Genomic DNA, 62,427 nt, shown 5'->3' on the forward strand with positions numbered 1-62,427 from the left:
CTCTCCACCCCTCTCTCCACCCCTCTCTCCATCCCTCTCCATTCCGCTCTGCATTCCTCTCTCCACCCCTCTCTCCATCCCTCTCTCCATCTCTCTCCATCCCTCTCTTTCTCTCTCTCTCTCTCCATCCCTCTCTCCATCTCTCTCCATTCCTCTCACCATCTCTCTCTCCATCCCTTTCTCCATCTCTCTCACCAGCTCTCTCTCCATCTTTCTCATCTCTCTCATCATCTTCCTCACCATTCCTCTCTCCATCTACCTCTCCATCCGTCTTTCCATCTCTCTCTCCATCCCTCTCTCCATCTCTCTCTCTGTATGCCTCTTAGCCTTTCTATTATCTCTGAGCCTCAGGATTAAACACAGTTATCCAGGACATCAGAGGACAGACAGAGCACACACATGCACGCACGCACGCACGCACACACACACACACACACGCACACGCACGCACGCACACAGACAGACTCACTGCTGTAAACCTGCTGTGGAGGACAGTAAATGCATTAACCCTGCACCCCAAGAAACACAACACTTCATTTGTTCACTCAGCAAGACGCCAGAGTGATTGACATGTCTCTCTTCTCCATCTCCTCGGCTCCGCTCACAAGATCTCATAGTTCCCCTTTGATATTCAACGTATTATGGATGAACATCTATTCGTTTTTTACAATCACTTTGCAACTAATTTCGGAACCATGTATTTTTTCAAAACTCTAGACACACAACTCACAACCAATGATTAAAATGCAAATTTTTCAAAAATCTTAACACTTTTTCCAATTGCTTGGAGACAATACACATACACTAAGATCATTTGTTCATTGAACTAAAATCACCTGCTCAAAATGACACAACTTAACATCAAAGTATTACCATTTCAAAATGCAATTCACACATTACATCTGAGATGACTGTCTATTCATTTCATTACAATGATCTAACTATCAATTGATACAACTGCTCAAAATGATAAGTAACTGTTGCGTTACTCTTAATGCATAGTTTTATGGAAACTGACAAAGAACATTCCAGATCATGAAAGTTTCAGGGTAACGAGATCCATTGACACCAATTACCGTGGAACATGAACCAATTGGACTACATTATCTATGGCTGTAATATTTCATCATCATTCTTTATCAGACACTGTTTCTATGGTCCCATGTACCACTTTTCCAGACCATGTCATCAGATTTGACACTACTGTACACTCACTTTATTAGTTACACCTATCTAGTACTGGGTAGGACCCCCTTTTGTCCCCTCCGATAGAATTATGGTCAGATTTGTATGCATCTCTGTGTATGGAGTAAAGGTGGTCTAGAGTTTTTACTCTGGTTGCACGTGTGACATGCTGGTAAAAATGTTGTAAAATGTATATAATTTTGCCTGCATTAAAGTCCCTGGCCACTAGGAGCGCCGCTACTGGGTGAGCATTTTCTTGTTTGCTTATGGCCTTATAGAGTTGGTTGATTGCGGTCGTAGTGCCAGCATCAGTCTGTGGTGGTAAATAGACGGCTACTAATAATATAGATGATAACTCTCTTGGTAGATAGTGTGGTCTACACCTTATCATAAGGTACTCTACCTTTAATATTAGACATCACTCACCAGCTGTTATTGACAAAAAGACACACACTACAGCTCTACTTTATCCGGGTCGTTATTCAGCCACGACTCGGTGAAACATACGATATTACAGTTCTTAATGTCCCATTGGTAGGATAATAGTAGGTCATCAATTTTATTTTCCAATGATTGCATGTTAGCAAGTAGAATTGATGGCTGTGGGAGTTTACTCGCTCGCCTACGAATTCTTAAAAAAGGCAGCCCGATCTACTTCCTCTTTTTGTCCGTCTTTTCTTCACGCAAATGATGGGGATCTGGGCCTGTTCCCGGGAGAGCAGTATATCTTTCTCATCAGATTTGTTAAAGGAAAAATGTTCTTCCAGTTCGTGGTGAGTAATCCCAGTTCTGATGTCCAGAAATTATTTTTGGTCATAAGAGACGGTAGCAGCAACATTATGTACAAAATAAGATACAAACAACGCAAAAAACTAACAAAATAGCACGATTGATTACGAACAAGTAAAACATCAGCCATTCTCTACGGCGCCATATTAACATCCCTAACAGGGTTAAAACAGAAACAGGTGGAAGTTTAACAGTTTAGGCATTCATTTTGAGTGATTAAGGTTTGGTCTATGTTTTGGGGAAGGCTGAAATTAAAATAATTAAAAACCATGTGTTTCCATCAACTATAATGAAATATTACCACGGCTTGCTAGAGCATTGCAATGGCGCCGTGGTTTAAGCAACACGCTCTGGCTCTGAGCGTCATGAGTTTGCACCCAGTGATGGACAATCGTTTAAGAGGAAGGCATATTATCGATATTTTGGGGACCTTTTTAAATGTCCAAAATCAAAGTGTACTTCTAGTGATCAGGCTACCCCCCACCCCCTCCACCCAGCTCCTACTGACCTCTACCCAGCACCCTCCCCTCCACCCAGCACTTACTGATCTCTACCCAGCCCCCTCCCCTCCTACTGATCTATACCCAGCTCCTACTGACCTATACCCAGCTCCAACTGACCTCTACCCAGTCCCCTCCCCCCCACCCAGCTCCTACTGATCTCTACCCAGCTCCTACTGACCTATACCCAGCTCCTACTGATCTCCACCCAGCTCCTACTGACCTATACCCAGCTCCTACTGACCTCTACCCAGCCCCCTCCCCTCCACCCAGCTCCTACTGATCTCTACCCAGCTCCTACTGACCTATACCCAGCTCCTACTGATCTCCACCCAGCTCCTACTGACCTATACCCAGCTCCTACTGACCTATACCCAGCTCCTACTGATCTCCACCCAGCTCCTACTGACCTATACCCAGCTCCTACTGATCTCCACCCAGCTCCTACTGACCTATACCCAGCTCCTACTGATCTCTACCCAGCCCCCTCCCCTCCTACTGATCTATACCCAGCTCCTACTGACCTATACCCAGCTCCAACTGACCTCTACCCAGTCCCCTCCCCTCCACCCAGCTCCTACTGACCTCTACCCAGCCCCGTCCCCTCCACCCAGCTCCTACTGATCTCTACTCCTACTGATCTCTACTCTAACTCATTTACCTAGCTCTTATCAATGGCTCTTATCCATTTGTAAATGACAGTGCATGAAGAATGGTGTTATTTCCACTACTCATCATTTCTTCAAGCGTAAAGTTGGGGGAAATATGATGGAATTAAGTCAAGGTCAGAATACGGAGTTTCTATAGACACACCTGCGACACACCTTAATTTGATTTATCTCTTCCCCAAACGAATAGCAGGTGAATGGCATGCTATTCTCATGCTTAAATTCAATGTCAGAATACACCTAGAGAGAAAAGTGCATAAAAAGGGAATTCCACTACTGGAATCAGTGGACACAAACACACACTGTACAATAGAGTCAACAGTATCTCTCTCTCTCTCTCTCTCTCTCTCTCTGTGTGTATGTGAATATGCGCTTGCATGGCTATGTGCGTCTTAAAGAGAGCTTTTCTGGGTTGAAGGAGAACTGGGGCTTGTAGTGTGTGAAGGTGATTGGGAATTGGTGGTAACATTGTAACGGTGGAGGCTGTTGTGTAAATAGCATCAGGATTAGTGTTAATCACACTGGTATTCCCAAGGGGATTCCGGGTAGACCATAACAGAGACGTGGGAGGTCTGCTGACCACACCCTCTATCCCCTGACCCCGAGAACTACCCCCTCCCCTCAGTGACCCTCTATGACCTCAAGACCAGGATTCCTTATTTCTGGGTCCGTATTCACACTGCATCTCTGGATTGCTGCTCTAGAATCAGGTCACCCCTGTCAATTTCTGAATTATCGTCTAAAAGACAAAACTGTTCCTATATCAGCATTTGTACTCTGAGGTTTTCATTATAACCACGTAATCCCATTATAAGGTTTTAGCATTTCTGGTACTCACTGTTATTTGAAGTATTCCAGATAACTATGCAGCAGAAAAGTAAGAAGTCGTAGAGCTATTACAAAACTGACTGGACTAAGCAGATTTTTAGGGTAAAAAGTGCTGTAGTAAGATGCTACTTCAGACTCATTAATTGTCTCCTAATGTCTGTCTCAGACTCATTAGTCAGCTTTTAATGTCTGTCAGATGTTACCTGTCCACTGGCAGCAGGGGACATGGATCACATGACTCGAGTCAGTGGCTTTAGTAATGAGGGTAGCACAGGTTGCCAAGTTGGACAGGTGGCTACACCAGGATGGTGAGAGAGAAGGAGAAAGAGAGAGAAGGGGGAGGGGACTCAATTCCTTCTACAGTGTGTAACAGAAAGTCTCATTTTCTTTCCTCTCCTCTCTTCTCCCCTCCTCTTCCCTCCTGTCCTCATCTCCTCTGCTCTCCCCTCCTGTCCTCTCCTCTTCCCTTCATTTCTCTCCTCCTCCCATTTTCTCTTATCTCCTCGCATCTTCAATACATATATTAAGAAGTATTGGAGATTGAACCAGGATAAGAAATAATTTCATGGTGTGGATATAAGCTAATTTACACTTGGAGGACTGCCTGGCACTTCTCTCTACCAGTACCAGCGGACACACACACTTGGATGCACGTACACACACAAAGCACACACACACCAGGTTTACCGTGGGAATGCCTCTGGCATTGCATTGGTCAATGAGGTGATGCATTTAAATGGAAATATATTTAAACCCTGGCTGTGTGTGTGTGTGTGCATGCCTCTCTGTGCGTGTATCTCTAAACCCTGTCTCTCTCCTCCCAGTCACACATACATTAGGGTACGGTTGACTGGCTATTAAAGACACCCCACTGCCACTCCCCCATGTAAAACCAGGCGGGATTAGCCTGTTCTATTACCACACTAATCTAGTGACCAAAAGACCACAATGACACCCTACAGAGAGAGAGAGAGAGAGAGAGAGAGAGAGAGAGAGAGAGAGAGAGAGAGAGAGAGAGAGAGAGAGAGAGAGAGAGAGAGAGAGAGAGAGAGAGAGAGAGAGAGAGAGAGAGAGAGAGAGAGAGAGAGAGAGAGAGAGAGAGAGAGAGAGAGAGAGAGAGAGAGAGAGAGAGAGAGAGAGAGAGAGAGAGAGAGAGAGAGAGAGAGAGAGAGAGAGAGAGAGAGAGAGAGAGAGAGAGAGAGAGAGAGAGAGAGAGAGAGAGAGAGAGAGAGAGAGAGAGAGAGAGAGAGAGAGAGAGAGAGAGAGAGAGATTAGGAACTGGTGTCTAGCTTGGTGCTTGGGTATCCCTCAAACTCTATTAGAATGGTAGAGTGGGTGCGCCTGTATTCATATGACAAGGTGTGTTTTGTGTGAGAAAGCAGTGTGTCTAAGGCTGTTAACAGGATCAACTCTTCAAAAAGACTGTCACAGCATATCTCTGCCCCGCACCCCTAACCCACAGGGCAGCTGTGTGTCTGTGTCAGTCAGATCCCATGTAAAACCCTGGTGTAGAATGTCTGAGTATCCAAGGTGATTTGCCTGTTGTCTCCAGCTGGCAAGATTTTTATTTAATCCAAAATCAAATGAACAAATATCCCAGATTTGAATGTGAAATTGAGGTTTGGTTTTGTGCAAGCAGTTGCTCAAGTGACACATATCACTGAGTACACCATGTTCTGTACTGCTATGTATGTTAGTCCCCGTCCTTTATCTATTCTGTCCATGTATAGTTCTCTCCTGTTGTGTGTGTGTGTGTGTGTGTGTGTGTGTGTGTGTCACAGTGTGTGTTTAGCAGATGGCACGCTCCACACCACTGAACGTTTTAACAGAACGCCTCCCAGCACCCTTCACTTGAATCCACCTGGCTTTGCCGCCGCTGGCCAGAACACACTAGTGAACACTCTTCACTTCGTTACATACACACAAACACACACTTCCCAGTCACACACACTCTGCCGCATTTGTGTCAAAAATAAGTTATGACAGAAGCAGCCCATCTCAGTTTGGACATTTATTACAATGCTATATGTCAGTCAGTCATTTTCCATATTCCTATTTTACAATTTACAACCCAGATAATTAGAAGACTATAAATATAATGAAATGCTTCATGTACCTGAATTCATTTTCAAACAATTACATTTACAAAGACATAGAATACCTACAGTATATGCTAATCGTTGACTAGATAAAACCATTGTTAGTGTGTTCATCCTCAATAAAAAAGGCATTGGGAGCTTGGCACAATAAATTCTATCACATAACACTCTCCTCCATCTTCCTGTCTTTGCATATCCAAAACTGGTCCTCAAAGACAAGCACACGCTCACACACGCGCGCGGGCACACACACACAGCGTGATGCTTCAGAACTACACTTCCTCAGCTTGTCCTTTAAGTTTCTGTTGACTTTCAGACATCCTTCAAATGTTTCAGATAGAGCCCAAAGCTCCACAACAGCTACAACATCTCTCCTCTACCAGCTGAAAATGTGACAACATTCTGTCACGGTTCAGATATGATAAACAGCACATTTGCACAATGACAATATATAGACTATCGTAGTCATATGAAATGCCTTAGGCCATACTTGGTGGACATTCAACTCCTGGTTTATTCATTGAACTCTGCTTCACTATAGACTTACAAGTCCTTGTTGATGAATGGATGTAGCACTTATTAGTACTTGTCAACAAAGTTCAATGGATGGACTACTCCTTAGTGGGTATGGGAGTTGGAGTCCTTGTATTGTATTAGAGATTAATGAGTAGTGTGGTCCTGAAATGCATATGTGGCAAATTGGAGACATATATTCTGTTTGTGTAGTGGAGATCAAAAACACATTTTTTATCTGAACAGAAAACATTGGCACCACTCTGAACTAGGGCTGAGCAATATATCAAATGCCTGTATCGCAAAATCAAGTTATCTTTTTTGATAACCTTCTTATATCCTCTTGTTCTCATGTTGTCTTTTTGGTCTCGTCTCCTTCGCTCCTTCTGTGCTGTGCACCTTCCCATTTACACCAGAGATCTGTATTTAATGACGAGATGCTCATGTCTCTGCCCTAACAATGAGAGGCGATAACAATTCAGCTGTTCTGCCTTGTAAGCTAGCAAACAAATCCAATTTGGCAAAATTTGAAATATAAAGATTACTCACTAGGACGTGGACTGGTGCTTGAGAGATTGTTTATAATCTTCTGTGATGCCTTCTAGAAGAAGTTAGTCATTATTAGTGAATGTGCATTATGCATGCTTCTGGTTTGTTACATTTGTAACAAAATTAGCATTTTCATAGACAGACTTGAAAGCCATATCAGTGATTATTGCAAAAAAAGAAGGTTAAACTATTTTTATAAAATAATACAATAATTTGTGAAATGTAGTGTATTTTACCTTTATACAACGCTTATTTAGAGAAAACCTGTTAAAAATTGGTATACGTGAAAAAAATGATCAAGCATTGATTTTAAGGCCATATCGCCCAGCCGAACTCTAAACAAACGACAGAAACGTTTCGCACGTGACTTAAAAGTCAGGATGACTGTGACAAACTTTGTCGTGTCATAAAGTCACCCAAAAAATAAAATAATGAAGAGCAGTTAATTTGTATTTTTTTACACAGACACGTATGTACAAAAAGTAAACAGAACAAGAGACGGAAAGTTCCGTTGGTTCCACTGAAACAAACAGCTTCTTCAGCCTCAGGTCAATCCTCAGGGCATAGTTCAAAGGTTATATGGTTTATAAAAGTGCCTCTTTTCTCTCCTCTGTTCATATTTTCTGTTGTAGGGTTTGTTTGTTGACGTTATTCCTTATGAAAATCTCAATCTAAAGTGCATGGATGACGTAAATGGAATTCATTAAAACAAATGTCTGTTTCTGTTTTATATCCATTCACTGGCTCAGACGGGAACCATACTGTCCTGCATCTGTTCCTGTATTTGTTGCATGTGGGACAGCAATACCTGCTGCACACTGGCAAGGATCTGGTCCTGGTGTGATGGTGTGACGATTCCTATACTGGCCATGTCCCTGTAAACATAGTACATCACACAATTAGGCATGTTGGGAGTTGAAAAGAGCATGCTCACGGACACACAAAATGAGAGAGAGAGAGAAAAAGAGAAAGAGAATAGGAGAGACAGAGAGACTATTGAGAAAGGACGCCGTAGGCAGACCTGGCTCTCAAGAGAAGACAGGCTATGTGCTCACTGCCCACAAAATGAGGTGGAAACTGAGCTGCACTTCCTAACCTCCTGCCCAATGTTTGACCATATTAGAGACACATATTTCCCTCAGATTACACAGATCCACAAAGAATTCGAAAAAACAAACCCAATTTTGATAAACTCCCATATCTACTGGGTGAAATACCACAGTGTGCCATCACAGCAGCAAGATTTGTGACCTGTTGCCACAAGAAAAGGTCAACCAGTGAAGAACAAACACCATTGTAAATACAACCCATATTTATGTTTATTTATTTTATCTTGTGTACTTTATCCAGTCGCACATTGTCACAACACTGTATGTATACACAATATGATATTTGTACATTGTCACAACACTGTATATATACACAATATGACATTTGTACATTGTCACAACACTGTATATATATATAATATGACATTTGTACATTGTCACAACACTGTATATATATAATATGACATTTGTACATTGTCACAACACTGTATATATACACAATATGACATTTGTAATGTCTTTATTCTTTTGGAACTTCTGTGAGTGTAATGTTTACTGTTTATTTTTATTGTTTATTTAACTTTTGTATATTATCTACTTCACTTGCTTTGGCTATGTTAACATGCCAATAAATCCCCTTGAATTGAGAGAGAGGGAGAGAGGGAGAGAGACAGGGAGAGAGAGGTAACGAGAGAGACTTACTGCTGTGTGAGGGTTAGCAGGCTGTCAGGACTGGTGTATCCAGCAGCAGTGAGGGTGTCTCTGTACATGTCCATCCCTATAGCCTGGAGCCAGTATTCTACTGACCACACTGACACAAACTCTGGACCTCCTACAGGCTCCAACAGAGTGGGAACAGGCCTGCACAGAGACAAATAAAGAATGAGTTATAGTGAGTCCATGTTATGAAAAAACATTGAAAGGGCCTGCAATGAAAGACATGGTTTCCTCTGTGTGTGTGTGTGTGTGTGTACCTCTCCCCTCCTGTCCTCCTCAGTGTGGTGGTTGGGTTGCGGATGAGTTTATCCAGAATGTTGAGGATCTGCGTGAAACTGGGTCTGTGTATTCTGTCTCTCTGCCAGCAGTCTAACATCAGTTGGTGCAGACAAACTGGACAGTCCATAGGTGGGGGCAGACGGTAACCCTCATCTATCGCTTTTATCACCTAGCGAGGGGGGGAGAAAGGGATCAAGTGGGTAAGAAAGCATGTTTAACTAACTTTGTCTAACTGTTCAACTTAGTTTCTGTCTCACATTCAGGCGAATGTTTTAACACACACTTACATCCTGGTTACTCATGTCCCAATATGGCCGTTCTCCATATGACATCACCTCCCACATGACCACGCCGTAGCTCCATGTGTCAGAGGCTGGAGTGAACTTCCTGTAGGCGATGGCCTCTGGAGCAGTCCACCTGATGGGGATCTTCCCCCCTGGAGAGTGGTACGTCCCAGTCACCTCCTGTAACACATGGAAGAGAATGAGAAAATTAGAAATTAGGATCCACAGGTGCTAAGGACCCACATTTAAAAGATGAGTGATCTAACAGTCATTGAAACCTTATCTTGCATAATAAATCATTACTCCAGACAAGTAATATGCATGTTTAGGTTCTATGTTATTTCCTGTGTTCTTACCTGTGTGGTGTATGCTGCCTCTGACTCATCCTCCAGTACTCGTGACAGGCCGAAGTCAGACACCTTACACACCAGGTTGCTGTTGACCAAGATGTTGCGTGCGGCCAGGTCTCGGTGAACGTAGCTCATGTCAGACAGGTACTTCATGCCCGACACGATGCCACGCAGCATGCCCACCAGCTGGATCACTGTGAACTGACCGTCGTGTTTCTAACGGAGAAAGACAATATAGACATTAGAATAGAGTTTACAGTGTGAACACAGAGATACATACTCTCTCATTCTCCTTCTTACCCTGAGGAAGGTGTTGAGGGATCCATTCTCCATGTACTCTGTGATGATCATCACTGGTTTACCTGAACAGGAGACAAACAAACAGCGATTAAGCCAGGGTGGAGTTCCACAAAGATCAGTTTTGGGTTCCCTGCTTTTACTTTATAAATGAAGAAAGAAATCTCTGCTTAGTTTGGTCAAAGTAGCTGTCAATCACTCACATCGTGTGACCACACCCTCCAGTCTGATGATGTTTGGGTGGTCGAACTGTCCCATGATGCTGGCCTCAGAGAGGAAGTCCCGCCTCTGTTTGTCAGCGTATCCTGCCTTCAGACTCTTTATGGCCACGTAGATCTCCCTCTTCCCCTGGAGCCGCAGACGGCCACTACACACCTCCCCAAACTCACCTACAACGCACATAGATAAACACAATATCAATAACTACACACCTCCCCAAACTCACCACCCCCCCCACACACACACACACACACACATGATTTATTGTCCGTGTGTGTGTCAGGCTCCCTTACCGATGCCAATTACTTTCTCTATGTGTATGTTGGAGGCGTCAATCTCTTTGGCAAACTCATGGACAGCCTGGTCCGGGTCCTCATAGGTGAAGGGGTCTACGTATATCCTCACACCTTCAGATGGAGAGGGAGAGGGAAGGAGGGGGGGAAGGGAGATGGTTTGAGAAAATAAATTGGAAGGGATGGAGGGAGGGATGCTCACACGAGTATGTGCTCGGCCATGTTTGTTTGTGTGTGGGGTCTTACCTGGGTTTAAATGTTTCTCCTCCTCTAAGTCCTGCTTAGCTTTGCTGTATTGTCCCCTCCTGAAATAACAGAGGTAGAGAATGAAGTAGTGAAGGGAACAGAACACAGCTTGCTAACAGGTAGAAGAAGGACAGGGGGATGGAGGGAGAATAGTGACTTAGGAAGAAGCAGAGGGGGATGGAGGGAGAATAGTGACTTAACGGGATGGAGGGAGAATAGTAATTTAGGAAGAAGCAGAGGGGGATGGAAGGAGAATAGTGACTTAACGGGATGGAGGGAGAATAATAATTTAGGAAGAAGGAGAGGGGGATGGAAGGAGAAAATTAGTTGTGTGTGCAGGTGTGTGTGTGCGCGCGCATGACACCTTAGTCCTGAGAGCCACTCTCAGTATAAAGCAGCCTCAAGGGAGAGGTTGTGTGTGTGTGTGTGGGGGGAGGCAAGGGGGAGTTGATACAGGGGCTGTGTTTTTGTGGACACTAATGATAAAATCAGGGACAAGGGGATTGCCAGGTGAGCAATCAGGCCTTTAGGAAACACCGTCTCTTTTAGGACAAATCAAATCAATCAAATCAATTATTTGTCAGATGCGCCGAATACAACATCTGTAGACCTTACAGTGAAATTCTTACTTACAAACCCTTAATCAACAATGCAGTTTTAAGAAGTGTTAAGAAACTATTTACTAAAATGAACTGAAGTAAAAAAGAAAAAATAAGAAAAATAAGAAAAATAACAAATAATTAAGGAGCAACAATAAAATAACTGTAGCGAGGCTATATACAGGGGATACCAGTAGAGTCAATGTGCGGGGGCACCGGTTAGTCGAGGTAATTGAGGTAATAGGTACACTACCATTCAAAAGTTTGGGGCCACTTAGAAATCTCCTTGTTTTTGAAAGAACAGCAAATGTTTTGTCCATTAAAATAACATCAAATTGATCACAAATACAGTGTAGACATTGTTAATGTTGTAACTGGAAACGGCTGATATTTTATGGAATATCTACAGCAACCATCACTCCTGTGTTCCAATGGCACCTTTGTGTTAGCTAATCCAAGTTTATAATTTTAAAGGCTAATTGATCATTAGAAAACACTTCTGCAATTATGTTAGCACAGCTGAAAACTGTTGTTCTGATTAAAGAAGCAATAAAACTGGCCTTTTTTTTTAGACTAGTTGAGTATCTGGAGCATCAGCATTTGTGGGTTCGATTACAGGCTCATAATGGCCAGAAAAAAATTACTTTCTTCTGAAACTCATCAGTCTATTCTTGTTCTGAGAAATGAAGGCTATTCCATGCGAGAAACTGCCAAGAAACTGAAGATCTCGTACAACGCTTTGTACTACTCCCTTCACAGAACAGCACACACTGGCTCTAACCAGAATAGAAAGAGGAGTGGGAGGTGCCGGTGCACAACTGAGCAAGAGGACAAGTACATCAGAGTATCTAGTTTGAGAAACAGACACCTCACAAGTACTCAACTGGCAGCTTCATTAAATAGAGACGGGTGCTTTGCAGGTACTATGTCAAGAGTGAAGAGGTGACTCCAGGATGCTGGCCTTCCAATCAGAGTTGCAAAGAAAAAGCCATATCTCAGACCGGCCAATAAAAATAAAAGATTAAGATGGGCAAAAGAACAGACACTGGACAGAGGAAGATTGGAAAAAAGTGTTATGGACAGACAAATCTAAGTTTGAGGTGTTCGGATCACAAAGTATGCTGGAGGCAATGTGATGGTCTGGGGGTGCTTTGGTGGTGGTAAAAGTGGGAGATTTGTACAGGGTAAAAGGGATCTTGAAGAAGGAAGGCTATAACTCAATTTTGCAACGCCAAGCCATACCATGTGGATGGCGCTTAATTGGAGGCAATTTCCTCCTACAACAGGACAATAACCCAAAGCACAGCTCCAAACTCTGCAAGAACTATTAGGGAAGAAGCAGTCAGCTGGTATTCTGTCTATAATGGCGTGGCCAGCACAGTCACCGGATCTCAACCCTATTGAGCTGTTGTGGGAGCAGCTTCACCGTATGGTACGTAAGAAGTGCCCATTAAGCCAAACCAGCTTGTGGGAGGTGCTTCAGGAAGCACAGGGTGAAATCTCTTCAGATTACCTCAACAAATTGACAACTAGAATGCCCAAGGCTGTAATTGCTGCAAATTAAGGATTATTTGACAAAAGCAAAGTTTGAAGGACACGGTTATTATTTCAATTAAAAATAATTATTTATAACATTGTTCAATGTCTTATATTTCCTATTCATTTTGTAACTCATTTCATGTATGTTTTCATGGAAAACGACATTTCGAAGTGACCCCAAACTTTTGAACGGTAGTGTACATGTAGGTAGAGGTAAAGTGACTATGCATGGGTAATAAACAGAGAGTAGCAGCAGAGTAAAAATGGGGGTGGAGGTCAATGCAAATAATCCGGGTAGCCATTTGATTAGCTGTTCAGGAGTCTTATGGCTTGGGGGTAGAAGCTGTTAAGAAGCCTTTTGAACCTAGACTTAGTACTCCTGTACCGCTTGCCGTGCGGTAGCAGAGAGAACAATCTATGACAAGGGTGGCTGAAGTCGCTGGAAATGTATTGTGCTCGGCCCTCCAGAGGCCTTCCTCTGACACTGCCTGGTATAGAGGTCCTGGATGGCAGGAACCTTGGCCCCAGTGATGTACTGGGCCGAACACACAACCCTCTGTAGTGCCTTACAGTCGGAGGGCAAGCAGTTGCCATGCCAGATGCTCTTGATGGTGCAGCTGTAGAACTTTTTAAGGATCTGAGGACCCATAACAAATCTTTCCAGTCTCCTGAGGGGGAATAGGTTTTGTCGTGCCCTCTTTATGACTGTCTTGGTGTTTGGACCATGAACGTTTGTTGGTGATGTGGACACCAAGGAACTTGAAGCTCTCAACCTGCTCCACTACAGCTCCGTCGATGAGAATGGAGGTGTGTTCGGTCCTCCTTTTCCTGTAGTCCACAATTATCTCCTTTGTCTTGATCACATTGAGGGAGAGGTTGTTATCCTGGCACAACACTGCCAGGTCTCTGACCTCCTCCTTATAGGCTGTCTCATCGCTGTTGATGATCAGACCTACCACTGTTGTGTTGTCGGTCAACTTAACAATGGTGTTGATGTTGTGCTTGGCCATGCAGTCATGGGTTAACAGGGAGTACAGGAGGGTACTGAGCAAGCACCCGAGGGGCTCCCGTGCTGAGGATCAGTGTGGCAGAGGTGTTGTTGCCTACCCCGACTACCTGGGGGCGGCCCGTCAGGAAGTCTAGGATCCAGTTGCAGAGGGAGGTGTTAAGTCCCAGGGTCCTTAGCTTAGTGATGAGCTTTGAGGGCACTATGGTGTTGAACGCTGAGCTATAGTCAATTCTCACGTGGGTGTTCCTTTTGTCCAGGTGGGAAAGGGCAGTGTGGAGTGCCATATAGATTGCATCATCTGTGGATCTTTTGGGGTGGTATGCAAATTGTAGTGGGTCTAGGGTTTCAGGGATAATGGTGTTGATGTGAGACATGACCAGCCTTTCAAAGCATTTCATGGCTACAGACATGAGTGCTATGGGTTGGTAGTCATTTAGGCAGGTTCGTGTTCTTGGGCACAGGGACTATGGTGGTCCGCTTGAAACATGTTGGTATTATAGACTCGGTCAGAAACAGGTTGAAAATGTCAGTGAAGACACTTGCCAGTTGGTCAGCGCATGCTCGGAGTACACGTCCTGGTAATCTGTCTGGCCCTGCGGCCTTGTGAATGTTAACCTGGTTTACTCACATTGGCTACGGAGAGTCGCCCGGAACAGCTGATACTCTCATGCATGCTTCAGTGTTGCTTGACTCGAAGAGAGCATAGAAGTAATTTAGCTCATCTGGTAGGCTTGTGTCACTAGGCAACTCACGGCTGTGCTTCCCTTTGTAGTCTGTTAGAGTTTGCAAGCCCTGCCACATCCAAAAAGCATCAGAGCGGTGCAGTACGATTCAATCTTAGTCCTGTATTGATGTTTTGCCTGTTTGATGGTTCGTCAGAGGGCATAGCGGGTTAGAGTCCCGCTCCTTGAAAGCGGCAGCTTTACCCTTTAGCTCAGTGCGGATGTTGCCTGTAATACATGGCTTCTGTTTGCGGTATGTACGTACGGTCACTGTGGGGACGCTGTCATCGATGCACTTATTGATGAAGCCAGTGACTGATGTGATATACTCCTCAATGCCATTTGAAGAATACTGGAACATATTCCACTCTGTCCTAGTAAAACAGTCCTGTAGCTTAGCATCCTCGTTATCTGACCACTTCCTTATTGAGCGACTCACTGGTACTTCCTGCTTTAGTTTTTGATTTAAGCAGGAATCAGGAGGATAGAGTTATGGTCAGATTTGCCAAATTGAGGGCGAGGGAGAGCTTTGTAAGCGTCTGTGTGTGGAGTAAATGTGGTCTAGAGTTTTTTTCCCTCTGGTTGCACATTTAACATGCTGGTAGAAATGAGGTAAAAAAAAAAAAAGTAATGCATTAAAGTCCCCGGCCACTAGGAGCGCCGCCTCGATGAGCATTTTGTTGTTTGCTTATTGCCTTATACAGCTCGTTGAGTGCCGTCGTGGCCAGCATCGGTTTGTGGTGATAAATAGACAGCTATGAAAAATATAGATGAGAACTCTTGGTAAATAGTGTGGTCTACAGCTTATCATGAGAAACTCTACCTCAGGTGAGCCAAACCTTGAAGCTTCCTTGATATTAGATTTCGTGCACCAGCTGTTATTTACAAATAGACATAGACTGCCACCCCGTGTCTTACCGGATGCAGCTGTTCTATCTTCCCGATGGACCGAAAACCAAGCTAGCTGTATGTTATCCATGTCATCGTTCTGCCACGACTCGGTGAAACACAAGATATTACAGTGTTTAATGTCCCGTTGGTAGGATAATCTTGATCGGGGCTCATCCATTTTGTTACCCAATGATTGCACGTTGGCTAATAGGACTGATGGTAGAGGGGGATTACTCACTAGCCGTACTTACACCCCGACCTTCGTCACCGATAACTCTGTCTCTTCTTCGTATGAATTACGGGGATTTGGGCCTTGTCGGGTGTGAAGTAAATCCTTTGCGTCCGACTCATTAAACAAAAAAATCTTTGTCCAGTATGAGGTGAGTAATCGCTGTCCTGATATCCAGAAGCTATTTTCGGTCATAAGAGACGGTGGCAGAAACATTATGTACAAAATAAGTTACAAAAAAACCCACACACAATAGCACAATTGGTTAGGAGCCCGTAACATGGCAGCCATCTCCTCCTGGTGCCATCATACACACGGTCTCCTTTTGGACATACTGTCTCCTTTAGGACACACTATGTATGTTTACCTGCGGCTGTGTGTGTGTGTACCTGTGGCTGATGATGAAGACTGTGGTAGAGATGAGCAGTAGAACCACACCCCCACTGATTGACAGTAGGAGAAGGGTGGAGTTAGCGGCATTACCAATCAGAGGCAAGGGATCTGACAGAGGGAGGAGACAACAGGTCACAAACCAGGACATTTTCATTCAAAAACAGGTACATATTTTATCAATATCCCTAGCTCTATAAAAATAGACAAATAGAATATCATATAATATGAAATAACAGAACATAGTGTTGTACCTGAGTTGGTGGAAAACTCAAAGGGGGCGCTGAACTCTCCATATCCGGCGGCCGTGCGAGCTCGCACTTGAAATACGTACACAGTGAGTGGGTTTAGCCCAGTGATATCAGCACTACGGGATGCCGTCTTCATAATGCGGTAGGACCTCTCCTTCTGATTCTGATTGGATAGGAGGAAAAGAGGTGAGGGACGTGTCAATGTCCACTATATGAAGCGTTCCAATATACAGTACATAATACTAAAATACAACCCATTGTAATTGGCAAGCAAAAAGAAAATGGGTAAACGATGTGAACATGATTCTAAAATGTAACTTGAAGTTGCAGAACAATGTTTTCTGTGGGTCTGGAGGGAAATCCCTCTCCCTATGGCCTACAATCACAAAACCATTCAAGCAATGAAACACACAAAAACATTGCCACACAGTCACAAATCCCTCCCACAGCTTGCCCATCTCTTATCTACATTGCCTCAAACTCTCTATTTTTCTCTCCCAACATATTTTATCTCGTATTCTCTCCCTCCATTTCTGCAGGTTAGCGTTTTGTGTAATTTATCTTGTTTTGGAGGCAGCTCTGCAGTGGTCACTAGCTGGCACAGCCAAAGTCACAACATTTGAACCCTAACCACATTGCTAACCCTAAAGCCTAACCCTAAACTGAAATTTAGAACGAAAAATATATTTTTGTTTTCATGAATTTTTACACCCAGTTCTGCCTCCATGACAAGACTCATGACAATATATTTCAACCTGCTACATTTCTCCCTCTATCCTTTTCTGTGTCAAACACAAGGAAAGCTTTGAAGATAGTTTATTGGTTATTTTATAGATCTATTGATAACAGTTGAAGCAGGTGAAAACTTATACACTCACAGATACACATAACACACAGTTACAATAGGTTTCCATAGGATATCTGATTTCTGAACAGCGGTTCCCACGAGACACCTTACCTTCTCGTAGTACTTGACCTCGTACTCAAGGATGACCCCGTTGGGCCGGTCGGGCTGTTGCCATGCCAACGACACATCGTGCCTGGTGACATCACTGGCCTGGATGGACGTGACTGGGGAGGGAGCTGTGAGTGAGAGAGGAGAGAAAGAGGGGTACACAAGTTGAAGGATGAACACTTCTTAACAACCGCCTGCTTAACCCGGAATCCAGCCGCACCAATGTATCGGAGGAAACACTGTTCAACCGCCTGCAGGCACCCGGCCCTCCACAAGGAGTCACTAGAGCGCGATGAGCCAAGTAAAGCCCCCCCCCCCCGGCCAAACCCGGACAATGCTGGGCCAATTATGTGCCGCCCTATGGGACTCCTGATCACGGCCGGTTGTGATACAGTCTGGGATCAAACCTAGGTCTGTAGCGAAGCCTCTAGCTCTGCGATGTAGTGCCTTAGACCGCTGCATCACTCAGGAGGCCCATGGCTTCTACATTCTATTGAACAGTCTTGAATTAATGCATAACAAATGCATAGAAAAATGCTTCAAGCTACAGGCTTGACAGGAAAGAACCGCATCACTTAATGTTGGATGGAAATCACAACGACCCAATTCACCACAGCGGAGTCCTGGATGACATGGCACCTTTGTCTAGGAAACAGGTTGCGGCCTGTCTCACCTCTTTTCATCCTGTCTTTCTATCACTATCATTGTCTGTCCCCTCCCTTTCTATCCCTCTAATATAGTCTCCCCCCCCCCCCCCCCCCATGTCCCAGTATTATTGTGGTAATCACTCTGGCAAACTGACCTTCAGGAGAAGAGAGTTATGTCACTGGTCTATGTGACTCTCTGGATTTATGATACTGACTCACTAAAGAGAAAATTGTTATTTCAGAGTGTATGAGTATTGACCGACTCTGGTTAGTTCTCATACTACTCATTTATTTTATTTTATTCATTTAACCTTTATTTAACTAGGCAAGTCAGTTAAGAACAAATTCTTATTTTCTTATAGCATCCAGTAGGTGACAATATACTACACAAAAAGACAACACACTTCCATCAGGCAGTTAAAGTAGGTGTGTCTACCACTATCTGTGACTCAAAGACAATTTACATTTAATATTACACAAAAAATACTAGATGAAATGTCAGAATAATGGTAGAGAGAATGATTTATTTCAGCTTTTATTTCTTTCATTACATTCCCAGTGGGTCAGAAGCTTACATTCACTCAATTAGTATTTGGTAGTATTGCCTTTAAATTATTTAACTTGGGTCAAACATTTCAGGTAGCCTTCCACAATAAGTTGGGTGAATTTTGGCCCATTCCTCCTGACAGAGCTGGTGTAACTGAGTCAGGTTTGTAAGCCTCCTTGATCGCACACTCTTTCTCAGTTCGGTCCACACATTTTCTATGGCTTTATGATGGACACTCCAATACCTTGACTTTGTTGTCCTTAAGTCATTTTGTCACAACTTTGGAAGTATGCTTGGGGTCATTGTCCATTTGGAAGACCCATTTGCGACCAAGATTTAACTTCCTGACTAATGTCTTGAGATGTTGTTTCAATAAATCCACATAATTTCCCTTCCTCATGAAGCCATCTATTTTGTGAAGTGCACCAGTCCCTCCTGCAGCAAAGCAGCCCCACAACATGATGCTGCCACCCCTGTGCTTCACATTTGGGATGGTGTTCTTCGTCTTGCAAGCATCCCCCTTTTTCCTCCAAACATAACGATGATCATTATGGCCAAACAGTTCTATTTTTGTTTCATCAGACCAGAGGACATTTCTCTAAAAAGTACGATCTTCGTCCCCATCTGCATTTACAAACCATAGTCTGGCTTTTTTTATGTATATTTTGGAGCAGTGGCTTCGTCCTTGCTGAGCGGCCTTTTAGGTTATGTCGATATAGGACTCGTTTTACTGTGGATATAGATACTTTTGTATCGGTTTCCTCCAGCATCTTCACAAGATCCTTTGCTGTTGTTCTGGGATTGATTTGCACTTCTCGCACCAAAGTACGTTCATCTCTAGAAGAGAGAGAACACGTCACCTTCCTGAGCTGTATAACAGCTGCGTGGTTCCATGGTGTTTATACTTGCACACTATTGTTTGTACAGATGAACGTGGTACCTTCAGGCATTTGGAAATTGCTCCCAAGGATGAACCAGACTTGAGGAGGTCTCCAATTTTTTTTCTGAGTTCTTGGCTGATTTATTTTAATTTTCCCATGATGTCAAGCAAAGAGGCACTGAGTTTGAAAGTAGGCCTTGAAACACATTCACAGGTACACCTCCAATTGACTCAAATGATGTCAATTAGCCTATCAGAAGCATCTAAAGCCATGACATCATTTTCTGGAATTTTCCAAGCTGTTTAAAGGCACAGTCAACTTAGTGTATGTAAACTGCTGACCCACTGGAATTGTGATACAGTGAATTATAAGTGAAATAATCTGTCTGTAAACAATTGTTGGAAAAATGACTTGTGTCATGCACAAAGTAGATATCCTAACCGACTTGCCAAAACTATAGTTTGTTATTAACAAGAAATTTGTGGAGTGGCTGAAAAACAAGTTTTAATGACTCCAACCTAAGTGTGTGTAAACTTCTGACTTCAACTGTATATATCATTTGGCTGTATGTGTAACGGCTCTCGTTGGTAGAAGGAAGAGTGGACCAAAGCGCAGCGTGGAAAGTGTTCATGATACCTTATTCAAAAACACTCAAACAAAAATAACAAACGCGAAAACGAAAGTGCACAGTTCTGTCAGGTAGAGACACTAAACAGAAAACAAGATCCCACAAAACCCAAAAGGAAAATGACAACTTATATGTGATCCCCAATCAGAGACAACGATAGACAGCTGCCTCTGATTGGGAACCACACTCGGCCAAAACAAAGAAACAGAAAACAGGCTTTCCCACCCGAGTCACACCCTGACCTCACCAAACAGAGAAAAATAAGGATCTCTAAGGTCAGGGTGTGACAGTATGTATTTTTAGATATAGGCCTATTATAAATGTGTATTATTCTCGCATCACCAGCTTTATTGCAAAAAGACAGACAAATGCACACAACTTTAAGCTATATATTCAATTGAGGTAATGAACTGCCTATTCATCCGCGCAGCAATTGATAAAACAGTACCATGTTTGCAAAACAAGTTTTTCGGAGCTTATGTCAATATTACACAGGTAAGCTAACGGTTGCAGAAATCAGGAATGCTGAAAGGCTCTATAGACCTCTATATATGAATGACTGTGTCCAACACACCACCTGGGGTTATGTTGGGCATCTACTGACCCAAAAATATTTATCAATGACAAGTATTGCTAAATCAAAAGGTTTAAGGAAATACAGGCAGGCACTTCATTAGTACATGACAAAACAGCTCGCTGAATCAAGCATGATGGTCTTGTAAGTATAATAGCAAAGCTTGTTATCATATGATTAAAAAAGCTTGAAAAGGTAGTGGAATGGGATTAGTGTGATGTGGGAAGAATCCAATACTTTACCTTGTGTGTGGTACAAATCACATTATTGTGGGAGCACCTCATCTAAGAGTATGAATTAGGCTGTTTGAGAAGGTTTGAATTCTAAGCAACCTGCCTCCACACAGTTTGAAGTACAATACCAACTTAGCTTCTTTAGTAGGTCAAATCTGTGTGCTGGAAAACCTTGGTAGAGCATGGGTGAAGTAGGCATTGTGGTGCTGGAAAACCTTGGTAGAGCATGGGTGAAGTAGGCATTGTGGTGCTGGAAAACCTTGGTAGAGCATGGGTGAAGTAGGCATTGTGGTGCTGGAAAACCTTGGTAGAGCATGGGTGAAGTAGGCATTGTGGTGCTGGAAAACCTTGGTAGAGCATGGGTGGAGTAGGCATTGTGGTGCTGGAAAACCTTGGTAGAGCATGGGTGGAGTAGGCATTGTGGTGCTGGAAAACCTTGGTAGAACATGGGTGAAGTAGGGATTGTGGTGCTGGGGACAAGACAGATTGTCCAGTGTTTTAGTCGACTGATAATAAGTCACACTAACAAAGGATGCATCCTCTTTCTATCTCTCACACTGTTTACTGAGTTTGTAGCAGAAATAAAGTATTCTTCACTCAGCATTTTCTCACACACGCACACACGCACGCACGCACGCACGCACGCACGCACACACACACACACACACACACACACAGACAGACAGAGGCGCAATAGACAAGTATTGCGTTACCGAGGCATCTAAACATCAACCTAAACCAATTACATGACGACTCCACTGTGGTATTATGTTTATGTCACTGAGACAAGTCACTCCTTGAGAGAGGGGACAAACACTAAATCCAATTAAACCAACCCGCTTCAGAAACTCTCAAACAGACATGGAATCAACACAGTCCTGCTTGGCCCCTTAAAACACACATACACTCTCCCTCCACTTACTTCTAAACTCTCTCACACACACACAAACTCACCGGCCTGGTTGGTGGTGAGAGTGACAGACACACTCTCTCTTGCCCCTGCAGTGTGGCCTTGGGAAACTCCGTTGTGGGCGCCGATTGTGAAGGTGTAGCGTGTGTGTGCCTGCAGCTCACTCACACACACTCTGGTGGCCCCCAGGCCGCTCTGCTGGGGGGAGAAGAGGACGTCTGGGCCGCAGGGTAGGCAGAGCTGGGTCCCAAGAGGCCCGTCAGGACCCCCAAGGCTACCAGCCTCTCCAAGTTCACTCCCAGACGAACTGCCAATCTGAGTTTGATTCCCGGTTTGACTCCCAGGGTAACTCTCAGGACCGTGGCAGAGCAGGCAGTCCACACTGTATCTGATGTCAGTTCTCCCTCCAAGCCTGAGGGGGGCGCTCCACTCTAGAACCACTGATGTCTCGTTGACCTCTGAGATCAGCTGCTGTGGAGCAGAGGGGGGTTCTGGGATAAATAGGACAGGTAGGTTGAGTTAGAAATGATATTGTGGCAATGGTTACATACAGTGCCTTGCAAAAGTATTCACCCCCTTTGGCGGTTTTACTCTTTCGTTGCATTACAACCTGTAACTTAAATGGATTTTTATTGAAAAAAATACGTGTTTCATAAAATTGTATATAAATATATACACACACACACCTGTTCTGAAAGGCCCAGGGAGTCTTATACACCACTAAGCAAGGGGCACCACCAAGCAAGCGACACCATGAAGACCAAGGAGCTCTCCAAACAGGTCAGGAACAAAGTTGTGGAGAAGTACAGATCAGGGTTGGGTTATAAAAAAATATCAGAAACGTTGAACATCCCCGGAAGCACCATTAAATCCATTTAAAAAAAATGGAAAGAATGGCACCACAACAAACCTGCCAAGAGAGGGCCGCCCACCAAAACTCACGGACCAGGCAAGGAGGGCATTAATCAGAGAGGCAACAAATGATGATAACCCTGAAGGAGCTGCAAAGCTCCACAGCAGAGATTGGAGTGTCTGTCCATAGGACCACTTTAAGCCATACACTCCAAAGAGCTGGGCTTTACAGAAGAATGGCCAGAAAAAAGCCATTGCTTCAAGAAAGAAATAAGCAAACACGTTTCGCCAAAAGGAGACTGGGGGAGACTCCCCAAACATATGGGAGAAGGTACTCTGGTTAGATGAGACTAAAATGTTGCTTTTTGGCCATCAAGGAAAACGCTATGTCTGGCGCAAACCCAACACCTCTCATCACCCTGAGAACACCATCCTCACAGTGAAGCATGGTGGTGGCAGCATCATGCTGTGGGGATGTTTTTCATCAGCAGGGACTGGGAAACTGGTCAGAATTAAAGGAATGATGGATGGCGCTAAATACAGGGATATTCTTGAGGGAAACCTATTTCAGTCTTCCAGAGATTTGAGACTGGGATGGAGGTTAACCTTCCAGCAGGACAATGACCCTAAGCATACTGCTAAAGCAACACTCGAGTGGTTTAAAGGGGAAACATTTAAATGTCTTGGAATGGCCTAGTCAAAGCCCAGACCTCAATCCAATTGAGAATCTGTGGTATGACTTAAAGATTGCTGTACACTAGCAGAACCCATCCAACTTGAAGGACCTGGAGCAGTTTTGCCTTGAAGAATGGGCAAAAATCCCAGAGGCTAGATTTGCCAAGCTTACGGAGACATACCCCAAGAGACTTGCAGCTGTAATTGCTGCTAAAGGTGGCTCTACAAAGTATTGAATTTGGGGGGTGAATAGTTATGCATGCGCAAGTTCTGTTTTTTTGTCTTATTTCTTGTTTGTTTCACAATAAAAAATATTCTGCATCTTCAAAGTGGTAGGCATGTTGTGTAAATCAAATGATACAAACTCCATCCAAAATATATTTTAATTGCAGGTTGTAAGGCAACAAAATAGGAAAAATGCAAAGGGGTGTGAATACTTCGCAAGCCACTGTACGTTCCATTTTGGTACTTATTGTTGTTCTGTTGTGTGTTCTATGTGTTTTCTCAGGCTGACTTGGTGAACCATGTGCTGTATATAGGCATAATTAAGTTTATGACAAACAGACCAAGGTCTCAGTCAGAACATATTTACTGAGAGAGAGAGAGACAGAGAGAGAGATATGTTACTGAGGACTATTCATCCCACTCAGGACATGGTGTATTACTCTTAAGTCATTGGATCAGTATAATGGGTGGCGTGAGAGGAGAGAGACAGGCGTGAGAGGAGAGAGACAGGTGTGAGAGGAGAGAGACAGGCGTGAGAGGAGAGAGACAGGCGTGAGAGGAGAGAGACAGGCGTGAGAGGAGAGAGACAGGCGTGAGAGGAGAGAGACAGAGGGAGGCGTGAGAGGAGAGAGACAGTCGTGAGAGGAGAGAGACAGGCGTGAGAGGAGAGAGACAGGCGTGAGAGGAGAGAGACAGAGGGAGGCGTGAGAGGAGAGAGACAGAGGGAGGCATGAGAGGAGAGAGACAGAGGAAGGCGTGAGACGAGAGAGACAGGCGTGAGAGAAGAGAGACAGAGGGATGCGTGAGAGGAGAGAGACAGAAGGAGGCATGAGAGGAGAGAGACAGAGGGAGGCGTGAGAGGAGAGAGACAGGCGTGAGAGGAGAGAGACAGGCGTGAGAGGAGAGAGACAGAGGGATGCGTGAGAGGAGAGACAGAGGAAGGCGTGAGAGGAGAGAGACAGAGGAAGGCGTGAGAGGAGAGAGACAGAGGGAGGCGTGAGAGGAGAGAGACAGGCGTGAGAGGAGAGAGACAGGCGTGAGAGGAGAGAGACAGAGGGAGGCGAGAGAGGAGAGATACAGAGGGAGGCGCGAGAGGAGAGAGACAGAGGGATGCGTGAGAGGAGAGACAGAGGGAGGCGTGAGAGGAGAGAGACAGAGGGAGGCGTGAGAGGAGAGAGACAGAGGGAGGCGTGAGAGGAGAGAGACAGAGGGAGGCGTAAGAGGAGAGAGACAGAGGGAGGCGTGAGAGGAGAGAGAGAGAGGGAGGCGTGAGAGGAGAGAGAGAGAGGGAGGCGTGAGAGGAGAGAGACAGAGGGAGGCGTGAGAGGAGAGAGACAGAGGGAGGCGTGAGAGGAGAGAGACAGAGGGAGGCATGAGAGGAGAGAGACAGAGGGAGGCGTGAGAGGAGAGAGACAGGCGTGAGAGGAGAGAGACAGGCATGAGAGGAGAGAGACAGAGGGAGGCGTGAGAGGAGAGAGACAGGCGTGAGAGGAGAGAGACAGGCGTGAGAGGAGAGAGACAGGCGTGAGAGGAGAGAGACAGAGGGAGGCGTGAGATGAGAGAGACAGAGGGATGCGTGAGAGGAGAGACAGAGGAAGGCGTGAGAGGAGAGAGACAGAGGGAGGCGTGAGAGGAGAGAGACAGGCGTGAGAGAAGAGAGACAGAGGGATGCGTGAGAGGAGAGACAGAGGAAGGCGTGAGAGGAGAGAGACAGAGGGAGGCGTGAGAGGAGAGAGACAGGCGTGAGAGGAGAGAGACAGGCGTGAGAGGAGAGAGACAGGCGTGAGAGGAGAGAGACAGAGGGAGGCGTGAGAGGAGAGAGACAGAGGGAGGCGTGAGAGAGAGAATGAGGAGAAATAAAGGATGGAGTAAGTAGAAAAGAGAGGAGAAATAGTTTGAGATACCCCTATGGGGAAATACAGTGTGTGAGATACCCCTATGGGGAAATACAGTGTGTGAGATACCCCTATGGGGAAATACAGTGCGTGAGATACCCCTATGGGGAAATACAGTGTGTGAGATACCCCTATTGGGAAATACAGTGCGTGAGATACCCCTATGGGGAAATACAGTGTGTGAGATACCCCTATGGGGAAATACAGTGTGTGAGATACCCCTATGGGGAAATACAGTGCGTGAGATACCCCTATGGGGAAATACAGTGTGTGAGATACCCCTATGGGGAAATACAGTGCGTGAGATACCCCTATGGGGAAATACAGTGTGTGAGATACCCCTATGGGGAAATAAAGTGTGTGAGATACCCCTGTGGGGAAATACAGTGTGTGAGATACCCCTATGGGGAAATACAGTGTGTGAGATACCCCTATGGGGAAATACAGTGTGTGAGATACCCCTATGGGGAAATAAAGTGTGTGAGATACCCCTATGAGGAAATACAGTGTGTGAGATACCCCTATGGGGAAATACAGTGTGTGAGATACCCCTATGGGGAAATACAGTGTGTGAGATACCCCTATGAGGAAATACAGTGTGTGAGATACCCCTATGGGGAAATACAGTGTGTGAGATACCCCTATGGGGAAATACAGTGTGTGAGATACCCCTATGAGGAAATACAGTGCGTGAGATACCCCTATGGGGAAATACAGTGTGTGAGATACCCCTATGAGGAAATACAGTGCGTGAGATACCCCTATGAGGAAATACAGTGCGTGAGATACCCCTATGGGGAAATACAGTGTGTGAGATACCCCTATGGGGAAATACAGTGTGTGAGATACCCCTATGAGGAAATACAGTGTGTGTGCGTTCATGTGTTCTTACGTGTGCAGGGCATAGATGCAGGGTCCGTCTCAGAGCGGTAGTATCCTGGGTTGCAGTCACAGACAGTAGCCCCTGCTTTCTCTGAGTGACTGTGTGGAGGACACTCAGAACATGCTCCGTCTGTAGACACAGCTCTGTAGAAACCAACCTTACATGCTGCAGAGAGACAGATTCAATGACTTGTCATTCCATCAACAAATGCATTGACATACTACTTAGTTTGACATAACCCTCATGGTGTGTGAGAAAAGTGGGGGTAACAGTGTTTGTGTGTGTGTGTGTGTGTGTGTGTGTGTGTGTGTGTGTGTGTGTGTGTGTTGGGGGGTGATGACAGAATGACACACTCATCAGCATAGGAAGTATTCCTATGGTCCCTGTAATTACTCTGTAATTATCTCTGTAATTACCTCTAATACTCTCTCTTTCTCTCTAATGCACTCTCTAATGCACTCTCTTTCTCGCTAATGCTCTCTCTCTCTCAAATGCTCTCTCTCTCTCTCAAATGCCCTCTCTCTCCAATGCCCTCTCTCTCAAATGCCCTCTCTCTCCAATGCCCTCTCTCTCCAATGCTCTCTCTCTCCAATGCTCTCTCTCTCCAATGCTCTCTAATGCTCTTTCTCTATCTCTCTAATGCTCTCGCTCTATCTCTCTAATGCTCTCGCTCGCTCCAATGCTCTCGCTCGCTCTAATGCTCTCGCTCTCTCTAATGCTCTCGCTCTCTCTAATGCTCTCTCTCTCTCTAATGCTCTCTCTCTCTAATGCTCTCTTTCCTTCTCTCTAATGCTCTCTCTTATGATCTCTCTCTCTAATGCTCTCGCTCTATCTAATGCTCGCTCTCTCTAATGCTCTGTCTAATAATCTCTCTCCCTCTCTATTGCGCTCACCCTCTAATATGCTCTCTCTCTCTAATGCTCCCGCTCTCTCTAATGCTCTCGCTCTCTCTAATGCTCTCGCTCTCTCTAATGCTCTCGCTCGCTCTAATGCTCTCGCTCGCTCTAATGCTCTCTAATGCCCCCTCTCTCTCTATGTATCTCTATCCCTCTCTCTCTAATGCCCTCTCACTTTCTTTCTCTCTAATCCTCTCCCTCTCTCTCCAATCCTCTTTCTTTCCCTCTGTGCTCTCTTTCTCTAATCCTCCCTTTCTTTCTAATGCTCTCTCTTTCTTTCTTTTGCTCTTTCTTTCTAATGCTCTCTCCCTCTCTTTCTAATACTCTCTCCCTCTCTTTCTAATGCTCTCTCTTGCTCTTTAATCATCTCTCTTTCTCCTCTCTAATGCTCTCCCTCTCATGCCCTCTATCGCTCTCTCATACCCCCTCCCTCCCTCTCTCTCTCTCTAATGCCCCTCTCACTCTCTAATGCCCTCTCTCTCTCTATAATGCCCTCTCTCTTTCTAACGCCCTCTCTCTCTCTCTAATGCCCTCTCCCTCTCTCTCTCTCTAATACCCCTCTCACTCTCTAATGCCCTCTCTCTCTCTATAATGCCCTCTCTCTTTCTAACGCCCTCTCTCTCTAATGCCCTCTCTCTCTCTCTCTCTCTAATGCCCTCTCCCTCTCTCTCTAATGCCCTCTCTCTCTTTCACTAATGCTCTCGGTCTAATGCCCTCTCTCTAATGCCCTCTCCTTCTCTCTAATAATATCTCTTTCTAATGCTCTCTCTATTTCTCTCCAATGCTCTCCCTCTTTCTTTCTCTCTAATAATCTCTTTCTAATGCCCTCTATTTCTCTCCATTGCTCGCTCTTCCTTTCTCTCTAATAATCGCTCTCTTATGCTCTCTCTCTAATGCCCTCTGGCTTTATTTCTCTCTAATGCTTTCTCTCTCTTTTTCTAATGCTCTCTCTCTAATGCTCTCTCACTAATGCTCTCTCTCTAATGCTCTCTCACTAATGCTCTCTCTCTAATGCTCTCTCTCTAATGCTCTCTCACTAATGCTCTCTCTCTAATGCTCTCACTAATGCTCTTTCAAATTCAAGCTGCTTTATTGGCACGGAAAACATTGTGTCAATATTGCCAAAGCAACATTGTATACAATATACATTGTAATAAAATAATATAAAATGGTAGTAAATAATACACAATGATATACAAAAATAACAGAAATAGTAGAAATGTAATAAATATAAAAAGCTAAACATGGAAAATGAAACTAACTTATAACTAAGTAACTGTCTCTTCACCATTACATCAGTACTACAACTACCATCATCATTACTACTACTACCACCACCACCATCACCATCACCCTACTACCCATACCACTGCTATTTGGAATGATAAACAACAGTAATAATAGTAATAACAATAATACCAATAATACTAATAATAAGTAAGTTACTGTTTACTATGCAGATGTTATTATTCAGTGTCCCTCGGGCTATGGCAGGAAAATACATATTTGGCTGCAAGAGGAGCCATTGCTCCTTCGCCCATGAGTATTTTTAGTTTTTACTCTGGGTTTAATAAGTTAACATTTGGAATAAATGTAGTCATTTCTGTGAAAAATGAATCTCTTGGTGAGGAATATTTCTCACCGTAAAGGAGAAAGTTAATCTCTGTTTCTACCTCCCCTGTCGTGCAGTGACCACATACACACTCCTCTTTGGGTAGTCATGTCTTTTTATGTCTGCCGGTTTCTATTGCCAATTGGTGGAAACAGCCTGTACTTGGTAAGGATCTGTCTCTGCCAATGCATATTCTTTGTTTAGGGTCAGATAGCAATTTAGTCGGCTTTGGGATTTTGTTTGGTTTTTCCAATGTTGTAAATGAGTCCTTTGATTGGTTCATGATTTTGTTTATTTGAATTCTTTCTTTTGAAGCAGTGCTGGTGTCAGCTTGGTTGTATAGGTCCAAGACCAGCTGACTAAAGGGCTCATTTCTGGGCTCAGCTCCTGGATTTGAAGTGCTTTAAATTGCAGACTTGAATTTGGATGTGACCAAATTTTGAAGGATCTTTTGAGAATTTTCATTACCACTGGAAAGCGGCCCAGTTCTGCCATACATGCATTAGTTGGTGTATTTCTCTGGACTTGTAGAATTTTCCCGACAGAATTCTGCATGTAGGGCTTCAATTGGATGTTTGTCCCACATTTTAAAGTCCAGTTTATTGATTGGCCCCCAAACCTCACTTCCGTAAAGAGCTATTGGTATGATTACACTGTCAATTATTTTGGTCCACATTCTAATTGGGATGTTGATATTGAATCATTTCATTTTTATTGCATAAAATTCTCTGCAGGCCTTTTCTTTGAGTGCATTCACTGCCATACTATTTATTTCACCTTTATTTCACCTTTATTTCACCAGGTCGGCTGGTTGAGAACAAGTTCTCATTTACAACTGCGACCTGGCCAAGATAAAGCAAAGCAGTGTGACACAGACAACACAAGAGTTACACATGGAGTAAACAATAAACAAGCCAATGACACAGTAGAAAAAATAAAGTCTATATACATTGTGTGCAAAAGGCATGAGGAGGTAGGCAATAAATAGGCCATAGGAGCGAATAGTTTCAATTTAGCAGATTAACACTGGAGTGATAAATGACCAGATGATGATGTGCAAGTAGAGATACTGGTGTGCAAAAGAGCAGAACATTAAATAAAAACAGTATGGGGATGAGGTAGGTAGACTGGGTGGGATATTTACAGATGGATTATGTACAGCTGCAGCGATCAGTTAGCTGCTCAGATAGCTGATGTTTAAAGTTGGTGAGGGAAATAAAAGTCTCCAACTTCAGCAATTTTTGCAATTCGTTCCAGTCACTGGCAGGAGAGAACTGGAAGGAAAGGCGGCCAAATGAGGTGTTGGCTTTGGGGATGATCAGTGAGATATACCTGCTGGAACGTGTGCTACAGATGGGTGTTATCGTGACCAGTGAACTGAGATAAGGCGGAGCTTTACCTAGCATAGACGTATAGATGACCTGGAGCCAATGGGTCTGGTCACAAATATGTAGCGAAGGTTGAAAACTTTCTTTGGTTGGTGATGGAAGTAGCAAATCATCAGCATATATCAGGTATTTTACCTCGTGTCAAATAGTGTGAGTCCTGGGGCTGGAGAATGGTCCAACATGTCTGCTAATTCATTGAGATAAATGTTGAATAGATTTGGACTCAAACTGCAGCCTTGTATCACACGTCGACGTGGTGATAATAATTATGTTCTTTGGTTTTAGATTTTTATTGCACACTTGTTTTCTGTGTACATACATTTTATTAAGTCATACACCTCACCACCAAGCCCACTTTGGAGAATTTTGTAGAAATGCCCTTCATGCCAAATAGGATTGAAAACTTTTTTAAAGTCAATAAAGAGAGCAAAGACTTTATTAGTTATTGTGTAAGGTGTACAGTGGGGAGAACAAGTACAGTGCCTTGCGAAAGTATTCGGCCCCCTTGAACTTTGCGACCTTTTGCCACATTTCAGGCTTCAAACATAAAGATATAAAACTGTAGTTTTTTGTGAAGAATCAACAACAAGTGGGACACAATCATGAAGTGGAACGACATTTATTGGATATTTCAAACTTTTTTAACAAATCAAAAACTGAAAAATTGGGCGTGCAAAATTATTCAGCCCCCTTAAGTTAATACTTTGTAGCGCTACCTTTTGCTGCGATTACAGCTGTAAGTCGCTTGGGGTATGTCTCTATCAGTTTTGCACATCGAGAGACTGACATTTTTTCTCATTCCTCCTTGCAAAACAGCTCGAGCTCAGTGAGGTTGGATGGAGAGCATTTGTGAACAGCAGTTTTCAGTTCTTTCCACAGATTCTCGATTGGATTCAGGTCTGGACTTTGACTTGGCCATTCTAACACCTGGATATGTTTATTTTTTAACCATTCCATTGTAGATTTTGCTTTATGTTTTGGATCATTGTCTTGTTGGAAGACAAATCTCCGTCCCAGTCTCAGGTCTTTTGCAGACTCCATCAGGTTTTCTTCCAGAATGGTCCTGTATTTGGCTCCATCCATCTTCCCATCAATTTTAACCATCTTCCCTGTCCCTGCTGAAGAAAAGCAGGCCCAAACCATGATGCTGCCACCACCATGTTTGACAGTGGGGATGGTGTGTTCAGCTGTGTTTCTTTTACGCCAAACATAACGTTTTGCATTGTTGCCAAAAAGTTCAATTTTGGTTTCATCTGACCAGAGCACCTTCTTCCACATGTTTGGTGTGTTTCCCAGGTGGCTTGTGGCAAACTTTAAACAACACTTTTTATGGATATCTTTAAGAAATGTCTTTCTTGCCACTCTTCCATAAAGGCCAGATTTGTGCAATATACGACTGATTGTTGTCCTATGGACAGAGTCTCCCACCTCAGCTGTAGATCTCTGCAGTTCATCCAGAGTGATCATGGGCCTCTTGGCTGCATCTCTGATCAATCTTCTCCTTGTATGAGCTGAAAGTTTAGAGGGACGGCCAGGTCTTGGTAGATTTGCAGTGGTCTGATACTCCTTCCATTTCAATATTATCGCTTGCACAGTGCTCCTTGGGATGTTTAAAGCTTGGGAAATCTTTTTGTATCCAAATCCGGCTTTAAACTTCTTCACATCAGTATCTCGGACCTGCCTGGTGTGTTCCTTGTTCTTCATGATGCTCTCTGCACTTTTAACGGACCTCTGAGACTATCACAGTGCAGGTGCATTGATACGGAGACTTGATTACACACAGGTGGATTGTATTTATCATCATTAGTCATTTAGGTCAACATTGGATCATTCAGAGATCCTCACTGAACTTCTGGAGAGAGTTTGCTGCACTGAAAGTAAAGGGGCTGAATAATTTTGCACGCCCAATTTTTCAGTTTTTGATTTGTTAAAAAAGTTTGAAATATCCAATAAATGTCGTTCCACTTTATGATTGTGTCCCACTTGTTGTTGATTCTTCACAAAAAAAATACAGTTTTATATCTTTATGTTTGAAGCCTGAAATGTGGCAAAAGGTCGCAAAGTTCAAGGGGGCCGAATACTTTCGCAAGGCACTGTATTTGATAAACTGCCGATTTGCTACAGAAAACCTTTCCCAAGTTGCTGTTTACGCAAATTCCGCTGTAATTATTGGGGTCTGATTTGTCTCCACTGTTGTGGATAGGGGAGATGAGCCCCTGGTTCCAGACATCAGGGAAGCAGCCAGAAGTTAAAACCATGTTGAAATATTTAAGCACAGCATTTTGCAACTCAGGTGTGCTGTTTTTTAGCATTTCATTTCTGATTTTCTCCCTCTCTAATCCTCTCTCTCTCGAATGCTCACTTTCTCTCTAATCCTCTATATCTAAAGCTCACTCTCTAATGCTCTCTCGCTAATCCTCTCTCTCTCTCTCTCTCTGTAATGCTTTCTTTCTTTCCCTCTAATCCTCGCTCTCTTCCTTTCTCTCTAACTCTTCTCTCTAATCCTCTTGCTCTTTCATGCTCTCGCTCTAATACTCTCTTTCTAATGCTCTCTTCTTTCTAATCCTATGTCTCTCTCTCTAATCCTCTCTCTCTCGAATGCTCACTTTCTCTCTAATCCTCTATATCTAAAGCTCACTCTCTAATGCTCTCTCGCTAATCCTCTCTCTCTCTCTCTCTCTCTCTCTCTGTGTAATGCTTTCTTTCTTTCCCTCTAATCCTCGCTCTCTTCCTTTCTCTCTAACCCTCTTGCTCTTTCATGCTCTCTCGCTCCAATACTCTTTCTAATGCTCTCTTTCTCTAATCCTCTTGCTCTTTCATGCTCTCTTGCTCCAATACTCTTTATAATGCTCTTTTTTCTCTAATCCTCTTGCTCTTTCATGCTCTCTCCCTTTGCGCTCTTTCTTTCGCTCTAATGCTCTCTCTTTCTCTCTCTCTCACTATTCCACATTTCTTGCTGCTGCCTCTCACACTCTGCTGCTGACATCGCCTCTCAATTCAATTCAAGGGGCTTTATTGGCATGGGAAACATATGTTTACATTGCCAAAGCAAGTGAAATGGATAAACAAGTGAAATAAACAATAAAAAGTGAACAGTAAATATTACACTCACACAAGTTCCAAAAGAATAAAGAAATGTCAGAAGTCATGTCTATATACAGTGTTGTGACGATGTGCAAATAGTTAAAGTATAAAAAAGGGAAAATAAATAAAGAAATATAGGTTGTATTTACAATGGTGCTTATTCTTCACTGGTTGCCTTTTTCTTTAGGCAACAGGTCACAAATCGTGCTGCTGGTATTTCACCCAATAGATATGGGAGTTTATCAACATTTGATTTGTTTTCTAATTCTTTGTGGGTCAGTGTAATCTGAAGGAAACATGAGTCTCGAATATGGTCATACATTTTGCAGGAGGTTGGGAAGTGCAGCTCAGTTTTCATCTCATTTTGTGGTCAGTGTGCACATAGGCTGTCTTCTCTTGAGTGCCAGGTCTGCCTATGGCGGCCTTTCTCAATAGCAAGGCTATGCTCACTGAGTCTGTACATAGTCAAAGCTTTCGTTAATTTTGGGTCAGTCACAGTGGTCAGGGATTCTGCTACTGTGTACTCTCTGATTAGGGAGTATTATAGTTTGCTCAGTTTTTTTGTTAATTCTTTCCAATGTGTCAAGTAATTATCTTTTTGTTTTCTCATGATTTGGTTGAGTCTAATTGTGTTGCTGTCCTGGGGCTCTGTGGGGTCTGTTTGTGTACAGAACCCCAGTACCAGCTTGCTTAGGGAGCTCTTCTCCAGGTGAATTTCTCTGTAGTTGATGGCTTTGTTATGGAAGGTATTGGAATCACTTCCTTTTAGGTGGTTGTAGAATATAACATGTATTTTCTGGATTTTGGGTATTAGCGGGTATCGGTCTAATTCTGCTCTGTATACATTATTTGGTGTTTTACGTTGTACGCTGAGGATATTTTTCCAGAATTTTGCATGAGGAGTCTCAATTGGTGTTTGTCCCATTTTGTGAATTCTTGGTTGGTGAGCAGACCCTAGACCTCACAACCATAAAGGGCAATGGATTCTATAACAGATTCAAGTGTTTTTAGCCAGATCCTAAATGGTATGTCACATTTTTTGTTCCTTTCGATGGCATATAAGGCCCTTCTTGCCTTGTCTCTCAGATCGTTCACAGCTTTGTGGAAGTTACCGGTGGCTGTGATGTTTAGGCCGAGGTATATATTGTTTTTTATGTGCTCTAGGGCAACTCTGGAATTTGTATTTGAGGTCCTGGCAACTGGACCTTTTTTGGAACACCATTCTTTTTGTCTTATCCAGGTTCATATCTCTGTAGGTGATGGCTTTGTTATGGAAGGTTTGGGAAACGCTTCCTTTTAGGTGGCTGTAGAATTTAACGAATCTTTTCTGGATTTTGATCATTAGCGGGTATCGGCCTAATTCTGCTCTGCATGCATTATTTGATGTTTTACATTGTACACAAAGGATGTTTTTGCAGAATTCTGGTGAGTGGACCCCAGATCTCACAACCATAAAGGGCATTGGATTATATAACTGATTCAAGTGTTTTTTGCCAGATCCTAATTGAAGGCCCTTCTTGCCTTGTCTCTCAGATCGTTCACAGCTTTGTGGAAGGTACCTGTGGCTGTGATGTTTAGGCCGAGGTATGTATTGTTTTTTGTGTGCTCTAGGGCAACTGTAGATGGAATTTGTCTTTGAGATCCTGGCAACTGTGTTGTCTGTTCACACTGCTATGCCTTATCTTGGCCAGGTCGCAGTTGCAAATGAGAACTTGTTCTCAACTAGCCTACCTGGTTAAATAAAGGTGAAATAAAAAAAATAAAAAAAAAAAACTGGACCTTTTTTGGAACACCATTATTTTTGTCTTACTGAGATTTACTGTCAGGGCCCAGGTCTGACAGAATCTGTGCAGAAGATCTAGGTGCTGCTGTAGACCCTCATTGGTTGGGGACAGAAACACCTGATCATTAGCAAACAGTATTCATTTGACTTCAGATTCTAGTAGGGTGAGGTCGGGTGCTGCAGACTGTTCTAGTACCCTCGCCATTTCGTTGATTTATATGTTGAATAAGGTGGCTGCATCCCTGTCTCACCCCACAACCCTGGGGAAAGAAATGTGTTTTTTGCCAATTCTAACCGCACACTTGTTGTTTGTGTACATGGATTTTATATTGTCGTATGTTTTTCCCCCAACACCACTTTCCATTAATTTGTATAGCAGACCATGCCAAATTGAGTCAACAAAAGCATGAGAAGACGTTGCATTTGTTTTGGTTTGTTTGTTTGTGTCAGTTAGGGTGTGCAGGATGAATACGTGGTCTATCGTACGGTAATTTGGTAAAAAATTAATTTGACATTTGCTCAGTACAGTGGTTCCTCCTTTAAAAGTTGCAAGATTGCACCGCGGGACATAGAGGTACCCAGCGTCACGGCTTCATTGCTCCAGACCACCACAAGGGGGAGTTAGAACACCATTATGCATTTGGGTCCCAAGGTTTTTATATGACCAATCATATCGAGTGGTTCCAATGACGAATTTGACACGAGCCACCCGTCCCTGGTGACTTTCTCCAGCAAAGATGGCTGACAAAACATTACGGTGGAAGCAAATGTAAGTAATTATAACGTCATAACGAGTCAAGCAAAACATTTACACTTGAGAGGAATACGTTAGTTAACGTAGAGACAGATGATTGTGCATATTTTTGTCATAAAGTTAATTTATGAAAATCGCTATTTATCAAGTTAGCTGACTAGCTAATATTAGCAAGTTAGCTAGCTGGTGTTATTACATGAGTATGACATTGCAATTCATGTTGTTAAATGTTTTAGTGACTCCTGAGAAAACCAGCAACAGTGGGAAACAGTGGATGTAAAGAATCTAGCTAGCTAAAGCATTTAATGCAAATTGAATGTACAATTGTGTAAGCTTGCCTTTACGTGCAATGTAGTATAAGTAGCATAGATAGCTAACTATTTACTTGCTTATTGTGTAGTGGAGGATAAAAATAACTGTATGCATATGGGATGTGCAGTATTAAGCAACTTTTAAAGGAGGAACCAATGTACATTGTTTTCACTGAGGAAATGTACAAGTTTGATGTTAATGATAATGCAGAGGATTTTCCCAAGGTTGCTTTTGACGCCTATCCCAAGGTAGTTATTGTGGTCAAATTTGTCTCCACTTTTGTGGATTGGGGTTATCAGTCCACTCTCTCTCAATCACAAGGGAATGCTTTAAAGATTATTGTTTTTTATAGCTCAATGAAGCCCTGATAGCATAAAAACACGCACACACAGGTGTGAGGGGTGGCGAGTCCTCTTCTGGCTGTGCCGGGTGGAGATTATAATGCATCAAATCAAATGATATTGGTCGAATACACATATTTATCTGATGCTATTGCAGGTTTAGTGAAATACTTGTGTTCCTGGCTCCAAAAGGGCAGTAATATCTAACAAAAAGGTCCATTAACGCCGGCTCGTTCCTCAAGATGTTCAAACGTTCATAGATGACCAGCAGGGTTCAATAATAATCACAGTGGTTATAGAGGGTGCAACAGGTCAGCACCTCAGGAGTAAATGTCAGTTAGCTTTTCAAAGAGGTTGAGAAAGCAGGTATGGTAGAGAGAGAGGGGGAGAGAATTTATGGCTGCACATAATCCCTTTCTTATTCTCTCCCTCTTCATTCTCTCTCCCTCTCTTTCAGTCACCTGCCCTCTGTTTAATGTGGAGAAGAGGGAGGAGGGCAGGGTGGGATGGAGACAAAGCCAGCTCACAGCATTGTGTCCTGTCTTCCTGCTACACCTCAATAGCTCACAGTGTGCCAAAATGTATGCCCGTATGGTTGTATGTGTGCCAGTGTGTTTGTGCATGTGTGTGAGTATGTGAGCGACAGAGACTGTGTGTGTGTGAGAGAGTAAGTGTGTGTTTTTTTTTCTTCATGTCAATGGCAGGTCAGGTATCGCGTGTCTCCTTGATTGACAGCTCCGGGGTCATCCATCAGACTCAGAGAGACAGGAGACCCGCCCCCTGATAAGATCCTGCAGGGCAGGAATGCACACAGTGACAGAGGAGGAAGGACAGTAGATACACACTGTAAACAGTCAGTTTCTTGGCTTTTGTATCCAATGTCCTGATGAGAGCAGCTGAAGCTGCCAGCCAAGCAGGTAGGGGGGAGACAACCAGGCCTCCAGTATCCGGTCTGGAGTGTGAAGTCATGAGCTCTGCTGGTCGGCTACTGTGTTGCAACCTAGCTAGGCCAAAAGCCCTGGTCTGCACTAGAAAGCCTAAATAAATGGCCATCGACAGATTTTTTTAGATGTTGTTTTGGGCTTTAAAATTAGTTTATAATCAAGTTCGATCCCCATGGTGAATTATGTTAAAGTTCCCTACAAAATGTGATATTTAATTAAATAGTGATGCGTTCTAACTACTAGATATTTTATTAAATAGTGATGTGTTCTAACTACTAGATATTTAATGAAATAGTGATGTGTTCTAACTACTAGATATTTAATGAAATAGTGATGTGTTCTAACTACTAGATATTTAATTAAATAGTGATGCGTTTTAACTACTAGATATTTTATTAAATAGTGATGTGTTCTAACTACTAGATATTTAATTAAATAGTGATGCGTTCTAACTACTAGATATTTAATTAAATAGTGATGTGTTCTAACTACTAGATATTTTATTAAATAGTGATGTGTTCTAACTACTACATTTGTCTTCACACAGGACCACGTGCTGACACAGACCAATCACGGGCCGGCAGGCTATGAGAAGGCTCGCACACTCAGGCAGGATGAAAAGGACTACATCAACCATGATGTGCCATACTGCCACTTTCACCATGATCCTTAGCGATTTTATGGTGCCAATCAGCCCCATTCAGCAATATGACATGCTTCAAACTGACGTCAGCGCTATCACTATCTACTAGTTTTAATGTCTATGGAGACAACTCACGTGTGTGTGAAGGCGGAGTGAGGTAGAGTGAGTAAATGAGTGTAGAAATCTTTATTTCTGCTATGAACTCAGTAAGCTGTGTTAGAGCGAGAGAAAGAAGGGAATCATTGTTGCAGGGGGATTTTGACATGCTAATATTCTCACTGTCGGTTCCAACCGCCCCTCCCCCAGCCTGAGCCCCCCCAAACACACTAAAAGCTGTGAGAATGTGAAACTAAATCCACCTAAACTAGTATATTACTAGCATGTTTGGTCGACTGATGGAGGAAGGAGAGATGAATTCTGGAGTGTCAACACCTATTCAGTGACAGATGCATCAGTGTAACAGTGTGTACGTGTGTGTGTGTTTGTTGATGTGTTTAACTATTCTTGTGGGGGCCAGGAGTCCCTACAAGAATAGTAAACAAACAAACATTTGACCAACTGAGGACATTTTGTTAGTCCCTACAAGGTCAAATGCTATTTCTAAGGGGTTTAGGGTTAAGGTTAATATTAGTGTTAGAATTACATTAAGGGTCAGGGTTAGGAGCTAGGGTTAGGGATAGGAGCTAGCATTAGGTTTATGTTTTTGGGTTAAGGTAAGAGTACGGGTTAGGTTTAGGGAAAATAGGATTTTGAATGGGACTGAATTGTGTGTCCCCACAAGGTGTGTGTGCGTGCATGTGTGTACGTACATGTGTGAGTACATTGTGTGTGTGTGTGTGTGTGTGTGTGTTGGTGAGGAAGGATCTAAACCTGGTTTAGGTAGGCCTGACAGACAGACATCTCACTCTCTCAGAGTAGTCATATACAGTATAATATCCAACCCTTACACAGATGTCCTGTTGTGTTTAACTATGAATGGGGCCATGTATCGTGAGATTTTGAGTGAAAACCTCCTTCCATCAGCAAGGGCATTGAAGATGAAACGTGGCTGGGTCTTTCAGCATGACAATGATCCCAAACACACCGCCCGGGCAACGAAGGAGTGGCTTCGTAAGAAGCATTTCAAGGTCCTGGAGTGGCCTAGCCAGTCTCCAGATCTCAACCCCATAGAAAATCTTTGGAGGGGGTTGAAAGTCTGTGTTGCCCAGCAACAGCCCCAAAACATCACTGCTCTCGAGGAGATCTGCATGGAGGAATGGGCCAAAATACCAGCAACAGTGTGTGAAAACCTTGTGAAGACTCACAGAAAACATTTGACCTCTGTCATTGCCAACAAAGGGTATATAACAAACTATTGAGATAAACTTTTGTTATTGACCAAATACTTATTTTCCACCATAATTTGCAAATAAATTCATTAAAAATCCTACAATGTGATTTTCTGGAATTTCTTTCCGCATTTTGTCTGTCATAGTTGAAGTGAACCTATGATGAAAATTACAGGCCTCTCTCATCTTTTTAAGTGGGAGAACTTGCACAATTGGTAGCTGACTAAATACTTTTTTGCCCCACTGTATTTACCTGGCCCACCACTCCAACTTGGACTAAAACAGCCTTTATGACCAGGTCCACCTCTACAAGGCAGCAGTGCCCACCTTTGCTAGGGGCCCTGAGAGACATCACCCTCAACCGCAGCCCCAGCCCCCCATCACCCCCAGCCATCACCTACAGAGATATGAACCTGGATAAGAGTCCCGTAAGCACATATGTGACTCGTTTCAGGAAACTAAGCGTATGTTGCACTCCATTTGAATGTAAACTTTTTTAGAAATCAAAATGCTTTTTTTGGAAGAAATGCCTTCTGGAACATGTGAACTTTCATGTGTCTTAATAACAAACATGCATGCCATCTGTAAATACAAAGCAAATTGTTAAATTACGAGCCTAGTTGGTTTAGCCACAGAAAAGGACGGGAACCTTCAAGCAAGCCATGATTGGCTGAGAAAAATGGATGGGCTGGATATGCCGAGAGATGAGTTTTGATTGGTCTGCCATGTAGCACGCTTCTGTCTATAACATGAGCTGGTCAGTATGTGTAGGTAATCATTTGTAACGCAACTTTTTTTGAAATATATCAAGTACTGTAGTAGAATTGCAAAAGTGTTGCTCTCCACTTTCTGGAGGACCGAGTTTTGAAAACAGTGGAATGCCCAGTGGAATTACAATATGATAGCTAAGGAGATGGAGAAAATTCAGGCGTTTGATTGCAAATATTACAAGTGAGTTGAAAAGAGAACACACAGAAGGCTATTGTATAAAACACCTGTCTTCAGAGTACATCTTCAAACTAAGGGCAACCATGGTATCTGTGACAGAGAGGGAGGATGTATACAGGTAAAAATAGTCTAGCTAGCAACATTTTCAGATATTACACATTTCTAATTTTGTCAGAAAGTCATTTTAATTTCAAGTTAAAACGTGCTGTTGGCTATCTGGCTAACCTTAGTTGGCTGTCTCGTTAGTTAATGTTATATGTATGTTCTGTGTAGTAATACTATTCGTATCTCAGAGCCATTTGCATTGCTAGTTACAGTATAGCTTAATGTTAGCTAGCTAACACTGAACCTTATTGGTTAGCTACCTGCAGATTCGTGCAGGATAGTAACATTATGAGTTGGGATTATGTTTCATTGTTTAGCTAGCTACATGTCTAAACAAAAAGACTCCACTATGCAAGTAACCATTTCAATAGAATGTTCATGATGTCACTGCGACAACTGTCAATAGACATAGCTGGTAAATTCGCTCTGGCTATCTACTCCGATTTCAGACCACTCTTGTCTGAGTGTGCTAGAGCGCAGATTAACTGACCAATTTAGGAACTCTGAACACCCGTTGAATATGGCCGGTGTCAGTAAACGTTGGCAAAAAAGCGTAATTAAATTTTTGTTACAGTCACCAACGCTCTGGATAACATAAAAACAGCCTAACTAGCTCTGATAGGACGAGTAAAATGGCCACAGTGAGGTGTTCTCTCATTTGTGACTGGAAGTAGCTAGCAAGCTAGCCAGTTTGAAAAAAATAAAACCCCCACTCGGGTTTTCGATCAGCAGACCAAGCCTACCTCAATTACGAGATGACCAAAGGTTGCAGACCATGTTTTTCTCCATTAGGGGAGGACAAAGTTTGTGGACCATTGCTGAATCTTTTAACCATACCACATGGTTAAACTCTTAGACTATCGATACCGACAGAATAAGAACGAGTCTTTGATATTAATTACTAGTCTGCAGCTAGGAATTCGGTATCATTGAACGCGAAGAACGACAACTGCCGAAACATCCACTCTATTACGAAATGAATGAATGTCACTCTGAACTATCCACTATAACCAAGAGAGAGAGAGAGAGAGAGAGAGAGAGAGAGAGAGAGAGAGAGAGAGAGAGAGAGAGAGAGAGAGAGAGAGAGAGAGAGGGAGAGAGACGGACAATTCTACAAAAATAAACAAACTTTTCACCAGCGATCAAGATGACACACTGAGCGTAAATATATATATATTGATTGCAATTGTTCCCGAATGAGTGAGCGTTCATGTGCAAGCGATTAGCATTTAAATTGTTATAATTATCACTCTGTAGTGACTTCTTAGTCGACCCCCACTTCCCCTTTTGTCTAACAAGCCGCCATGCCGGTTTAGCCCACTAGGGCACATTCTCCTATCATTTCTTGTAACCATATTTACGCATTTCTGTGAATTACTTAGTAATAAATAAATGATTTAAGACAATTGATGTATGGATGACTCATAGTGAACACTGGGTTCGTGCAGATAACCAACAATTTACGACGTTTGGAATGAGACTAACATGAGGTAAAGTAAATAATTAATTAATTCGAAGGCTAATTGATCAGATAAAATATTTGAAAAGTTATTTTAGGAAATTATAACTTTGTAAACTGAATATTTTTCCTTGGTGCCCCGACTTCCTAGTTAATTACATGATTAATCAGTCTAATCGCGTAATACTAATTACAGAGAATCTTTGATAAAACGTATAAGTCTTCAGTTTAATGATAGTAAAGACACGACAAGTGTATGATAACATTTTCTAGCTCGGAGTCTCTACTTTTATCCAATGTAAAAAACAAATGTTGCTTCATAAGACCGAATCGAGCCGGTCGATCACATATGTGAGTCCCCTCTGTTCACAAACAGACCCCACAGAGCAACACAATTAGACCCAACCAAATCATGAAAACAAAAAGATAATTACGTGACACATTGGAAAGAAATAACGAAAAAACAGAGCAAACTTTAACGCTATTTGGCCATAGAGAGTACACAGTGGCAGAATACCTGACCACTGTTGACTGACCAAAAATTAAGGAAAGCTTTGACTATGTACAGACTCAGTGAGCATAGTCTTCCTATTGAGAAAGGCCACCATAGGCAGACCTGGCTCTTAAGAGAATACACGCTATTGTGCACACTGCCCACAAAAATTTGATGAAAACTGAGCTGCACTTCCTGCCAAAAGTATGACCACATTAGAGACACCTATTTCCCAAAGATTACACAGACCCACAAAGAATTCCAAAACAAATACAATTTTGATAAACTCCCATATGTATTGGGTGAAATACCACCATCACAGAAGTGATATTTGTGACCTGTTGCTACTAAAAAAGGGAACTAGTGAAGAACAAACACCATTGTAAATAAAACCCATATTTATGTTTATTTATTTTCCCTATCGTATTTGAACTATTTCTGCAGTTTGTAACACTGTATATCGACATAATAGAACATTTGAAATATCTCTATTCCTTTGGAGGAGAGAGAGCGAGAGAGAGTACAGGGTTATGGAAACCAACACAGAAGTAGACACACAACTATGTAAAGAGCTGGATTAGCATTTTCTGGATTTGCATTTGTGTAAAAAAAAAAGAATATGTAAATTACAAAGATGACAGAAATTTAAGGGCACCTTTACTGTGAATGTTGCTTTTTCACTCTCCTCTTGTTCTCCCACCCCCTAACTCTATACATCTATCTCATCCCCATATCTCTCTCTCTTTCTCCTCTCTCACTAGACAGGTGATGATCATCTATTCAGGATTCTCCCACATAGAGAGAAGCATGCACACACACACACAAACAGAGCTGAGTACCTGGACAAGTCCCACATCTGCTTATAATTATGACAGACGTGATGAGATGTCTACTGCAATTACACACTCAGTACGGCTATCTGCACCCACAATCTCTCTCTCTGTCCCACTCCAACTCACTCTCCATTTCTCTTCCACACATGCGCAAATGCACGCATACACACACTTAGACAAGCATACACACAACCAAATGCCGAATGCTCTGTTGGGTGCTCTGAAGGTACATAGGAGTGAATTACAGCCATAATATCTCTCTGACATCTCCCAGACACTTGGACACATCTTACAAATTCACATCTCTCTCTCTCATACAGTGCATTCAGAAAGTATTCACACCCCTTGACTTTTTCATTGTTTTGGTGTATAGGCCAGTGACTCCACAGGAGTAAAAATGTGCTTAACAAGTTAGATAATAAGTTGCATGGACTCACTCTGTGTGCAATAATAGCGCTTAACATGATTTTTGAATGACTACCCCATCTCTGTATCCCACACATACAATTATCTGTAAGATCCTCAGTCGAGCAGTGAATTTCAAACACAGATTCAACCACAAAGACCAGGGAGGTTTTCCAATGCCTCGCAAAGAAGGGCACCTATTGGTAGATGGAAAAAACACACTGAACACACTTTGGATGGTGTATAAATACACCCAGTCACAAAGGTATAGGCTTCCTTCCTAACTAAGTTGCTGGAAAGGAAGCAAACCACTCAGGGATTTCACCATGAGGCCAACGGTGACTTTAAAACTGTTATAGAGTTTAATGGCTATGATAGGATAAAACTGAAGACGAAACAACATTGTAGTTGCTCCACAATAATAACCTAAACGACAGAGTGAAAAGAAGGAAGCCTGTACAGAATAAAAATATTCCAAAACATGCATACTGTTTGCAATAAGGCACTAAAGTAAAACTGCAATGAAATTAACTTCATGTCCTGAATACAAAGTGTTATGTTTGTGGAAAATCCAACACGTCACTGAGTACCACTCTTCATATTTTCACATGATGGTGGCTGCGTCATGTTATGGGTATGTTTGTTATCAGAAATTACCTAAGGAGTTTTTTTTATATAAAAAGTAACTGAATAGAGCTAAGCACAGGCAAAATCCTAGAGGAAAACCTGGTTCAGTCTGCGTTCCACCAGACACTAAGAGATTAATTCACCTTTCAGCAGGATAATAACCTAAAACACAAAGCAAATCTACACTGGAGTTGCTTACCAAAAAGACAGAGAATGTTCCTGAGTTACAATTTTGACTTAAATCTACTTGAACATCTATGGCAAGACCTGAAAATGGTAATCTAGCAATGATCAACAACCAACTTGACAGAGCTGGAAGAATTGTGAATTTTGGATAGATAGTTGACAACAAAAAAAATACAATCACATCTATTTTAATCCCACTTTTTAACACAAGAAAAAGTGGAAAAAGTCAAGGGTTGGAAATACTTTCTGAAGGCACTGTACACACACAAACACCACCCACACACTCACAGATACCACCCACAAATACACACAAAATTACCACTCACACACGCACCACCCACACAGTCACCACCCACATACACACATACAGTTGAAGTCGGAAGTTTACATACACTTAGGTTGGAGTCTTTAAAACTCGTTTTTCAACCACTCCACACATTTCTTGTTAAACTATAGTTTTGTGCATGATACAAGTAATTTTTCCAACAGTTGTTTACAGACAGATTATTTCACTTATAATTCACTGTGTCACAATTCCAGTGGAGCAGAAGTTTACATACACTCAGTTGACTGTGCCTTTAAACAGCTTGGAAAAGTCCAGAAAATTACGTCATGGCTTTAGAAGCTTCTGATAGGCTAATTGACATAATTTGAGTCAATTGGAGGTGTACCTGTGGATGTATTTCAAGGCCTACCTTCAAACTCAGCGCCTCTTTGCTGGACATCATGGGAAAAGCCAAGACATCAGAATTGTTTTTGTAGACCTCCACAAGTCTGGTTCATCCTTGGGAGCAATTTCCAAATGCCTGAAGGTAACACATTCATCTGTATGAAAAATATTGCGCAAGTATAAACACCATGGGACCACGCAGCCATCATACCGCTCAGGAAGGAGATGCGTTCTGTCTCCTAGAGATGAAAATACTTGGTGCGAAAAGTGCTAATCAATCCCAGAACAGCAGCAAAGGACCTTGTGAAGATGCTGGAGGAAACAGGTACAAAAGTATCTATATCCACAGTAAAATGAGTCCTATATCGACATAACCTGAAAGGCCGCTCAGCAAGGAAGAATCCACTGTTCCAAAACCACCATAAAAAGCCAGACAACGGTTTGCAACTGCACATAGGGATAAATATTGTACTTTTTGGAGAAATTTCCTATGGTCTGATGAAACAAAATAAGAACTGTTTGACCATAATGACCATTAATAAGTTTAGAGGAAAAAGGGGGAGACTTGCAAGCCGAAGAACACGATCCCAACCGTGAAGCACAGGGGTGGCAGCATCATGTTGTGGGGGTGTTTTGCTGCAGGAGAGACTGGTGCAATTCACAAAATAGATGGCATCATGAGGACGGAGAATTATGTGGATATATTGAAGCAACATCTCAAGACAGTCAGGAAGTTAAAGCTTGGTCGCAAATGGGTCTTCCAAAAGGACAATGACCCCAAAGCATACTTCCAAAGTTTTGGCAAAATGGCTTAAGGACAACAAAGTCAAGGTATTGAGTGGCCATCACAAAGCCCTGACCTCAATCCCAAAGAACATTCTTGGGCAGAACTGAAAAAGCATGTGCGAGCAAGGAGGACTACATACCTGACTCAGTTACACCAGCTCTGTCAGGAGGAATGAGCCAAAATTCACCCAACTAATTGTGGGAAGCTTGTGGAAGGCTACCTGAAACATTTCACAGTCTTAAAATAAAGTGGTGATCCTAACTGATCTAAAACAGGGACACTTTATTGCGATTAAATGTCAGGAATTGTGAATAACTGAGTTTAAATGTATTTGGCTAAGGTGTATGTAAACTTCTGACTACAAATATATACCACACACACACAGATACCACCCACACATATGCACAGATTTTTTTTTCCTATTTTTATTTCACCTTTATTTAACCAGGTCGGCCAGTTGAGAACAAGTTCTCATTTACAACTGCGACCTGGCCAAGATAAAGCAAAGCAGTGCGACACAAACACAGAGTTACACATGGAATAAACAAACGTACAGTCAATAACACAATAGAAACAAATCTATATACAGTGTGTGCAAATGAGGTAAGATTAAGGCAATAAATAGGCTGTAGTGGCGAAGCAATTACAATTTAGCAATTAACACTAGAGTGATAGATGTGCAGAAAATGAATATGCAAATTGAGATAATGGGATGCAAAGGAGAAAAAAATACAATATGGGGATGAGGTGGTTGGATGGGCTATTTACAGATGGGCTATGTACAGGTGCAATGATCTGTGAGCTGCTCTGACAGCTGATGCTTAAAGTTAGTGAGGGAGATATGGGTCTCCAACTTCAGTGATTTTTGCAATTCGTTCCAGTTATTGGCAGCAGAGAACTGGAAGGAAAGGCGACCAAAGGTGAAATTGGGTTTAGGGGTGACCAGTGAAATATACCTGCTGGAGCACGTGCTACTATGGTGTTGCTATGGTGACCAGTGAGCTGAGATAAGGCGGGACTTTACCTAGCAAAGACTTACAGATGACCTGGAGCCAGTGGGTTTGGCAATGAATATGAAGCGAGGGCCAGCCAACGAGAGCAAACAGGTTGCAGTGGTGGGTAGTATATGGGGCTTTGGGGACAAAACAGATGGCACTGTGATAGACTGCATCCAATTTGCTGAGTAGAGTGTTGGAGGCTATTTTGTAAATGAGTCGCCAAAGTCAAGAATCGATACGATAGTCAGTTTTATGAGGGTATTTTTGGCAGCATGAGTGAAGGATGCTTTGTTGTGAAATAGGAAGCCAATTCTATATTTAATTTTGGATTGGAGATGCTTAATGTGAGTCTGGCGGGAGAGATTACAGCCTAACCAGACACCTAGGTATTTGTAGTTGTCCACATCTAAGTCAGAACCGTCCAGAGTTGTGATGCTGGGCAGGCGGGCCGGTGCGGGCAGCGATCGTTTGAAGAGCATGCATTTGGTTTTTACATGCATTTAAGAGTAGTTGGAGGCCACGGAAGGAGAGTTGTATGGCATTGAAGCTCGTCTGGAGGTTAGTTAGCACAGTGTCCAAAGAAGGTCCAGAAGTATACAAAATGGTGTCGTCTGTGTAGAGGTCAATTAGAAAGGCCTGCTCGCTGAAGTGTTTTAGGGAGCGTTTGACAGTGATGACGGGTGATCATTTGACCGCAGACCCATTACGGACACAGGCAATGAGGCAGTGATCGCTGAGATCCTGTTTGAAGACAGCAGAGGTGTAGTTAGAGGGCAGGTTGGTCAGGATGATATCTATGATGGTGCCCGTGTTTACGGATTTGGGGTTGTACCTAGTAGGTTCATTGATCTTTTGTGTGAGATTGAGGGCATCTAGCTTAGATTGTAGGATGGCCGGGGTGTTAAGCATGTCCCAGTTTAGGTCACCTAACAGTACGAGCTCTGAAGATAGATGGGGGGCAATCAATTCACATATGGTGTCCAGGGCACAGCAGGTGGCTGAAGGTGATCTATAATAAGCGGGAGCGGTGAGAGACTTGTTTCTGGACAGGTGGATTTTTAGAAGTCAAAGCTCGAAGTGCTTGGGCACAGACCTGGATAGTATGACAGAACTCTGCAGGCTAACTCCGCCCCCTTTGGCAGTTCTATCTTGTCGGGAAATGTTATAGTTAGGGATGGAAATCTCAGGATTTTTTGGTGGCCTTTCTAAGCCAGGATTCAGACACGGCTAGGACATCTGGGCTGGTAGAGTGTGTTACAGCAGTGAATAAAAAAAACATAGAGAGGAGGCTTCTAATGTTAACATGCATGAAACTAAGGTTTTTACGGTTAGATTCAACAAATGAGAGTGCCTGGGGAATGGGAGTGGAGCTAGGCGCTGCAGGGCCTGGATTAACCTCTACATCACCAGAGGAACAGAGGAGGATTAGGATAGGGTACAGCTACAGGCTATAAGAACTGGTCGTTTAGTGCGTTCAGAACAGAGAGTGAAAGGAGCAGGTTTCTGGGAGTGGAAGAATAGATTCAAGGCATAATGTACAGACAAGGGTATGGTTGGATGTGAATACAGTGGAGGTAAACCTAGGCATTGAGTGACGATGAGAGGTTTTGTCTCTAGAGATACCATTTAAACCAGGTGAGATCACCACATATGTGGGAGGTGGAACAGAAGGGCTAGCTAAGGCATATTGAGCAGGGCTGGAGGCTTTACAGTGAAATAAGACAATAATCACTAACCAAAACAGCAATGGACAAGGTATACTGACATTAGGGAGAGACATGAGTAGCGAGTGATCATAGGGACCAGTGAGTAGCTAGGCGAAAAGACACAGAGATTCAGACAGCTAGTGGGCCGGGGCTAGCAGGCTAGCAGAAGGGCCTTAGGGGGACGTTGCGACAGAAGAGTCTGTTGTAGCCCCCTCGGACGATTACGTTGGCAGACCAGTCGTGATGGATTGGCAGGGCTCCATGTAGGCAGTAAAATGAGTCCAGGCCACTTAGAAAAATAGGTATTGTAGCCCAAGAAGTTGGCTGATGGACCTATTCAGCTAACAGTCCGATATGCTCAAGACAGCTAGCGGGCCGCGGATAGCAGGCTAGCGAATGGGCCTTCAGGGGACGTCGCGACGGAGGAGCCTTTTGAAACCTCCTCGGGCGGATTACGTCGATTAAACGTGATGGATCGGCTGTGCTCTGTGTTGGCAAAAAAGGGGTCCAGGTCACTTAGCAAAATAGGTATTGTAGCTCAAGAAGTGGCTGATGGACCTCTTCAGCTAGCCGAGAGATAGGCCTAGCACGAGGCTAGTTCCCGGCTAACTGGTGCTTGCTTCGGGACAGAGATGTTAGCCAGGAGTAGGCACTTGGATAGCAGCTAGCTAGCTGTGCTGATCCAGGTGAAAGGTTCAGAGCTTGCGGTAGGACGCACCGGAGATATGGAGATTTGGTGGAGAAAAAGCAGTCCGGTATGCTCTGGGTTGAATCGCGCTGTGCAGACTGGCAGGAGTTGACCGGGCTAAGGTTAGCTGATAACCGCCAGCAGTGGCTAACTGACTACTAGCTAGTAGCTAGTTAGCTGGCTAGCTTCTTTTGGGAGTTCCAGTTTGTGTTAATAGACAGACCCGCAGGCATCGGCTGTGTAGCCGAGTGATCATAGGGTCCAATGAGCAGCACTAGATGAAACATGGAACAGTTCGGTAGTCGATTACTACGTTGAGCGAGCGGGAGACACAGCATTCAGGGAGCTAGCAGGCCGGGGCTAGCAGATGGATCATCACCAAACATCCACGACGCAGAGGCCAGTTGAGAGCACATCGGCCTAGTTACGTCAGCAGACCAGTCGTGATGGATTGGCGGGGCTCCGTGCCGACAAAGGGTCCAGGCTAATTGGCAAGAGAAGTGTTGTAGTTGGTGTACTTCGTTTGCTAGCCGGGAGATGAGCCTAGATCGGGGCTAATTGGTGCATGATTCTGGCCAGGGCGTTAGCCACAATAGCTCCTCGGTAGTAACTAGCTAGCTGCAAAGATCTGGTGTAATGGTCCAGAGCTTGCGGCAGGAATCCGGTGATGTAGTGGAAAAAGCAGTCCCATATGCTCAGGGCTGGTATCGCGCTGTGCAGACTGGCAGGTATTATCCGGGCTATCCAGGCTAAAGCGGCAGGAGTCCGAGCTAAAGGTAAGACAGCTAGTAGAGGCTAACAATGACTAAGTAGCTCGTAACTAAATAGCTGGCTAGCCTCTGATGGAGGTTCCAGTTAGAAGGTCTAAAAAAATAGCTGATCCGTACCACATTGGGTGAGGCAGGTTGCAGGAATGTATATTTATTGCGAAAATAGAAAAAAAGAGATTGAAATGTATACAAAAAACTATTTACATGGGATGAAAACAAACACGTCTTACTGCTGAGCCATCTTGGATTCTTACCACCCACATACATACACACACACAGATACCATCCACATACTGAACACGCACAAATACCACCCACATATGTAACCCACATAACAACACAGATTATCAGCAGCAGATGAGCAGCCACAGCGGAACAAAGTCCCTCTAAAAAGTAGGCGACAAAACTAAAATAAAACTAACAAAATACAGAGATCCTCTTTTATTCCTGAGTGTGGCTGCCCCATTCCCATTTAAACCGCCTCTGTTGTCTCTATGCTCCTCCTCAGTCTCTCCCTCGCTTCCTCTCTTTTGACGTCTTCATCAACCTTGAGCATGACCCTGCTCTTTTTTAAATGTATTTTAAAAACAACTGTATTTCATTTTTTCATTAGGGGGTAGATCAGCTTTAATATAGCAGATAGACTGTAGCGTCAATGTAGTTGTCTGCATTACTCCAATTCCCCATATATTTTTGGGGCAAATTACGCACACACACAACAAGCTTTCTCTACCCTTAACCTTGTTCTGAACACCTCCAAAACAAAGGTCATGTGGTAGTAAGAATTAAGAAGAATGCCCCTCTCCCCACCAGTGTGATTACTACCTCTGAGGGTTGTCACCTCCTACAAGTATTTACGAGTATGGCTAGAGGTACACTGTCCTTCTCTCAGCACATATCAAAACTGCAGGCTAGAATTAAATCTAGACTTGGTTTCCTCTAATCACTCCTCTTTTATCCCAGCTGCCAAGCTAACTGATTCAGATGACCATCATACCCATGCAAGATTACGGAGACATCATTTATAGATCAGCAGGTAAGGGTGATCTTGAGCGGCTAGATGTTCTTAACTATTCGGCCATCAGATTTGCCACCAATGCTCCTTATAGGACACATCACTGCATTCTATACCCCTCTATAAACTGGTCAACTCTGTATACCCGTCGCAAAGCCCACTGGTTGATGCTCATTTATGAAACCTTCTTGACCTTTGTGCTGTGGACATGTTGTTGGCATGTTGTGTTGCTACCATGCTGTTTTGTCATGTGTTGCTGCCTTGTTATGTTGTCTTAGGTATCTCTTAATGAAGTGTTGTGTCTCTTGTTGTGGTGTGTGTTTTGTCCTATATTTATATTGTTTGTTTTTTTAAATCCCAGGCTCCCGTCCCCGCAGGAGGCCTTTTGGCTTTTGGAAGACTGTAATTGTAAATAAGAATTTGTTCTTAACTGACTTGCCTAGTTAAATAAAGGTAAAATAAAAATAAAAAATAAATACAAATATATGTCAACAGTGAAGAGGCGACTCCGGGACGCTGGCCTTCTAGGCAGTGTTGCAAAGAACAAGCCATATCTCGGACTGGCCAATAAAAAGAAAAGATTAGGATGGGCAAAAGAACACAGACACTGGACAGTGGAACTCTACCTAGAAGGCCAGCATCCCGGAGACGCCTCTTCACTGTTGACGTTGAGACTGGTTTTGGGGGTACTATTCAATGAAGCTGCCAGTTGAGGACTTGTGAGGTATCTGTTTCTCAAACTAGACACTCTAATGTACTTTCCCTCTTGCTCAGTTGTGCACCGGGACCTCCCATTCTTTCTATTCTGGTTAGAGCCAGTTTGCGCTGTTCTGTGAAGGGTGTAGTACACAGCGTTGTACAGTTTCTCGCATGGAGTAGCCTTAATTTCTCAGAACAAAAATAGACTGACTAGTTTCAGAAGAAAGTTATTTGTTTCTGGTCATTATGAGCCTGTAATCGAACCCACAAATGCTGATGCTCCAGACACTCAACTAGTCTAAAGAAGGCCAGTTATATTGCTTCTTTAATCAGGACAACAGTTTTCAGCTGTACTAACATAATTGCAAAAGTGTTTTCTAGTGACCAATTAGCCTTTTAAAATGATCAACTTGGATTAGCTAACACAACGTGCCATTGGAACACAGGAGTGATAGTTGCTGATAATGGGCCTCTGTACGCCTATGTAGATATTCCGTTAAAAATCAGCCATTTCCAGCTACAATAGTAATTTACAACATTAACAATATCCACAGTGTATTTCTGATCAATTTGATGTTATTTTAGTGGACAAAAAAAAGTGCTTTCATTTAAAAAACAAGGAGATTTCTAAGTGACCCCAAACTTTTGAACGGTAGTATATACAGTATATACGTTTTACGGACACAGTATGTTTTACATTAGTTATCTTGTTGTATGGACAGTACCAAAACAAATGATCTAATGATTCTGTCTCTTCGCAGCAAACTCTGCAGAGATGAATAGACTGTATCCCCCATATATATAACATTCTATTGGTTGCAAGAATTTTATATAATAATTTAAATTGAAAAGTTCTACGTTTTGAATCCGGCATAGTTCTGAGTATCAGTTCATACATAAACCACGGAATCAGTACGTCGAAAATCTTATCCCAACTATTTTGCCATCTATATGGCACAGCTGTCCATTTTTGGGTCCTTAAATGAAACTGATATCCTTTTTGATTCATCACAATTTTCTTTAACCAATTATAGTCTTTAATTCCGACAGACTAGTTCCCTACTTCCATTTTTGCGGTAATGTAGCAATTTTGGGTAGAACAGAATGACCCTGCTCTTAATGGGGAATGGTGGTGGGGGGGGGGGTTAGTATGGGGAAGGAGTTATATCAGGAGGCCATCGGTGGCATAAGGCGTCACTGACAGCCCAGCCTCCCAATTGTTGCTGTGTCGGATCGTTAGAGGGGTTGCAGGTGAGGTACACAGGTGGGGGATAAAGATTAAGGGAGGGGGGGTAACCCTGAACCTCTTCCATGTTCACCCCTCGTGCACCCCCTCTAACACTGCGACACAGCAACAATTGGGAGGCTGGGCTGTCATTAATGACTTAATCCACCAATGGCATCCTCATAGAACTCCTCCCTCATTCACAAACTAATCCCTTCATCCTCTCCTCCCTCTCTCTCCACCCCTCCATCTCCCTCCAACCCTCCACAAGCCTTTAGCGAGCCCACATTGAAGATGAATGCCTCCCCCTTCCCACTATCCACCTTGTATCCATCCAATGGCAGGCGAGGCTGTGAGAGAGGGCCACCTTTTGATTTCTCCCATGGGGGAGGGGGGACTCTTTCTTCATAGCTCTCTATAGAGCTATAAAGTATTCTTCTCATTCACTGCCTCATTCTTTCCCTGTTTCTCTGTGTCCCTGTTGGTCACTAGTCCACTAATTCAGTGGTTCCTAACCTTTTTTGGTTACTGTACCACCAACTAAATTTAGCTCTGCCTGGAGTACCCCTGAAGTACCCTCTCATGTGCATTTTACCTGTAGGCCTATAGTCTCATGAGTTTTCTCAAGTGGGGCGGCAGGTAGCCTAGTGGTTAGAGCACTGGGCTAGTAACCGAAAGGTTGCAAGGTAGAATCCCAGAGCTGACAAGGTAAACATCTGTCGTTCTGCCCCTGAACAAGGCAGTTAACCCACTGTTCCTAGGCCGTCATTGAAAATAAGAATTTGTTCATAACTGACCTGCCCAGTTAAATAAAGGTAAAATATATATATATACTGTATATATATTTTTTAAATGACCCCCTGTGGATAGGCCAAGTACCCCCAGGGGTCCTAGTAGCTCTGGTTGGGAACCACTGCGCTAAGTGACATGATGAAAATGCTAAGATGTAATATTCAGTCCAGTAGGTCATTAAGTCTGAGAGTACTTTGGCACCACTAGAGTACTCCAGTCCTGAATGGGCTGTCTTGATTTAATAGAGCGGGGGGAAAGGATATACTGTTAAAAATATCCGGTCCTTAACTTCAGATCAAAGCTGACCAAAGTCAAGGGTTTAGTTCAATCTTGTTAAAGAAAACAGCTTTCAGATGTCATTAACTCTACTATGGACAAAGAGAGAGAGGTATGAATGGAGAGAGAGGCACAGAGAGGAAGAGAGTGGGAGAGAGAAGCTGGTGTCTGTCACATACAGAACAATTTGATAGGTACCCCTTTCTCTACTATCACACACACATCCTCCGCTGGGTCCGCAGGCTGCGGCTATGGTCATCATAAATAAGGTTGTCAGAATAGTCACACAGCTGTATGTCACTCCCTACTGAAGCATTGAGCCTCAACTGCTGTGTGTGTGTGTGTTTCCGTGTGTTTAATAGAGAGAGAAATGGCGTGCTATAAAACTGTCTTCAGAACATCTGTTCCCGACAGTCTCTCCTATTTCCATGTCTCTTCCAGAGCTCAGAGCCGATGACTTAACTTTAGCTCAGTCGACTAAGTGCATACACCCAGGGTTCGATATCATTTCAAATAAAATGTGGTAATTAAATTGAAATATATGTAAATCAAATGCCTTACCCTGACAGGCTCCACCTTTCTCCTCGTATCCCGGGATACAGACACACCCACCAATGGGAACCAGCCATTCTCCATCTGCGCCACAATACATCTTAGGCTCCTCCCTTTCCTCTGATTGGTTCACACACGACCCCTTGACCTCCACTAATGAGGAAGTGTCAGCTCCAGTGTTAGTATCTGGGAAGGTTGCCAGGTTACGGATGCTGAGGGGGCAGGTCTTGTAGAAAACGCGAACTGAGATCAGAGCGATGCAGGCGCCAACATCCTGGAACGCCAGGTAGAAACCCTTCCGGGTTGTGACCTTTACATTACGCACCTCCGTGTTTAGCTTCATGATGCGATCCCCGATGTCCACCTGATCATAATAATATCATTAATAATTATCAATAGCCATTGCAACACAATGTTACCTCTTAGTAATTTTTACACTGAAAAAACAACATCAAATCAACATACCGTCAGGTCTGAAACTTTAACAGAGAGAGTAATAATGAAGCAAGAGTCCTAACCTGAGTGAAGCTCTCGTCGGCTGCCACTGTGTCGATCTTGAGGAAGTTGCTCTCTCTGATGTAGTGCTCTCTGTCATTGTTAGACTCATAGTAGTAGAGGTTGAAGGTCTCCTTGCAGGTGCCAGTGACTCCAGGCAGGCTGTTACAGTCCCGGAGGGTGAACTTGATCTCGACATAGATGCGCTGCGCACCAGACCGAGGGATCCAGTCAGTTCTAAGCCAGTTGCTCTGGCTGGGTTCCATCACGTTACACACCTGGTACGTTCTGATGGGGATGTTCTTCTCATCCATGATGCTCACCTCCTCCCACTGGCAACACACATACAAACATTCCGATTATTAGACCCTTTTTCTCCCCAATTTCATGGTACCCAATTGGTAGTTACAGTTTTGTCTCACCGCTGCAACTCCCGTACGGACTCGGGAGAGTCGAAGGTCGAGAGCCATGCGTCCTATGAAACACAACCCAGCCAAGCCGCACTGCTTCTTGACACACTGCTCGCTTAACCCGGATGCCAGCCACACCAATGTGACGGAGGAAACACCTTACAACTGGTGACCGTGTCAGCGTGCATTGCGCCCGGCCCACCAAAGTAGTCACTAGAGAGCGATGGGACAAGGACATCCCTGCCGACCAAATCCTCCCTTAACCCAGACGACGCTGGGCCAATTGTGCACCGTCCCATGGGTCTCCTGGTTGCGGCCGGCTGCGACGGAGCCTGGACTCAAACCAGGATCTCCAGTGGCAAAGCTAGCAACTGTGATGCAGTGCCTTAGACCACTGCGCCACTCGGGAGGCCCCAACATAATTTAACTTCAGTGACTACAAAACCTTCCACGCTTTTATCTTGGATAGTTTATCAAGGACGTTGTATGGAGCTGTATGGTGAACTCTTCTAACTATGTGTAATTGGCATCTTATTACCATGTAATAATAATGTGTCTTCACCCTACTGGTGAGAGCTTAGATGTAGCAAGCCAGAGAGTGTATAGAGGTGTTCAATGGGATCTGGTCATAAAGCTGTAAACTGGCCCTGACTGTGATGTGAAGACGGGAGTGTGAGTGTGTGTCTGTGGAGGGGGGGGGGGGGTTCTGGCAATCAAAGGGCTCAGTGCATGGGGACCAGGACCTTGTCAATCAAGCAGTTCAGTAAAATAAAATGAACCAAAGGAGTCTGGAGAGAAATTCAGTTCACCAATAACTTAAACCAACAAAGAGGTTGTAAAGGGAGAGTGAGAGAGAAATCGAGAAAGAGAGTGTTAGAGAGAGTAAGAGAGAGAGTTGGAGGGTGCAGTAGAATGCAGTCCATCTTCACATTGTGACTAAAGTAGTCATTGTTAGATTACAGGCAACAGCCGCATCGAGCTAAAGGCTAGAGTTGCTGCTTTCAAGGAGCGGGAGACTATTCCGGACGCTTACCAGAAATCCCGCTATATCCTCAGACGAACCATCAAACAAGCAAAGCGTCAATACAGGATTAAGATTGAATCTTACTACACCGGCTCTGACACTTGTCGGATGTGGCAGGGCTTGAAAACTATTACGGACTACAAAGGGAAACCCAGACGTGAGCTGCCCAGTGACGCGAGCCTACCAGACGAGCTAAACGCCTTTGATGCTCGCTGCGAGGCAAGCAACATTGAAGCATGCACGAGAGAACCAGCTGTTTTGGATGACTGTGTGATATTGCTCTCGGTAGCCGATGTGAACAAAACCTTTAAACAGGTCAACATTCACAAAGCCGCTGGGCCATACGGATTACCAGGATGTGTACTCAAAGCATGCGAGGACCAACTGTCAAGTGTCTTCACTGACAGACATTTTCAACCTCTCCCTGACCTAGTCTGTAATACCTACATGTTTCAAGCAGACCACCATAGACCCCGTGCCCAAGGAAGCGAAGGTAATCTGCCTAAATGATTATCATCCCGTGGCCCTCACGTCGGTAGCCAAGAAGTGCTTTGAAAGGCTGGTTATGGCTCACATCAACAGCATCCTCCCTGACACCCTAGACCCACTCCAATTTGCATACAGCCACAACGGATCCACAGATGATGCAATATCAATCGCAATCCTCATTGCCCTTTCTCACCTGGACAAAAGGAACACCTATGTGAGAATGCGGTTAATTGACTTCAGCTCAGCGTTCAACACCATAGTGCCCACAAAGCTCATCACTAAGCTAAGGACTCTGGGACTAAAGAGTAGGCAACAACATGTCTGCCATGCTGATCCTTAACACTGGGGCCCCACATGGGTGTGTACTTAGTCCCCTCCTATATTCCCTGTTCACCTACGACTGCATGGCCAAACACGACTCGAACACCATCATTAAGTTTGCTGATGACACAACAGTGGTAGGCCTGATCACCGATGAGACGGCCTATAGGGAGGAGATCAGAGAACTGGCAGTGTAGTGCTAGGACAACAACCTCTCCCCAAGACAAAGGAGCTGATCGTGGACTACAGGAAAAGGTGGGCAGAACAGGCCCCCATTAACATCGACGGGGCTGTAGTGGAGCGGGTCGAGAGTTTCAATATCTTTGGTGTCCACATCACCAACGAACTATCATGGTCCAAACATACCAAGACAGTCGTGAAGAGGGCACGACAAAACCTTTTCCCCCTCAGGAGACTGAAAATATTTGGCATGGGTCCCCAGATCCTCAAAAGGTTCTACAGCTGCACCATCGAGAGCATCCTGACCGGTTGCATCACCGCCTGGTATGGCAACTGCTCTGCATCTGACCGTAAGGCGCTACAGAGGGTAGTGCAAATGAGGACCTATATAATAGGCGGTGTCAGAGGAAAGCCCTTAAAATTGTCAGACTCCAGTCACCCAAGTTATAGACTGTTTTCTCTGCTATCGCACGGCAAGTGGTACCGGAGCGCCAAGTCTCGGACCAAAATGCTTCTCAACAGTGTCTACCCCCAAGCCATTAGACAGCTTACAATTCATAAAAATCGTCACCGGACAATTTAGATTGACACCCCCCCCTCGTACACTGCTGCTACTTGCTGTTTGTTTGTTACCTTTGCATAGTCACTTTGCCCCCACCTACATTTACAGATTACCTCAACTACCGTTAGCCTCGTTATTGTTATTCTTATTGTGTTACTCTATATTATTACTTTTTATTTTAGCCTACTTGGTAAATACTTTCTTCTTCTTGAACTGCACTGTTGCTTAAGTGCTTGTAAGTAAGCATTTCACGGTAAAAGTCTACACTTGTTGTATTCGGTGCATGTGGAAAATAAAGTTTGATTTGATGTAGGTAAATCCTCACTCACCCCTCCTTCTGTGGGATTGGCTGCCCATTTCAGCTCCCCAGGAACTGTCCTTGTGTCCAGTAATGTCACTGAAACACACAGTTACAGAGATAAGGAAAGTGATTTCCTATTCCCAGTCTCAATACATGGAAATTAGTCAATTTTCTGCTACTCTTGGCCTCAATAAGAGCCTATACAATTTCATACAGAAGCAGAAATTGCAATAAGATAATCATAAGAGCATAACTCAAAATGCATAAAAAGACTATCTTAAATTTACTGGAACGAATGTAGATTTTGGGATACACGTTGAACATATCTTGTAGCTAGTAACTCACGACCCTGGGTTAGGATAGAAAAAAACGTAAAACATAGGCAGTAGGGTAGGCCCCGGTCACAAAACGGTGATGAAAACCGTACTGTCTGTCTGACGTTCCATTTGTGCCTCTGTTCAAATTACTACAGTCTGAAAAAGCTATGGCCTGCATGAAATTGAAATTGAGCAAAAACAAAACTGTAAAAGACTGAACCTGATAAAGAAAAATAGTGGTAAGGCTAAATCCTTTTTGAGATTATGATAATTTTAGGTTTGTTATACAATTGTTGGATAAAAGAAAAATGAAAGAGGAAAAACTGCGCTTTCCAGTCAGCAGCAGGTTGGACAGATAAGGGACATTCCTCATTGAATATCTATCCGAGCGGATCCAACAGAACGCAGGTTGGGACTTGCTGAACCAATCGATGTGCAAACTACTCCAAATGTGTAAACAGGTTCAAATGTTATTATTACCAACTAATAAGATCTATCAATTTCCAGTAGTCGAAAAGGGACCGAAACGGACCCTCAATGAAGACACGGCGAGTAGCCTAATCAAATCAAATACTGCGGATAACCGTAACGTTACCCTCCCTAAATCCCCCAAAATACTCAAAAAACACTCCACTCCTTACCTTCGTTCGGTGGGTATACTCGAGCGGTTGAAACAACTGCAAACATCCATATAAACGCACAAGTCGTTCTGCAGAAACTCGCAGCCATTTGCGCTGTAAGGAAGAGTCTCAGTTTAGCTCCGCGCACGGACTATAGTTGCTTCGTCCCAGTGGGAGAATGAATGAGTGTGTGGGAATTACAGCCTACTCCGCGCGAGGAGAACGCTGGTGGCACAGGGCGGTCTCACGCGCCTCTGACGCATGTTGTAGGTCTCTTATCTGCTGTGCTCTCTTGCTGGCACAGCAGGCCCTTTTATGTAAGTTTTTGTAACTTGTGAATTGTATGTTATGTTTGTGTAGACTATGTTGTAATGTTTTAATATTTTGACTGTTTTACTGATGTTTCTAACAAGTCACAATAGTGTGACAACATCATGACGACTGCCTACCTGAGAAAGCGGTCATGACTTCAGCCGCGTCAATTATTCATGATGAGCCAATATGCCGTGATCATTTCGATAACAGTCGAGCTTATCAGGAAAATTATTAATTATGTGACAAATAATGTTATTTGTTTGGGATTGAATTGGACAAATGTTGCATAGAAAAGTGTTTAGAGCTTAAAACAAAAGTAGCCAACCATTCATAACCAACTACAAAATAGTTTAATATAGATGGATTTGTGTACTGTTGGCTATTGATATTCGTTATTGAACACATCAAATAGTAAGACTTATACCTATTGTTTCTTGCTGAATACGATGCCTCACTGAAAAGGATGGAGGATAAACTAGAGGGAGATAGTGCCCCCTGTCGTTTGCTCATGTCCCTACCTGACACACATCAATCTGCAGTGAGACCTGGGGTGATGGTTATGGATCTCAATAGCCTAAGGCTATGATATCTAAATAACAAGAACTGTGAGACTATTACCATAACATGTCAGAGTGGGCTCTTGACCCAGCAACTTTGCTGTTATGGGACAAGTGTACTACTGTGCCATAAAGATCAAGGCCTCACATCGACCATACAGGGAGGCCACTGAGTCAAGCACACACCACAGCCATTATACACACTGTTTAAAAAAAGGCAGACTCCATCCTGTGCAGGCTCTAAAAGCACAGAGGAGGTACAAAGAGAGGGGTGTGTGACCTGTCCTCCCACACCTTCTCTCTCTCAATGGAGCTGCTGCACAAAGACACTCAGTAGAGGTCTGTTTTAACTGAAGAGAATATATACTGGCCTGTTTTAACTGAAGAGAATATACACTGGCCTGTTTTAACTGAAGAGAATAGATACTGGTCCTTTACTATAGCCTGTTATAACTGAAGAGAATAGATACTGGTCCTTTACTATAACTTGTTATAACTGAAGAGAATATACACTGGCCTGTTTTAACTGAAGAGAATAGATACTGGTCCTTTACTATAGCCTGTTATAACTGAAGAGAATAGATACTGGTCCTTTACTATAGCCTGTTATAACTGAAGAGAATAGATACTGGTCCTTTACTATAGCCTGTTATAACTGAAGAGAATAGATACTGGTCCTTTACTATAGCCTGTTATAACCGAAGAGAATAGAGACTGGTCCTTTAATATAGCCTGTTATAACTGAAGAGAATAGATACTGGCCTGTTTTAACTGAAGAGAATAGATACTGGTCCTTTACTATAGCCTGTTATAACTGAAGGGAATAGATACTGGTCCTTTACTATAGCCTGTTATAACCGAAGAGAATAGAGACTGGTCCTTTAATATAGCCTGTTATAACTGAAGAGAATAGATACTGGCCTGTTTTAACTGAAGAGAATAGATACTGGTCCTTTACTATAACTGAAGAGAATAGATACTGGCCTGTTTTAACTGAAGAGAATATATACTGGTCCTTTACTATAACCTGTTATAACTGAAGAGAATAGATACTGGTTCTTTACTATAGCCTGTTTTAACTGAAGAGAATAGATACTGGTCCTTTAATATAGCCTGTTATAACTGAAGAGAATATATCCTGGCCTGTTTTAACCGAAGAGAATAGAGACTGGTCCTTTAATATAGCCTGTTATAACTGAAGAGAATAGATACTGGCCTGTTTTAACTGAAGAGAATAGATACTGGCCTGTTTTAACTGAAGAGAATAGATACTGGTCCTTTACTATAACCTGTTATAACTGAAGAGAATAGATACTGGTTCTTTACTATAGCCTGTTTTAACTGAAGAGAATAGATACTGGTCCTTTAATATAGCCTGTTATAACTGAAGAGAATATATACTGGCCTGTTTTAACTGAAGAGAATAGATACTGGTTCTTTACTATAGCCTGTTATAACTGAAAAGAATAGATACTGGTCCTTTACTATAACTTGTTATAACTGAAGAGAATAGAGACTGGTCCTTTAATATAGCCTGTTATAACTGAAGAGAATAGATACTGGCCTGTTTTAACTGAAGAGAATAGATACTGGCCTGTTTTAACTGAAGAGAATAGATACTGGCCTGTTTTAACTGAAGAGAATAGATACTGGTCCTTTACTATAACCTGTTATAACTGAAGAGAATAGATACTGGTTCTTTACTATAGCCTGTTTTAACTGAAGAGAATAGATACTGGTCCTTTAATATAGCCTGTTATAACTGAAGAGAATAGATACTGGCCTGTTTTAACTGAAGAGAATAGATACTGGTTCTTTACTATAGCCTGTTATAACTGAAGAGAATAGATACTGGTCCTTTACTATAACTTGTTATAACTGAAGAGAATAGAGACTGGTCCTTTAATATAGCCTGTTATAACTGAAGAGAATAGATACTGGCCTGTTTTAACTGAAGAGAATAGATACTGGCCTGTTTTAACTGAAGAGAATAGATACTGGTTCTTTACTATAGCCTGTTTTAACTGAAGAGAATAGATACTGGTCCTTTAATATAGCCTGTTATAACTGAAGAGAATAGATACTGGTCCTTTACTATAGCCTGTTATAACTGAAGA

General features: G+C 43.2%; 1 protein-coding gene across 2 annotated transcripts; it reads right to left on the bottom strand.

Moving 5' to 3' along the window:
• Positions 1 to 5,970: 5,970 nt before the first annotated feature.
• LOC110530647 (ephrin type-A receptor 4-like) lies at positions 5,971 to 59,694 on the bottom strand. Of its 2 annotated transcripts, XM_021613863.3 has the most exons (18): positions 59,460 to 59,694; positions 58,530 to 58,597; positions 55,238 to 55,546; positions 54,729 to 55,083; positions 26,410 to 26,565; positions 21,915 to 22,361; positions 17,454 to 17,578; positions 16,499 to 16,658; positions 16,244 to 16,355; positions 10,866 to 10,924; positions 10,620 to 10,733; positions 10,311 to 10,496; positions 10,111 to 10,172; positions 9,817 to 10,026; positions 9,464 to 9,640; positions 9,155 to 9,345; positions 8,883 to 9,041; positions 5,971 to 8,006 (listed from the first exon to the last, which is right to left on the bottom strand). In XM_021613863.3, the coding sequence occupies exons 1-18, from the start codon at positions 59,545 to 59,547 to the stop codon at positions 7,877 to 7,879; spliced, it is 3,108 nt and encodes a 1,035-aa protein (XP_021469538.1). In that variant the 5' UTR covers positions 59,548 to 59,694; the 3' UTR covers positions 5,971 to 7,876. The 2 variants fall into 2 exon arrangements, with proteins under 2 accessions (XP_021469538.1, XP_090038808.1); XM_090182682.1 differs by lacking the exons at positions 5,971 to 8,006; positions 8,883 to 9,041; positions 9,155 to 9,345; ... (7 more) ...; positions 16,499 to 16,658; positions 17,454 to 17,578 and adding an exon at positions 18,596 to 21,430 and having other exon boundaries at positions 59,460 to 59,630.
• Positions 59,695 to 62,427: the final 2,733 nt, after the last annotated feature.

Source organism: Oncorhynchus mykiss, chromosome 8 (genome assembly GCF_057628025.1).
Source record: "Oncorhynchus mykiss isolate SJ-2025 chromosome 8, ASM5762802v1, whole genome shotgun sequence".
In the NCBI taxonomy this organism is placed as follows: Eukaryota; Metazoa; Chordata; class Actinopteri; order Salmoniformes; family Salmonidae; genus Oncorhynchus; species Oncorhynchus mykiss.

Coding starts and splice junctions, on each gene's coding strand:
- LOC110530647 (XM_021613863.3), bottom strand. CDS start 59,547: ATGGCTGCGAGTTTCTGCAGAACGACTTGTGCGTTTATATGGATGTTT. Junction 16,659..17,453: donor AGGTCAAGTACTACGAGAAG/GTAAGGTGTCTC, acceptor CTATCCAATCAG/AATCAGAAGGAGAGGTCCTA. Junction 8,007..8,882: donor CTGCTAACCCTCACACAGCA/GTAAGTCTCTCT, acceptor CTATGTTTACAG/GGACATGGCCAGTATAGGAA.